Genomic DNA, 72089 nt, shown 5'->3' on the forward strand with positions numbered 1-72089 from the left:
ATTGCTTTCCTACTAGGAATTTTAAAAGCAGAGCAATCAATCAATTTATGCTGTGCCTTATACACATTTGATAATTAATAAGTAGTTGTTGAATGAATAATAAATTGATGTTACCTAAAACATCTAATGCAATAAATAGTCTAGCTTGGAACTGGAAGGTGAGTAAACCACAGGGTGTGGGGATTCAGCAAAATCACCTGGGGAGCTTTTGAAAAATGCAGACTCTGGAACCTCACCCAGACTAATTAAATAGGAATTTCCACAAGCTGACACCCAAAATTCAACATTTACAAAAGTTCTTTCCAAATGAACTCTTGACATATTTTTCAGAGCAAAAGATTCTAAGTTGAAATGATGGAATCAGCTATGGTAATCAATCATAATCCTACGTGAAATGCAAGAACTTCTGGCATCATAGTAACTGACACCAGCTGTCCCTTTCCTTCTTCCAGATGTTTTCTCTGATCAGAACCCTATTTATTCATTCTCTGAGGAGAAAAAAAAACAAAACAACTTACTATTAAATGCTTATCATGCTAGAGCAGGGAATAAAGTATTGAACACAATATAAATGGCCATTTTCTCATGGAACACATATATCTCAGTCAGGTGAGTACTACCAGAGTTCTATCCAGGATAATCTTATGAATATATGCGCTTGACTTTCATTCCTTGTATCTCCTTACTTCTCACCCTTGTTACAAAGAAGCATTTTTGGCTTCCTGGTCCCAATGGTGGAAAATAACTATTGACAACAGCTCTCTAAATGTACATCTCCTTCATTCAAGAAAGTAGCCAATCAAAAAAAAATAAAAGCTCACTGGCTCAACCTGGGCTGGGGAGGTCTCCTGGACTGGCCACTGTGGCCTAGAAAAGAGGTGTCTCATTACAAACACATGGTTGCTCCAATAGAACTATATCATCAAGAGACATTGAGAAAAGTCTATTAGGAAGAGATAATGGACATACAATTTGATACACTTCAACCACAGTTCTCTGAGGGCCATCCAAGCACTTCAGTGCTTCAGTGCTATACCATTCATTTGGGTTGCCTAGAGTTTTATTTGCTTACTGTCCAAATTTTAGCTCTTTTCAGATATGAGGTTATTATAGTCATTCTTTCATGATTCACTCATAAAACATTTGTTAGGCATTGACCTTGGCTTGGTTCTGAGGATAAGAAGAAGAAACAAGCATAAATGTGCTTCTCTTGGTGCTTACACTTTACTAAAGCAGGCAAACATGTAGACACAAAATGATCATTTTTTTGTGGTGGAATCATGTACCAAGCACCAAACAAGCACAAGAGGGTCATAGAAATCTTCACATATTTCCTTAAGTGGGTCTTAATGGATACAAAGAAGTTTTCCAGCTTAGACTGAGTAGGGAGGCTCCCAAACAAAACAAACTGTGAAAACTAAGTTAAGGACTATGTAGCAGAAGGTAGTGTCATGGGTGAGAGGTGAAGTAGTATCTGTAGCTAAAAGATTAGTCACTTTATAAGTATCTTCCCAACCCTACCACTTATGAGGTGGTTGCACTTGGGCACGTTGTCAGATTTTCTGTACATATCTCATAGGATTGTTGTGCGAGTTAACATTTGCAATGCATGTGAAGTGTTTAAAGTAATACTGACATATCCTGAGTGCTTAATAAATGTTTTAATGTTGTCATCATCGTCATTATTTCAAACAAATGTGCCATTCCTGGGTGAGTTCATTTTACTTGTGTGAGAAGACCCTATTTTGTTTATCATCATCATCCCATAGTCATTGTGATTTGGACTTGGCCCAAGGCACAAAGTAGTAAGTTGAAAGATCACATGGATTATGTTGCTGATAAGGTTATGATGGATCTTACAGAGGAAATTCCAGTGTAATCTCACTCGCCACAAAATCGCGTGCTGCTTTTGCATAGTTGTATAATCTAATCATAAGGTGCCAATTCTACTATGTTTGGTTAAAGACTCTTCTGACTACACCTGTCGTTCAGCCAAGACCCCACCTTGGAGACTGAACCAGAATCCAACCACATTTTTCCAAAGAAATGTTCCAAAGCATGAACTAGTCTTGAAAACATAGCACCACATCATGTAGACAGTTAAATTTCAACTTTGGAACTACTTTCTTACTTATTCTGAGGACTTTGGTTCTGTACAAATAAATAGTCAACATTTTTGAGCTATGTAATCCCTCTGATCAATGCCCTTCCCCCTTAGATTTGGGTAGAAATTAAAGAATTATTTCTATTTCTTCCTCTCATTTCTCTATCTCTTCTATCAAGTACCAACAATGGGGACAGTAATATTTGAACTGAAAACTCACCCCAGAACCACTTCCTTTGCTAATTCTATTTACATTTTCTCCTAGCTTGGCCTTTGTAAACTTGCTTCTTCTGTACAAATAATGCTCTTCCTACTAAATCTGCCAGTCACTGTACGGATGGTATTCTTTACTCACATGTTGGATGGAAAACCATAGTAAATTGCTACCTTCACAGGAATCTGTCAAAATTTTGCCTGCAGAGCAATTACTCTGGCCAGTTAAATCTTCCTTCTTCAATGTGAAAGAAAGACAAAGATAGAGACAGAGACTCACACACACGACTTAGAGAAAGAACCAGTGAGATCTTGAAAACTACAATGCTATCTATCTTTTCTCTTAAAGGGACATGGTGAAGAGGCATACTTTATTAATCTCTGAGATGTCCAAGAAAGGAAGGAAAATATATGGAATAAAGAAAAGAGGAAGAAAAGAAGAAGATATGACAAAGTGAAGAAGAGAAGGAAAAGGAGAGAAAAAAGATTAAGACATCAGTTGTGGGATGTAGTCTGTTTCACTATATTAATATGTTAAAGTAATATTTGTCCACACACTTGACCCCATGCATCCACAAGGTGTGTAGAAAGGATATGTAAACACCTCTAAATGTGGCTTCCATGTCCCAGAGGCCAAATGACATTCCTTAAGGTTCACCAAATATGGGTTTCATGGTCCTATGGTCTCATGAAATCACATGGTAAACTTATAGGATTTTTCAAAATTGAGATGAGATAGATACTGGATACAACTGAACAAAAAGCAAAGTTTCCATGAACTTTTAAAATAAATCTCTTTTAACCAGTCACTTGAAGCCACATGAAGAATGACCACCAGGGCATTTATTATATTTGTTTTCCTTGAGCATTAAAGAGTCTTTAGGAGAAAAAACTTAAGGAGGGATTTCCATCTTCACCATTTTTGAGCTATGTAATCCCTCTGAGCTATTTAATCACTCTGAATCTGATTTCCCCTGCCTGAGAAATGGCACTAATAACAAACTAATGATAACAAATAAAAATAAAAACATTGTTATTACTACATTAATAATAATGACAATAACAAAGTCTCTGGCAAACCTGAAACTCAGTCCCATTCCTTGGCTCATTCATTCATGCATTTATTCACTTGTTTATAACAAATATTTAGTGAGGAGCTGATCCTAGGTCAGACTCTACAAATAAGAGTGATGAACCAAACAATCAAAAATTCTGCCCTCCTGGACCTTAGAATGTAATTTTCGACTCTGACCTCGAGCCTTTCTCTATGGAATAAGGTAGTAGCTGACACCACAAGAATGTGGTTGTGTTGAGTCTGTGAGAATATAAGGTTATGCTGCCCCACCTGGATCCTGCCTATGGCAGGCCCTGGGCCAGCCAGTTGTCAGCTGACAGGGGACCAGGTGAGTGCTGAGAGCACCTGTGACTCAAGCAGTCCTGCCTGAATGTCCACATTGAGATAATGAGACTCTTCAAAGCCAAAGCAGCAGGAGGTAATTGGAGTGTTTTTTAAACAAACTTTGTTGAATGATAAAGCAGCACCCCAGAGCAGTTGCCCTGGGAAAACTGGGCGTGTAGTTCATGCAGTCCTTCCATTCACACAGAGCCAGGGCGTGTCCCAAACAAAAGGAACCCTTCTGGAAAGGCGATCAGCTCCTGATAAGAATGAGTATGTTCACCAGCACTTGTATCAATAATGTCAGTCCTCAAGGAGCTCAAAACACTTTATTATAGGTAGGTAGATAGCGATTAATCATACCGAGTCAACAGAAGAATCGAATCCCCTTACACGCAGTCCCACATTCTGCATGATTCTGTTATTAAGGAGAGCAATTATATTTTTCTATCTGAGGAAAATGGATCCAGTTGGAAGAGTTCTCATGGAGACCTTGGGAAATCTTGGACTTCCTGTAAAATCACAATTATTGTAACACATTTCTGCTTTAAAACTACATTTCCATCTCTATTATCTCTTTTGAGGCTCACAACACTTTAAAATAGAAGCAGAATATGTATCATTATTCCCAGTTTACTGGAGAAGGAAACAGGTTCAGAGAGGATAAGTGACTTCAATAAATGTTCTCAGCTTTTAAGAAGAAAAGCGTGATCAGTCCTGCTGATGCCAAAACCAGAGCTTTCTCAATCCCTGTGCAGTTTTCAAATTTTTTCTTTCTTTATTGGTAGAGTTTGAATCCTCAGGACCAAATAGTGGCATAGACTGTTGTAGAATTTCTTTTTAAATGTTTTCATTTTTTACCTAAAAGAGAATGCTCTGATTTTGAGGACATGACTATAGGATTGTGCATAACATGGACCTTTATGTTGGTTTATGACATCGTAGAGTTGGAGAATGTTCACGTATTGATTTGAAAGGAGACAGGGAGCCTGGAGACAAGACTCCAAGAAGTAGAAGATGATTCAGAGAACCAAGCCCATAACAGTGTGAGGAGGAAAACTCAACCTGCTTCTTCAGTCTGTGGTTTGTACTTGGATACTTATTCCCCCCTACTTCAGTTACCAAACTGATACACACTTGTCTCTTTTTCTTCACCACTTGACCGTCTTCTTACTTCCTTTAAGAAAACAGTGGCTACTAAGCTAAGTGAAATAAACTAGTCAGAGAAATACAAGTACCATATGATTTCCCTTCTAAGTGGAATCTAATGGACAAAATAAACAAACAAGCAAAAAAGAAACAAACTCATAGATATAGAGAACAGACTGACAGCTGTCAGAGGGGAGGGAGGTTGGGGGACTGGTGAAAAGGAGGAGAGATTAAGTGATACAGATTAGTAGTTGCTAAATAGCCACAGGCATGTAGATTACAGCATATGGAGTGCGGACAACAATATCGAGATAACTATGTGTGGGTACTTAAAGCCAGAAGGGACTACTCCATAAAGGGACTACTCATTTTATAACCATTTTGCTGTACATCTGAAACTAATAGAAGATAATATTCAATGTCAACTATAATTTAAAAAATAATAATAATAAAAAGAAAACAGAAATTATTGTAAAGATGCCGTATATAGCCATAGCAAGTGCTCATCAGATATTTGAATAACATGCTGACTCAGAGATTAGAGAGTAATACTAGTTAGCTAGCACTTACAGATAACTTAATACATGCTAAGCCCTTTACATGAATTAACACATTTAATCTTCACCAAAAAAATGCCATGAGGTATTCAGTATTATGAGCATCATCCTTATTTTAGAAAAATCTGAGGTTAAGACACCTGTCTAAATTCACAGAGCTAGAAGCAATAGTCCTGAATGTGAATTCTCTCAAAAAGAAACTACTAAATGTTTTCCAGAGAAAAGGAAGTTTTATTTAACTCTCATCTCCAGGCTATTTAGCATGGCAACTAGAAAATGATAAATTCTTTGTGAACCTTTGATAAATTCTGTAAAAGTCCTTAATGTCAGGAGAAACTACTATATGGGTCTGACAAGCTTCAGGCTGAGAGGTAGGGTGCTGGGATTCTGAAGGCCTGCCTTTGGTCTAACCTGTCTGGTCCAAGGGTACTACCTCAAATCTCTTGAGTAAGTGAATACATATATTCAAGTCATGGTTAATCCCCACTCTGGCTTCCTATGGAAAAAAAAAAAAAAAAAAAAAGGTCAGAAACACTCACCTGTAGTTTAAAAGCTGATGAAGCCCTGGAGCACAATGCTAGCCCTCTGGAAGCTACTCAATAACAGGCTCAGATTGACCTGTAAATAACTTGATTGATTTGAAATGACTCCACTGGCGAAAGATGCTAGCTTCTCAAAAAACTCTATATGGGATTGATAGTCCAGAATCCTGTCCTTATAGAAAATCTTCAGCTTTACCTCTGAGATGAAGCACTTATCTCATTTCCCCCAGAGTTACAATAGAACATGGTGGGGAAGATGAATTGCTTTGGGGGAATCAGCTCTCCAGAGGCTGATCTGGGAATGATTTGCATACAACCAACACATACCCAGGTTCTGACGAACTTGCATCTATTCTGAAAAGGAATGATTATTGGGAGCCCAGTGAGCTGAGGACTTTTGCTAAGAAAACCTCCAGTGTCAATACTTTCTGAGCCTTGCATGAGGAGAAACTGATCCTCAACAAGCAAAAGGTCTTGTGCTCTCCATCTGTGACAAGGCCAGTATAGGAACTAGCTGTAGGCTACAAGAGGTCCCTCTGGGAAGAGCAAATTCATTCCTGTTGGCCAGAAACACTCTACAGCTATTTACACATAACCTACACAGAAGCCCATTGTTACACTTAACTATAAAATGAGGCTAGGAAAGTTTGCTCATCTTTTCATAGACTGTTAAACTTAAAGCATTGTTGTCAATTTCAACTTCCAATGTTACATATAAGGAAGCTCAGCCTCAGTGAAGGTACAAGGCCAGCAGTTAGTTAGAGACCATGCTATAACCAGCATCCTAGTCACCTAGTCAGTTTTAACCACTGTAATAGGCACTTTCTTTCTCTACTCCATACCACTTCCTTCTTTCTTATCTGTTCCCTCTTTTTGTATCTCATTTTTGGGTCCAGCCACTTGGTAGAGGTTTATTGCTGGCCAGCGAGCAAGGAGTGCACCAGGGGTCATTCCCCAAGCTGTTTCTCACTAAGAACAAAAGACCAAACAGTTTTATAGGGCTGTTGCTTACATCATAGCATGTTGAGGTATGTTTCGATGAGCATGCACAGTAAATGGACATGGCTAGATATGCATCACATGCACAGAAAACATCAGGTAATCCCTCACCTGGGGGAAATTTTTAGTATTACTATGAGGGTGTAAGAAAGGAAATTCCATTTGAGGCCATCGAAGTGTCTTCTGATCCATTTCAACTGATCTCTGAAGGTTTTCTAGCAGCTTTTCTTGTTTCTTTTTTTTAGAACTTTTTTTTAATATATTGATTTCAGAGAAGATGGGAGAGGAAAAGATAGAAACACTAATGATGAAAGAGAATCATTGATCAGCTGCCTCCTGCAGGCCCCCTATTGGGGACTACGCCCACAACTCAGACTTATGCTCTGACTGGGAATCAAACTATGACCTCCTGGTTCACAGATTGACATTCAATCACTGAGTCACACCAGCTGGGATATCAGCTTTTCTTACCTTTACCTTCTGGCCTTGAAGGAAAACATCTAAGACAAGCAGTAAGAATCAATCAGTCAAACAAGCATAGCAAATATTTAGGTAACTACGTAGGCTTTCTCCTAGTTCTTAACCCCTCTGTACCAGCAGGGTAGGCTATAATTTCCTTCATATTTATCCATTTCTCTCCCACTACCCTGTCTCTCTCTTTATTCCACATAATTGAGTAAAACAGGAGTCAGTTCCTCCTGAAAGAAGGTAGAACAGAACTTCTAGCTTAAAAAGTCCCAGATGTCCCCTTTATTTTAGGTTGGACAAAAGGCAAAATCAAAAGAGTTTCACCTTCCATAGTCAAACACCTCTGGTCTCTCTTCCTGGGCCTTAACAATGAAAACTTTTTCTATAATATTTATTTTAAAACAAATAAAATTATGTAAGGCTTGGAGGCCTGAGAGAATAACAAGCACAGGTGACTACCTTCCAAAGCAAAAATAAAAATATCTACAATAACAATAATAACAGCTATTTCATCTATTGCATACCGCTAGATATTAGATACTATGCTAACTTTTCCCATCTATATAATAAAACCCTAACATGCAAATAGACTGAACAGCAGAATGACTGGTCACTATGACACACACTGACCACCATAGGGCAGATGCTCAAAGCAGGAGCTACCCCCTGGAGGTCAATGCACTCCAACAGGAGGAGTGCTACCCCCTGCCTCTCCCACCTCCACTGCAGGTGGGCAGTAAGAAGTAAGGGGTCCCAGACTTCAAGAGGAAGCAGACCTAAGCCAAGTAGGCAGATATCCCTTAGGGTTCATGGATATACTGCAAGCCTCTAGTATATCATAGAATTTAATCTCCCTTGCAAACTTCTGTAAATACCAAACACTTATGTTAATTTAATGTAGTTCTGAGAATTGTGCTTATTTTTTCACTTTACAGATGGAAAAATGTAAAACCAAAAAAGTAAAGTAATTCACTTCATGTTGTACAGCTAATAAGTGGTAGAGCTCAAATATAGTCCCAGATTCTTCTAGCTCCAAAATGCATTTTCTTTCTTTCTTGGGTGCCCTATTTAAGAAAAAACAAACAAACTGCTTTATCTAAATTATAAAAGTAACATGTCTTCATTTGCAAAAAAATTTTAGAAGGACCATACAGAATAAAGAAAGAAAGAAAAAACTTTAAATACAGGGAGAACCAATATTTTAGCATTTTTGTCTCCAATCATAAGCAGAATATTATTGACTAATTTTTTTACTTGTTATATTGCAAACATCAGTCCATGTCATTAAATATTATATATATATATATAATATTCAATTTATACATCAAAATATCAGCCTTGTTTATAGTTGAACATTTAAGCCATTTCTGATTTTTTTTAAATATATTTTTATTGATTTTGTACAGAGAGGAAGGGAGAGAAATAGAGAGTTAGAAACATCAATGAGAGAGAGTCATCGATCAGCTGCCTCTTGCACACCCTATACTGGGGATATGCCCGCAACCAAGGTACATGCCCTTGACCGGAATCGAACCCGGGACCTTTCAGTTTCCAAGCCGACGCTCTATCCATTGAGCCAAACCGGTTTCGGCCATTTCTGATTTTTAACAGTTATAAATCATACTGGAATAAATCCCTGAGTACATAAATCTTGGGCTGAAACACTGATGATTTACTCAGTATCAATTTCTAAATATGAAAATAGACTTTTCCTATTATTTCTTTTTAACATTAAAACACCACCACCACCACCCTGTAATCTCTTCTTCACCTCATTTCTAAACCCCTGAGTCAATACCCTAGATTCAGAGAACTGAATGGAAAGAGTTGGGGATTTAGAATCAGAAAATCTGGATTTACTTCTCATTGAAAAAATGATTATGGCTCATCTTACCTGAGGTCTCCAGCCAGTGTTTTCTCAGCTGGAACATGAGTCACTAGAAGCACCTCCCTCAAAAAGTTAATGTGAGGATTCAACCAGATAAAGCACATGACCAGGGTTTTGTAAGTAAATCATGTTTTCTAACAAACAGCTGCCACTATTACTTCCAGGTGTGTTAACAGACTTGGACAGCTTTCAAAGCGAAATAAAAGAGAGAAACTGGTTTATTGCTGACGTGCTCTTTTGGTAAATATAAACATTTTTTTTTTTTAAGTTTAAAAGCCCTGGGGAGAAATAGCTGTCAAAAAGATCATTTCCCAAGTCCATCAAGTATTCATGACATCCTAGAGATTTTGAAAGCTTCTGCTCACATGTTGAATTAATAAATCTGAATGTGTTCATTCAGAGAACTAGGAACCCAACCTACCTTGATGCCCAGCAGGAGGTTACTTAACAGAGCCTGGCCCCTCCTCCTGGGGAGGAGGAAGGCGGGCAACAACATTGTGCCGACTACCATTGGTCACAAGTCTTTACTTAAGGACTTAATGGTGACAGATGCTGCTAAGAGACCAGCCAGCAGGGAGAAAAGTGAGGAGAGAAAGGTGGTTCAGCCTCCATCCAGGTAGAAAAGATTCAGGACAGACAGAAGTGAGAAACTGGGGATGTGTTCACCATCAAGTTTTGGGAAGAGAGAATTAGGCTAAAAAGAAATGTTCTGTGCAGGCATCATACTACAAATGGAATAAAAGGGAAAGAGAGACTAGTTTACGATCCAATCAGAGGTGAGGATCAGAAGTTTTAGGAGTCAACCCAGAAATCTCAGGGGTTCTATGATGATGCAGATTGGAGAAAAGCAAGCAGGCAATGGGAGCCTTGTAGGAAAGAATCAGCCACCCGTAGGGGAGAAGCATCAGGCAAATGACAAGCCAGAAGCAAATGGCAAAGCAGAGGTCTCCCCAAAGCAAGAGGCAGATGGAAAAGGTGACACACCTAGAAAGAGCCTCAACTTGTACAGTTGGCAGGAGATCCAGAGACACAATCAGGAGGCCGACCAGTGGCTGGTGATCAATCGCAAGGTCTATGATGTTACTAGCTGGGCAGACCGACATCCAGGTGGCCATCGGGTTCTCCACCACTATGCCGGGGAAGATGCCACGGTAAGGGAAGCCAAGTTCTATCCTCTGTTCCAGCTGCTGGGTGGGTGGAACCTTGACTCTCTTCCCAAAAGCATGTCAAGTAGGTGCTCAAGCTCCACAACAGTTCATCTCCTCCCAAACTAATTTTTCAGGATTTCTAACCAGCAAGGATTCAGAAGCAACTTAAGCCTCAAGGTCTAGCTGTTATCTGAATCAGGTTTGGATGAGCTCAGTTATTGACAGTGGGTATTATATTTGTGTATTCTGGTTTTCGTTCTGTTCTTGGTGTTTTGCTTTGAAATGGAGCTGTTTTATAAGAAGAAAGTTACAAATAGATGAGTAAAACCTGGAGAGAAAAAAATGTACGCAAGTGTAAATTTCTCAGGCTCTTTAATGTGGAGTGTTAAAAAGGAAGTCGGTGATTCATCTGTTAGGCATAAAAATGCTGTTAATAACAATGATGAAAGCCTACAATTACATAGGCTTTTAGACTATGCAGAGCACTTTTGTGTCTTGCAGCTCACTCAGTGTCAAAAAGGTAATACAACTCACTTTTATAGAAGAAGAAATTAAAATCAGAGAGGATAACTGATTGGTCCAAGGTCATCCAACAGCAGAGCTCAGATTCAAAAACTTTATCTTTCTTAGATTCCAATCTTCCACTTTTCTTCACTACTTCTCCTCATCACATTTCCCCACCAAAGCAGCAAAGGGGAAAAAATAGTGTAACATTTATTGGATGCCTAGAATACCTTAGATACATTCAAATGCATCACCTCACTTAAACCTCACCATGTGGAAGGTGGATGCCATCTCCATATTACAGATGAGAAAATTAATATTCAAAGAGGCAAATGATGCACAGAGCCACCAAGTAATATTGCCAAATTTTGAAATCAGGGAGGTGTTTTACCATAAAAACCTTTGTAGCTGAGTCCGTACAAATAAAATTTCCATCTAACATTTAATAGGATGGTCTTTTGAATCCTTAGATGAATTTAGGAAGCCCCTTTAAAATATTCTATAAGGAAGATTTTTTTTTTTTTGCAATTAGGGATGTTATTGCCCATATTACACAGATGAAGAAATGAAAGTAAAAGGATATAACTAACCTTGCCCAGTCAGAATGGCTCAGCGGTTGAGTGTCCACCCAGGAACCAAGAGGTTACCATTCAGGGTACATGCCCAGGTTGTTGGCTCAATCGCCACTAAAAAGTTCAGCTTTTTATTGAGAAAATGAGCATGTACTTGTAGCAAGAGATGGGAGTACCTTTGTATCAGGAAGATAGATGGTGGGTAGGAATCCAGAAAGCTGAGGATAGAAGTGAGGTGGAAAGAATGTGTACAAGAGTAGAAAGAGAAAGGTAACAAAAATAAAATGAAATAAAAAATACTTTAGATCCCTGTGTGTCCCTTCCCTCATTCCTACAACTCAGAGAAAATATGGTATTGCTTTCCCAACTCAAGTCATAGAATAAGCTCAGGGGATATGTTGGAAAATATGTGGGTCTCAACCACCATAAAAATCATGAATAAATTCTAAGCTAGAGGCAACTCAGATGATAAATCTGCAATTTGCTGATAATTTTTTTACCTCCCAGAAGTTAGGAAAAGACCATGATTCTGATCTAATTTTAGCCAACAAGGAGAATTGATTAATAAAATAGAAACTATAAGAATTCCAGGGATTAATATCCTGAGAATGACAATCCTATGCATGTTCAGTCATGACGGACCTCAGACATTAGGAAAGTGAATCCAAAAATGTTCAAAGAAAAGATTCTCCAAGGGAAAGTGGCTCAAGATGATTTGGAGGTGCTGGGAAAATTCTGACAACCACAATATGCTGTGACTACTCCGTGTATGGAGAGCCTGGGGTTTGGGATCCATTCTATGAACCTGGGAAAGTTATTGGAAGGCTCTGCACCTCAGCTTCACCATCAGCATTACCCAACTTACTGGTTTATGGTAAATGAGACGGATGCTTGTAAAGTGTTTTAAAAAATGTTGGACACTTTAATAAAGTTTCATTCCATTGTAGCTACAACTATTCATATCTCTGACATCTAAAGTGATTATTACTTTCTGTTTACTACCAGCTTAGAAATCCTGATTCTATTTGTTTTCATCTATTGAAAAGAACAGGTACAAGGTGGAGGGCATCATGCTCTCTAGGGAAGGAGGGCAGAGCAAAGTCAGAGGCCTTGATGTCCAATACTCTCTCTACGACTTGAGAGGTCTTTATGGTTATGCTCTGAAAGGAAAATGTGGAGCCAAAAATGGTCTCTTTGTGTTGGCCCTGGACTCATGACTATACCTGTCCAGAGTATGTACCTTTTCTTTTTTTATTTACACAGTGAGTGAGAAAAATAACTCTATCCTTATCCCTGAGGATGAAAAGAAATCTGGGTGAGTTCATATGACATTCTCTACTCCAAATTGGCTCTCTCCCAAGAAAATACCAAAAACTGCATTCCCTTCACAAATCAGCCTATGCACAACTCATGCTCTACCCAAAATATGAGGCAAACTGGTTCTAGCCATTTCTTTGGGGCAGATAAAATCTGTAAAGGGCGAGCAGAGAAGAAATTACTCAGAGGTGGTAATGGGTGTCTGTGGTTGGGTATTGAATATTCTGATGAGCTTTTATGAAGTAGTAAATCAAGGTTCTAGTTATTTTGTTTTGTGACTCATGCATATATTTGTTATCCTTTTTTTTTCTTTCCTGAATTTTGGGAAATTTTAACCCACCTCAGATGAATTAAGTAATATAAAAATGCAGTCATTTAATGATGTCTGATTCCAAAAGTGTAGGCACTTAACCACTTATCTAGTTTCTCAGTAGATTTTGGAATGACTAAATAAATGAACATAGGAATTAATGAACCTATGGGGAAGACTGAGTAGCAGTATTACTCACGTTTAGAAAAAAGACCAAGGCTTGAAAAATTAAGTCATCTTCCCAATATAAACTAGCCTGACCCCCTACTAACCTGCACGGTGACTTTGGGTGGTTATAGCTGAAGTTGGCAAGCAGAGTACTGGCTGAATTTCAGCCCATACATTCCCTCCTGGCTGGGTGCCTTCATGCAGGGCACAACCTGGATACAGTACTTGAGTTGTAAAGGCAAGATTTTGTCTCTGGCATTACATACTTTTCTCTTCCACTAGGAATCATACTGCTTTTACAGTAAGGCACATATCTTTGTCCCCCATTAAAAAGTAGCAAAAAATTATAAGGATTTCCAAGCTATTTGTGAAAAATGACATATTTCCTGTGTGTATATTGTTTTGAAAATAATAAATTTTGATATAAATTTATGAATAGGTTAAGGGGTATAGATGATGGTTGAGAAGATATTCAAAAGGCTAACAGATGAAAATGAGAGAGGCTAAAGCAGGAGAAAGGTAAAAAATGAGAGATACAGAGGATAGGAAGGAGATAGGATATATAAGACCTATATCCTCTGAGTTCAACACTTTGATAATCCCAACTTTCTCCTTGTTAGAAAAACTCTATATTCAGCCCTAGTGTGTTTGTTTAATTGGATAGAGCATGGGCCTGTGGACCAAGGGGTTTGACGCCAGTCAAAGGCATGTACCTCCATTGCAGGCTTCTCCTCAGCCAGGGCCCTGGTTGGGACATGTGCAGGAGGCAACCAAGTAATGTGTTTCCTTTGTATCAATGTTTCTTTCTCAGGTGAGGATTAAAAAGAAAAACCCTATATTCATTTACTCATTCATTCATTTCCCTTATACATTAGACATCCAAGATCACATGCCATACCCCAGGTATACTGATAGATGGTATATATATAATGGAATCAATAGCACATGGTCCCAATATTCAAAAAACTCAAAGGCCACTAGAGAAGGGGTAGAGAAACAGATTGCTTACAATATAATTTGAAAAGTTCTAGGAACAATGTGTCTTAGGAGCCCAGAGGAGATCATGAATAATTGTCCTGGGTGGGTTCACGGTGGAAATATTTCATTTGGATCATGAAGGGTGAAGAAGAGCTTTTGTGTAGAGAGAGCAGAGGAAAGCAATGAAGGCAAGGGAACAGTATGTGCAAAACTGCAAAACCATGAAGAGGCGTAAAATGTTTATTGAATTGGGAGAGATCCAGTGAATAACATGGGGTTCATGAAGGGTCTGATGAAAGCTAAGCCTAGGAAGAGAGGTTCAAACCCGAGGCAAAATGATTCACATGATTGCAACCTAAGGTGGGGAGACACCATTACTCTATGCTCAGCAGAAACATTCTGATGTTAGCACCATCCCCCAAAAATCTGATGCTGCTCCTCTCTTGAGAAGTCTTTCAAAAATATATATACATGTTAAGGCTGGAATGGCCCTTTATATCTTTGTGGCTTTAAAGTCACAAAGCCCTGAATTCAAATCCTGACTCTACTATTCACTGTGACATTTGGGGCCAGACATTTCTCCCCTCTGAGACATGGTTTCTTTACCTTTACAAGAGAATCAATGAAACCTCACAGAACTAAGATGATGATTGTGAATTGGCCCATAGAGCACCTTGTACATAGGATACATTCATAAATATTGGCAGTATCTCTTTTCCCCTTCATTTTATCCCCTCTCCTTCCTCCAGCAGGAACATACTTGCCCAAGAATGTTGGTAACAACTCGTTTTTGCAGGTCTTTCAGGAGGGGATTTCATAACTGACTCAGCATTCAGTCTCTGTTAGGAAATTCTTCTAAATCAAATATTCTAAGATTAGCTAAACTTTTTTATTGTAAGTGCCCATCAATACAATGAAAAGAATTCCACAGAGAAAGGCAATGCCTATTATTCTGGAACACTGTGTATGTCTTCAGTACCTGTTATCACAGTACTGACTGGTGAACCTTGCTGGGGGTCAGAAGAAACAATGAACCCAGAGGAATGTGATTGTCAGCACACTGTTCCAGGACTTTGGATGACTGCTCAGACTAAGATGAAATTGCAGTAGTTTACCTCTCCTTTACACTCTGATCTTTATCTATCAGAATGCTTTTCATTCTAATCTGCTCCCAAATAGCAAGCAGACCATGATTTTTCAGTATGGATCATCAGGAAATACTTTAATCACCTTCTTAAACACTAAATGATTCTCTTCATGGTTAGGAAAACTAAGTTTCAGAATCATTGAATGTGACAATTAAAAATACGTTTGAAATCATAGTTTGGCATTTTCCAAGGGGCTTAGAGGAGGTGTGCAGAAGCAGAATGGACAGTTGAGCGTAGACTGGTTTTAGCATATACAAATCTTTTTTCACATGAGTGAATCTAGGTGAAATAAGTCCAAAGAGTTGATATTTCAGCTTTCCAATTAACACCTTATTCGTTATATAAGCACCTTTTTATAAGTAGGGAATGTAGTTCTTGGCTATATCTAAAGTGGCTCTATGGATGTGAGGGCGATCTGGTTGCGACATCTGTCACCCCATTGATTGCCAGGGTTGATTCGGCTGATCTGGCTGGCTAGGCGGTGTCCCCCTTCTCCCTCACCGATCCATGTGTGTCCCTCCCGAAGCTGCGCGCTCGGTCGAAGAGGACGACTTTCCCCCAAGAGGAAAGGACCGGTGTTCGGTCAAGGGTATAGGAGTAGCTGCGCTCCCCTGCTAGAACCTCCAAACAAGCTCTCAAGGACCTTTTAAAGTGGCTCTATGATTTAAAGATGGTGAATTATCATATTCACCAAAATAATTCAGAGCTCACAACACATTAGGAATTGGAGTATAGGGAATAAAATATCTGAATTGCTGTCATGCAGAGAGGATAAGTAGTAAGTTCTTATCGCTAGAGATATACATATAAGAAAGATAGTTAACATATATTGAGAATTGTCTATCTGCCAACCATATTTTAATTAATTCACTTAATACATATAATCATTTTCTGAATTGAGCAGCTATTATCATCACTTTCATGTTAGACAAAAGAGAAGTACAACTAGGTCAAGAGACTTGTCCACAACTACACAGCTAGTAAGTGGCAAAGCTAGGATTTATATGTAGGAAGGTTGCTCCTGTGTCTTCTTAATTAGTACGATGCAACAACATAACTCAGAGTAATGTGTATGGTTTCCATGTATACAAGTTACAACCTTGTTTATATTTCTTCATTTTTAATCACTCCCACCCCCCCTTTCTGCCATAATAGCAGAAAGTCTAGCATCTTCCTCTTAGAAAACCACCCTCCCTCTAAAACTGTTTAAATCCCCAAAGGAAGAGGATGTCTCTCACTTCCAAATATAAGCATGATATAGGAACCACTGCTACTTCTCATAGCCATTTGAAATCTTTACTCAGCAAGGGATGGAAAAGTAGAATTGATAAATTTGATTCTGTGCCTGGCTGCCACACGCCCCTGCAGACCTGCCTCATGTTTTTAAGATCAGTGACAAACTTAGCCAAGATTGTGCTACCAGAGCACAAGAGCTACCATACTCTCTTCCATACTTTTCTTAAACAACTATTATCAACTTTGTGGTTTTTGCTTTTAAATAACTTAACTCAAGAACCCCATTGCTCTGGTCCTTGGCTAAGAACCCAGAGGCAGACTTGGATGGAAGACAAGATCTGCATAGCCAGTCTTGATTGCTGCATGCCTTAGCTAGTGTAAGCAACTTCAACCCTAAGTATGGTGTTGGACTTGAAAGATTTTTGATGGCCCATAAACTCAAGCCACTATTTCTTCTGGTTCTCAATAAAATAAACAGAGGTATCTTCCAATTCTTGGGAATAATCTGGATGCATTGGACTTGTCTAGTGAATCAGTGCATTCAGTAGGTGGATCTCCAGCTTTAAAAGAGTATTTCCAAGGGTAATTTTGCTCAGTCCACTTGAAGCATCAACCAGGAAGCAAATTCTCTACAACAGAGTATGTACTGGTTCTCTGGATGGGCACAGAGTGAGGTCAGGAAGGGGACTAATCTGTATATAAGCATGTCTCTTCTAGCCTCTAACAATTCCCTCTGGTTTCCAGGATGTTTTCAGAGCTATGCACCTGGAGCTTGACATTGCACGATTGTACCTTAAGCCACTACTCATTGGAGAGCTTGCCCCAGGGGAACCCAGCCAGGAAAGAAACAAAAACGTGAGTGATGTCTCAAGCCTCAAGAATATGTGGTGGGATGGGGCCAAGGTATATTTCAGGTTCAACTTATCATTTTCTCTGAGCACCCAACCATCATGCCTGGGTGGACCTGCAGTAGTGTGAGTAAGTGGATGCCACATAATTTCCAAACAATGTTCTCCTCCCACTCAGAACTCTGAAACCTCTGTGAAACAAAGGAATAGAATTTTTGGTCCTATGCCAAGGAGTAATTCCATGTCTCTAAACACCTACTCATGCCAGGTAATTTATACATATAATTTTTGTCAGTGACTGCTTGTAATTATCAGTTTAATGTCTATGTCTATGCTCCCTGATACACTGTGTTCCATGAGAGAAGAGATTGTGTCTATTTGGCTTATCCCTATGTCCTCAGGACTCATCTGGGCAGTATCAGACATATAGTAGAAACTACATAAATAGCTGTTGAATCACAGATGTGACCATATTCTAACTACTGCCCTTGTGAGATTTGGGGGAATGATAGTCCAGGGAAAATAAATTCCTTTATGAAAGTCCCATAGCTGGTGTTTTGAACAGAGATTCCAAGTCACTCTTTTCTGACCTCTATTCATTAGGGACTCCCAAGGAAAGACATCACTCTTTCTTTCTCCAATACTTTGGCTACCTGAACATTGTCTTCCAAAGGACTGGGTCTCTATAAGATTAAAAATTCACCAGGATGATTTTACAGAAAGCTTAAAGGGATTTCAGATAATAGACACCTTACATTTTATAATTCTTTGGAAATAATTTTTACAAAGTGCTGACTCCATCTATCACTGTGAGGCAGATAGAATAAGGATTATATTTCCACTTTAAGAAATGAGGAATCAAACTCACAGAGGTCCAGGGAGAATCTGAGGATATAGAACAGGTTATGTGTAGATCTGAGACAAACACTTAAGCTCACCCCTTCGATCCAAGTTCATCCCATAATGCTGTGTGTGTCAAGAAGCATGGCTCTGTGTTCAGAAGGGTGGGCTCTGAGGGTAGACAACTTGGAATCACAACCTATCCCTACCATAACTTGTATGAGTTTAGGCCAGTTACCAAAAATCTCTGCAGCTCAGCTTCTCGCTCTGTAAAATGGCAATAATAGAACCAACATTATCAGAGTTATTGGGATAATATAGAAAGAGTTAAAGGCATTTAAATGCTCAGATCAGTGTCTGGAAAACAGCAAATGCTCAATAAATTTTAGATGCTATCATTATTATGAAGTCACTATCACTTAGGGCAGAAGGGCCAAAGTTAAAAGAGGAAGATGATGCAAAGCTTGTTTTTCCCAAAAATATTCTATAAGGAAAAAAAACTCCTACTAATGCCTAAGAGCTATAAGGAGGTAACGATCTACCATCAATTTTCTTTAGTGCATCTATGTGAAGATACATATGTAAGTACAATAGGATATAAAACTAAAGAAAATTTAGGGTCACTCCTAGAGATCAACACTCTTTTAGACAATGAATGATTCTCTTGTATTTACCTAGATATATACGTAGACAATTAGTGTTTAAGCACAAAACTGGATGTCAGGAAACATAAGTTCAAATCCAGCCTCTCACTGACTTGCTGATGGTTTCAGACCAATCACTCTTCAGGGCTTTGGTAATCCTGTCTCTGTAAATAAATAGGTTGGAAAACATGAGGCACTCTAGAGATGACCTATTAAAATTATCTATGGCCTCCAGATTCCAGGGTTGATGTGGGCCTGATCAATGAGCCCATCCAAACTTTCCCCAGGCATGAGATCCTTTAAACGTTGCATCAATGAATTTTTAAAATAGAATTATGTTCTTAGCTCTTTTTTATTTCAAATTTCTTCCTTTCTTACATCTGAACAATCTGGTTCTTGCTTATACTCTGGTCACTTTCTCAACAGGCCTGGTTTCAACACCATAATAGTCATTAAGTTAAAAGATATTTCTGCCCAGGATTTGCACTCGCTCTCTAGTCTATTATGATGTGACAATGGTGACTAGCATTGTACATACACACACATGCACATTTACCCGTTGCATGTGCACAGAACCTGGACCTTTCCAACAAGCAACACTCTAATGCCACTAGAGATCTATCTTGTTTCTGGAGATCTATTATCAGCTCACAGGGAATTTATCCATTGAGCTAATCTAAGTGACCTATGTTTGTTTATCTTCATAATCTTCTATGAACCAGCCATTTGAACCTATAAACAACTGGCAATGTAACAGACTGACAGATCTCAGAGGGAAGGAGGGACGGTGGGATGAAATTAACAAATTTATATGCATAAAAAAGAATTTATATTCATATAAACATAACCTTTGGACAGACAACAGTGAAGTGAAGGCCTGAGGGGGGCCAGGGGCCAGGAGGGGAACAAAGGGGCAGAAATGGGGGATAATTGTAATACTGTCAACAACAAAAATACCTTTTTTAAAACTGTAAAAATAACTTGTAAACTGTACCAGTATCTATGGTAACATAGATCCATATGGACAACAAAGTTCTCCAAAGCATAACCAGAAATCAGTCAACACCTGAAATAATACTGATGGTTTCAAAAACAACTGTTAGACTTCTGTATATGATTTCAAAGAAGAAGGGAGAGGGAGAGATAGAAGCATGATGAGAATCATTGATCAGCTGCCTCTTGTATGCCCCCCACTGGGGATCGACCGCCAACTGTGCCCTGATGGGAATTGAACAATGACCTCCTGGTTCATAGGACAACATTCAACCACTGAGCCACACTGACCGGGCTGACTTTTATATATCTTTACTGACCACCACCACCCTTCAAAAAAAAAACAAAACATTAATTCTAAATTCCATGCAGCTTGAGGATAGTTGACAAACCACTACTCATTTTTCTCTTTTCTAGAGGAAAAAAAAAAATTATCATAACACTTTTCAAAGGTTTTTTTTCCTCATTGTTTTTTTTTTAATTCTGCCCTATTAAATGTATTAATACTAATAAATTTCTATTTATAAAATTAAGGTACTAATAAGTTAATAAAATATATTAGTAATCATGATCATTTGAGCTTTCTTTCTCCTGAAAGAACTAATTTCCTCTTTGAATATTTCACAGGCCCAGTTGGTGGAAGATTTCCGAGAACTGCGGAGGACATTAGAGGCTATGAACATGTTCAGTGCCAGCCTGGGGTTCTTTTCCCTTCACCTCATCCAGATCTTGATTTTGGAAGTCCTGGCTTGGCTAATGCTGTGGCATTTTGGCAATGGCTGGCCAATTACAATATGTATTTCCTTTCTTCTAACAATTTCTCAGGTAAGCAGGTATCCTAAACCCAGGCAATAGCTTTGAGGAAAGGCTCAGAATGTCTTCTTCTCTCTTTAGATTGGTGTCAGCTGCTGCTGGATACATCTTGGAAAGCTATTCATTGGTGTCTGACCCAGCAGATTATCAAATATTGCTGGGCCCAAGTTCTCTTGCCTATAATATGGGGGATAACATTTTTTTAATAAAAATCTTCTGAGGAGGGCCAATCAAGTTAATGTGAACAACACCTAGCATAGGGGTGTCGAACTCAATCAGAGAAGGGGCCAAAATCTAAAATTCAGCCTAAATCGCGGGCCGAATGGTTTACTGAACAGTCATAAACTGTCATTGTGATGGAAACGCAGCGGAGTGCAGTGATGATAGCGCGGTGCGGGCCACATTGCAAGGCCTGGAGGGACGGATTTGGCCCGCGGGCCTTGTGTTTGACACATGTGAGTCCTAGCACAACAACTGGCATAATGCAAATATTTAATTTATGACAGTTGCTACTCTTTACCCATTTTTGTCCACACAAGTTCAGTTTTTAGTTACATCACATTCATCTTTATCTTTTATTCATTAACCAACCAGCATTTATCAATGCATAGACCATGAATACTTCAAGAGCAGAGACTACATCTTATCTAAATATATATAAGCCTAAGTGACCAGCCCACCAGCCGTTTGACATCTGACTGGTAGCTATGATGTGCACTAGTCACCAGGGGGAAGACACTCAACACAGGTGCTGCCAAGCTGCTGTGACTTGGCAGCTGAAGTTCTTGGGTGACACACTCAGAACCAGAGAGGAGGAAGCCTCATTCAGTGGTGCCATCACCCCAAGAACCACCTCAATCTGGAACCCTTCAGGGGATGTCAGAGAGCCAGTTTTGGCCAGATCCCCACAGGCCAAACTGAAGGACCTTACTGGTGCACGAATCCATGCACCAGGCCTCTAGTATGAGAATAAGAACATGTAGATTCTGCCATAAATGACAATCAACACCTGGCATGTAGACTCAATAAATCTTTGCTGAGTAAAGTATGAATCTCTGAACATAGCCTTCTGTGAGCACAACACTGTGCTTTGGACGCAAAGGGAAATGCACCTGGTCCCTGCCCTCGGAAATGAACCACCCAGTGAAGAATAAGATTGCCATTGAAGTATCTAAACATATTACATGACCAAATGACACTGATGCCAAAGAGAAGGACAAGCAGTACTGTTGGAGCACAAAGAGGCATTTATTTCTGAAAAGGACAAATGGGGAAGGTTTTATGGGGAATTAACACCAATGTTAATTCCAGAATATTTTATGTTAACTTTTTTCTTGAACACCACATTACATGGTTCCTTGAAAAGTGACTTTAGAAGCAAGAAAAGAATTAAACTTTAGCCAGGAACTTTACATGTATTTATGTTGCACAACAGCCGAAAGAGTAGTGTTATTATCCCTACTTATCAGATGACGGATGAGTTTCAGAGTTATTGATAACTTGCCAAGAATCCTGCAGCTCAAAACTGGTGAAGAACGGTTTAGAGCTCAAATCTTCCTGATTCCAAAGGCTATGCTCTTTCTACTCCACACTGGAAGATTTTGAACGTGGTGGCAAAGAGAGCATTCTAGGCTGAGGAAACCACCTGCACAAAGGCACAGAGGTGGGAAAGAATGTGCTGTGTGGGAAATAGAAAGTTCATTTGCCTTGAGATCAGACAAAATCTCCCACTGTTCTCAAAAGGGCCCCTGAATCAACTAGTGGACTCATTTGTTAATTTCTTCTTCCTGTCTCAGCTCCTCTAACAACTTTATCTCTTCCAGGCCCAGAGTTCATTTTTGCAGCATGACACCGGTCATCTTTCCATATTTAAGAAGTCCAAGTGGAACCACCTGATGCACAGATTTGTGATGTGTCATCTCAAGGTACAGGACGTTCAGGGAGTATGAGGAAATTCTCAAAAGTCATTTCCTAAGGCAGTGGCTTCCAAATTTGCTTGTGCACTCAGATCAATAAAAAATGTTTGTGCACACCCTGAAAGTAAATGTAAATATACTAGCAATGTAGATACTATGTATATGTGCAAATATGTAAGATTACATTATAATATATATGCTGAAAATAGAATTTTAAGTTTTTACAATATAAGGATTTATTTTTTATTTAAGAAGCTCTAACATTTTTTCTTACCCAAGTAAGCTTTTTGACCCAATCCCTGGCTCCCAGTTAAGGAACTCCTCACAGAAGAACTGTTATGCCTTTAAAAATGAAGATATGTCCTATAAATTCATGAATAGGAATATTCTTAGGAGGGCTCTGCACATTTACTGCTGGGAAGCTAGGGGAATCCAGCAAGCCTGAATAGTCCCAAAAGGGTGTGGCTGTGAAGAAATAAAGGAAACAGTGCAGAAGAATAGATAAAAGTGAAGAGAAAGAGGAAGAGTGGGCAAGGACGCTCAGATGGCTTTGGCCAAGAGCTGAAGGTTGCAAAACCAAGACTGCTGGAAAAGCAGGTGCCTATGATAGCAGTTAGTCTTATCCCCACTAACATACACTCCAGAAGGGCAGGCACAGTGTCCTACGAATCATTGCAATGCAGCACCCAGCAAAAGTGTCCAGCACATAGTTCTTCAATGAGCAGTTGTTGAATGAGTTGGTGGGTGGATGAATGGATGGATGGATGGATGAATGGATGGATTAATTACTTATTAATTAATGATTGAATGAATGAAGCCAACCAAAGACTGCTAAGAATGGCTCTTAGTCCTGACTCTGATAAAATTCACTGTGTGACCTTGAGGGAGTCACTTTCTATCTCTGGCCCTCAAGTGTTATCATTTGTAATATTAGGAGATAAATTTGTTTTCTGCTTTTCTATGACATTCTAGGATTTGATGACTATGTGCTCTGGCCCAGGAGGATAGAAAATGCCTCTGAGCCTTTCACTAAGCCGAATCCTTCCATTCAAGCCAGATTCTCATAGGAAAAACTCATAAGCCCTGCTTCAGAGCCTATTTGTTTTTTCTTACTGAAGTGATTTCATATTGAATTGGAAGATACTTGGTTAGAATCACCATCTAATCCTACCCTGTTTCCAGTTGGGCAAAATGAGGCTTAAATATCATAAAATATCAGAGACTTGAATCAGGATTAAGGTCAGCAATATCTGTTCCCCACATGGTTAGAATGAATAATATATTGTCATTTTATGTAACAAGTTTAATGAGAAAATTCCTGTAAGTACACTATTCGCCTCTTTATCTACTAGTGTTAGATGAAGTGTTTGGGATTCACTTAGAAATCTTTAACACAGAAATAAAGCAGAAGTGGTTCTTTATATAGTATTGTGGGATTCAGGTAGTGTACCCTCTCAGTCTCTGAGGAAGTAAGAGGAAAAATGAGATTCATGTGCTCTGGAGATAATTAAAAATTGATTTAATGCCAGTGAATGGAATATTTCAATCAACTCCACCCTTGCTGGTATTTTTTTCAAAAACTATTGCTTTCCCATTGATCCAAATTTGTACACAGCTCTCTTGCTATAAATTGTGTCTCCAGAAATAGTTTTGGATATAATCTTGATGACTCATGACCAGAGTAAATAAATGGTAAATGGCTCTAAAAGCAAATCAAAGTGGTCTAGAAAGGATCAATGGGAGGAAAGGGAGACATCTGTAATACTTTCAACAATAAAGCTTTTAAAAGTAAATAAAAGCAAATCAAGTGCACACAGGCAAAACTAGTGATTTATGAGCAAAACTAATATAGGCTTCAATATGCACAGGAGAGAGTTACCTGTGGGGAAGAAAGGTGGGCTGGGAAGAGGAGGGGGGTATCAAAGAAAATTATCCTACAAACAGCAAACATCTCCGCTTTGTACATGTACAACAACTTTAAATTTCAAAGCTTGATTTCACATTAATTTACCCTCCTCCCACCTGGAAAAGGCACAGATATTGAGATTATTTGGAATTTTCATTCACCAGCTGTGCAAAAATATATACATTCTGCTCTTTGCCATGCTTGCATAAGAAAATAGTGTTTCTGAAAATAAACCATGAAATGTCTGCAGACATTTTGGACTTCCATGCAATGTGAAAATCAAAATGGAATCCCTGTAGCATATTTTTACCCCTCACACCCATATGCATATTTTGCAAACTATAAGAATCAAGTATTATTATAGAGATAAAGAAGCAGAATAGTTGAAATGAAAATCTTCCTTAAAAATCTGGCTTATATTGTTTCCATGACTACATCCTAAAACATTTTTGGGACAAGAGTGTCAAGCATGATATTTCCTGTAATCCTTCCAGTAACCTCATCCATTTTACAGTTGATGAAATTGGTCAAGGGCACACACCTAGTAGCAGGACTTTAGATTCGGGATGGTTTCAGTTCAAACCCTGGCTATTACCCTAAGAAAGGACATAAAGTGAAAAGAAAGAATGCCTTAGGGTGGTTCCTGTACTGGTGCCCAGTAGCCTGTTTTGAGCAAAGTTGATAATCCTTACTTCCCCAGGGATCACTCTCTCCCTTATCTTCAGAAATTGTAGCTTCCAGACAGAGGAGCCAGGGAGGAGCAAGCTGCTTTAGATCATACCCACACCATTCTGACCACTGTTCTAAGTTCCACAACCTTGAGCAGACGCTCTCTGACCTTCGTGAATCAAACCCTGTCTGTCATATTACATATTTCCATAGATAGTTGTTGGATGAAGGGTACAGTAAGCTGGTAGAAGAGGCCAAGATATTGGTTATCAGAAGATTTAATTGAAAAAGAGAACTATTGCTTATCACAGTGTCCTTGTTTAGTTGTCTCCTGCTCTTAATAAATTATATGTTTTATAAATGTGGGAATCCCATCTAATCATGTCTATCTTTATATTCTAAATACTGTCTACTTCAGTATCTGATACATGGGACATACTTCAAAGTACATAATGAGTGGGTAAATAAATGAGTGAGTACACAATTGTAAGAGTGAGTGTGTGGTGTACAATTTAATAGGAGAAATGCAGAGTCCATTGGAGACCCAAAAAGGGGAATAGAAACCAATGACTTCATGTTGAGTTTGAGAAGTCATGGGACATCCAAAGAAAATGTTAAAAGTGATCTCCCATTCAAGCATGAGATTCAGGAGAGAGCGCTGGACTGAAGAGAGATTCCACTGAAAGGACATTAGGGAATGTTAGAAGTGAGAAGAGAATACTGCTCCTGATGATTGAGGGCTTGGGTTGCTAAGAGAAAACTGCAATGAAGACTATGGGAAGTCAATGCTAACAGATTTTTCAAACAAAGCCACCTCTTGTACCATAGATGTATAGTGTGTACCTGGTAAGTCACTTTAAATGTTCTAATAGCCACATGTTAAAAGATAATTTTATTACTATGTGTATTCAAATATCATCATTTCAATAGGTAATCAGCCTACAAATTAAGATATTTATATTTCTTTTTTTATCTTGAGTCTTCAAAATTGAGTATGTATCATATACTTACAATCCATCTTAATTTAGTCACATTTCAAATATTCAATAGCCACATATGGCTATGGCTACTGTATTGGATAGTTAAGAGCTAAAACATGTATTGGCCAGTTATTGAGAGACGTCAAATACACAATAAAAACCTACTGCTGCTTATTCTTCTGTGAATGATTAACATAATAGAGGAAAGAAGGGGAAATTGAATATCTCAGTATGCCAACGTTTTGCATAAAACTTCTCATATCTCCCCAAATGACTCATGGAGGTAAATATTATCATACTATTTTTACTGGAAATAAAATTGAGCCTTAAGGAGAGCAGGTAATTTGCCCAAACCACACAGTAATATTTATACATCTAGTATATGAAACTAGCTTGATATGCCTCTAATTCCTTTGCTCTGCTAAAACCTTCAGAGTTTAATTCAAAGAGATAAAATCACAAGCAACCTAATCAGGGATGATTCAAGCTTGACATCAGCTAAAATATTTTTGTTCTCATTTATTTTTATATGAGAGCATTAAAGCCTAGACATGCAATGATCTGAGCCAAGCTCCCCTAGGAGATCACTTCAAATCCATATGCTTTGAAATACTCATTGAAGTAGGATTCCTAGGGCCATTCTTTTCCTCCACAACTAATTAAAGTCTTAGAGCTGATGTTTCCTTTTATTTTTTTTTATTGATTATGGTATCATATAATTGTCCTCATCCCCCCATTCCCATCCCAAACCCCTCCCTACATATGCTCCCACCCCCCTGTTATCCATGGCCACTGGCTAGGCCCATATGCATGCACACAAGTCCTTTGGTTGATCTCTTTCCCTTACCCCCACCCTCTCCTACTTTCCCTCTGAGGTTTGAGAGTCTGATCGCTGCTTCTTTTTCTCTGGGTCTGTTTTTGTTCATCAGTTTATGTTGTTCATTATTTCCTCTAAAAGTGTGAGATCATGTGATCCAAGAAATACCCTTGTAAGAACCTAAACTGTGACAAGCCATAATGGTTATGCTGAGAGGCAAATGACCTTTTTTTTTTTTTTTAAATAGAAAAAAACACTCTCTGCCCCACCTACATACAGAATTATTTTTTATGTTTTTTAATACTCACTCAAGGATATTTTCCCCTTATTTTTTTTTTGAGAGAGAAAGAAAGAGAGAGAGAGAGAGAGAGAGAGAGAGAGAGAGAGAGAGAGAGAGAGGGAGAGAGAGGGAGAGACAGAGAGAAATAGGTATGTGAGAGAAACACATTGATTGGTTGCCTTCTACACAAACCCCAACCAGGGAGGAGCCTTCAACTAAAGCACATGTGTCAAACACAAGGCCCGAGGGCCAAATCCGTCCCTCCAGGCCTTGCAATGTGGCCCGCACCGCGCTGTCATCACTGCACTCCGCTGCGTTTCCATCACAATGACAGTTTATGACTGTTCAGTAAACCATTCGGCCCGCGATTTAGGCTGGATTTTAGATTTTGGCCCCTTCTCTGATTGTGTTCGACACCCCTAAACTAAAGTAACTCCCTTTGACCAGAATCGAGCCCGAGACCCTTCAGTCTGCAGGCGGGTGCTGTATCCATTGAGCCAAACCACCTAGAGACAGAATTTTTTTTTTTTTTTAAATGAGATTCAAAATAGAAAGATAGGAAATTATTTCATTTCATCAGTTCTTATGATTTTTCATCATCACATGTTGTTTGAGCTTGAATTTATGACTCAGATGACTATTTATTTGTAGGCTTTGAGAGCCCCTGTCCAATGAATCATTCTGTGACCCAGCAGTGGGGAGCAAATTTGAGAAGCTCAAATGTCTTGTTTTGACTTTGGAGATGCATGTAAAAAAACAACTCTAATCCTGAAGGGCATTTCAAAAGAGAAATCTTGCCACCACTAATGAACCCTCTCTTCTCCTCAGGGCCTGTCAGTAAAATGGTGGAATCACCGACACTTCCAACATCACATAAAACCAAACATTTACCCAAAAGACCCAGATATTGATGTGGGTCCACTTTTCCTGGTTGGAGATTTGCAACCTCTCAAGGTACGTTTAGAAGTCCTCGCCAGCATAAGTTCCTAGACTAGAAGTTTCTAGACGTGGTTTCTAGAAGTTCCTAGAAGAGGTTCTTAGATAGGCCTATTGCCTTGTTTTGGAAAGATCAAGCTAGAGCTTCCAAATTCACACATGACAGGAGAACATCTCTCTTTTTAAGTTCAGGATATAGATTTTGAATAACTGAACCTGGGATTGTAAAATTGAGAGATGTGGAGTGCATGGCTCTATGTCCTTAAAAGCTATTCAGTACAACCTCCTAGTGTAAGAAATATAACTCATATCACCCTTTTTGAGCAATCCTAATGACAAGCAGCTACCTGCCCACTTCCTGTCACTAGCTTTCAGGCAACATATGCTAAAATTAGGCAATAAAACTAGGTGAAGTGAGGTCAGCAATGACTCTCCAAGAATATGGAGACATTCACTCAGAGAAACAGATCAATACATTCAATAAGCAATAAAGCACAAACATCTAAATCTCTAATTATTTCAACTAATTCTAGCTCAAACAATGCTATTCTTTTTAGTTCATGTTTATTTTGGTACATTTACACATGAACCACAGCCCAAATGTTTTTTAAAACACTTAGAGACACCCCCCCACACACACCTCTAATTTATATTTCTTAAAATATAGAAAAAGGAAAGGAAAAGTCTACTACAGGATTTCTCAATTGTTGATTTTTTTCAAATCTCAATTTAATGTCATCATGTAAAGGACAATCAACAACTTTCTTAGAAGTCTTCATTCAATAGAGGAGGTCTAAGGACATAGATCCTGGGAGTTGAGTCCTTAGAAAGAATCTGCTATCTTCTCCTAGGACTTTTCTGAAGTTTTATAAAAATAAGAATCTAGCTTTGTCAGTTGCTGCCTGGGCCTTGTAGTACCCTCTTTTTGTAGAATTAGGAAACAAATTCTCTTGCTTATATTTTGAAAAACAAAATTCATGGCTATGATTGTGAATCAGTTGCTTTTGACCATGGCTCCACAAACAAATTGGACCTCTCTAATGTCTGTGAATTCCATACTCATCACTAAAATTGTGACATTTGACTTATCATTATCCCCCCTGACAAAGAGTGATTTGTATCACTGAAGTTCATGAAGCAGCTTGACCTTCTTCAGAAGGGGCTTCTCTTGAGCTTTACAAATTATCAGGGCCACCTCTCCAAGTTTGACAGTTGCTCTTGGGATATATCCCTAGAATCTTAGGGATCTATATAACATAGTTTCAAAGCTACTGCACAAAACATTAATTAAAATTATTTATATTGATACTAAAAAATTCAGTTGTTTCACATCAAAAATAGTTCTGATCAGTCTAGAATATTTGCTTTCTCACATTTTATTGTCAATATTTCTATCACGTTCTTCAAACATTCATTTCAATAAGCATTAATTAAATCTTCTATGCTCCAATTCCTATGCACCTGCAAGATTTAGCAACCAGCCTTTCTTCTATGTTTGCTAACTTCCAACCATTCTTCATGTATTTCCTTTTTCATTTTCCCACCACTTAAGTATTTGGAAGTTTGAGAGTAACTGCAAATAGCTATTATTATCTCATCACCATGATATTTCTTTTTATTTATAATAATACGAGAAGGATCAGACTTACTCTCTAAATAAGAGAAGAAATCTATATGTAGGTGGGAAAGTATTAAAAGAATGAGAAAAGCAAGAGTCAAACCTTTCCCATAACTGAGTGAATATACAGATAAAATATACAGTGGGATGTGAATTGCCATTCATTCATTCAATTAAACATTTATTGAGTGCCTGCTAATTATTGGAGATATAACCAATAATCTTATTTCTCCTCATGAAGATATTTTCTATCTTCATGCACTGAGAACAAATTAAATGAATGAAGGAACCCCCTAGAAAATAAATCAAATTTCCAGTACTGATATATATAATATCACTGTGCTTTACAAATAGTAAATTACAGCATGAGATCCATAATCAGAACACAAATGAGAAAAGATGGAACAGATAGAAGAGGCCAAGCCTATCTTTTATCACATGACCATTCAATAGATACCTATTGAATGAATGTAGATAGAGACTGAGCTTCAAGCAGAATTGTAAACACTATTATTAAAGAAGAGAGAAAAACTCATTAGCCCTGTCCAGTTTGACTCAGTGGGTAGAGCATAGGCCTGTGGACTAAAAGGTCCCAGGTTTGATTTCGGTCAAGGGCATGTACCTTAGTTAGGGAGGTATGTATCTAGTGGGAGGTATGCAGGAGGTAGCTGATCGATGTTTCTAATGCTCTATCTTTCTCTCTTCCTCTCTGTAAAAAATCAATAAAATATAAAAAAGATTTTTAAAAATTCATCAGAAATGTGCCTTTTCAATCACCACTCCACAGAAGGACCAAAAAATCTCAAAATGGCTTCTATGCCAATTAAAAAGAATTTAAATGATCACAATCCACATACAGTAGTCAAATGGAATAAACCATCTATACAAGAATCGCTCATATTTAATTAAGGCAAAAAGATACCACAATATTTCCCCGCACTCCACTTTTGCTTCTTTTAATGCCTTAAGTTCAGCAACCAATGAACTCAGATAGCTCTATCCATAGAGATTTTAGACACAAACACACAGATGTCCTCGAGTGTAAAGGCCAGAAATATTATCTCTTATTTAAGTTTTATTCTCTCTCCATTCAGTATGGCAAGAAGAAAATCAAATATATTGACTATGAAAAGCAGCACCTTTACTTCTACATGGGTGAGTCTCCTTGAAGTCAAATTCCTTATCATTCCATTTCCATGAATCAAGCAGTAGTCAAGCCAGAAGACATGACTGGAATGCTCTCACAAAGAGACCAGCCAATGTTATCTTATAACTGAGAGAAGCAGAATGCCTTCTTTCAGACTAACAGGGGGTGGAAAACTGAAAAAGGAAAAATGGAGAAGCAAATAGGAATCTTTAATAGGCATTTCATCACTCTGGATATTGTGTAGGGAAGGAAATGCTCTGAGAACGATGAAAGATAGGATGCCAAATCAAGGAATCTTGAATCTAGGGCTCTAATTGTGGAAAGACTAAACACCTACAAGAAGAAAAGCATAGTGGCATTTGGGTAGGAAGGGAAGAAAAATAGGAAAAGAATGCCTAAGCATTGACAGTATGATGTCAGAAAAAGTAGAGACCCGGGAACAAAAGCCACTTATATAGCTTCTATGTGAAAGAAAGCTGGCTGTTTCCATGGCTTACATAGGGTTGTAGAAGATAGATGATAGATAGGTGCTAGATGATAGGTAGATATACAGATAAATAGTAGATAGATGATAGATGATAGATAGATGATTGATAGATAGATAGATAGATAGATAGATAGATAGATAGATAGATAGAAATATGGGATGTGGGTCCATGCTTAAAAGAAAATAGGGTAGCGCTGAACAGTGTTCTCAGTGGTTGGAGCATTGGCCTGGGCACCTAAGAGTCTTGGGTTCAATTCCTAGTCAGGGGCAAGTACCTGGGTTACAAGTTCAATCCCTACCCTCATTCAAGGCATTTGTGGGAGGCAACCAATGAATGTGTCTCTTTAACATCAATGTTTCTCTCTTTCCTCTCTGTGTCTCCCCCTTCCTTCCACTCTCTCTAAAAAAAAACAATGGGAAGCATTTCCTCACTCCTTGGGTGAGAATTACAAAGAAAACAGGTTAGCTAAATAATGCTGATACTAATAAAGATCATCAGAAGCCAAATGCTTTGATCCTAACCAAAATCAACACCATAAAAAGGTTTCTTGGAATCCCAAAATGTTCATCTAAAATATTTGGGAAATAAACCAAAATCAGGGAAGGATACAAACATTTTCTGTAGATCAGGGTTCTTAACCAGAAGCAATGTTGCTCTTAGTGGGACATTTGACAATTTTTACAGGCATTTTTGGTTATCACAGCAGAAGGGGAGAGATAGCACTGGATCTGGGAGGTACAAGCCAGGGATGCTATTAAACATCCCACAATACATAGGACAGCCCCTAACAACAAAGAGTTATTTGGCCCAAAATTCCAATAGGGCCAAAGCTAAGAAGCTCTGTTGCAGATTATCTGATTTTCCCAAATATTTGCTGCCTGTGGTCATGTGTAACATTGACCTGTGGTCATGTGTAACATTCCACTGTTGCCCCTTCCACTGCTGGAATCCTGCAGCTTATCCTATAGTAATCACCTGCTCTTTCTCTTGCACGACCAAAAAGAAGGAAAAGGACATAGGTGCCCTATTTTGAAAGGTAGCTAACCTCCAACCTAGCTAGATGTGTGTTCACATAAGAATTTATTTTCTGAATTATTCCCATCTTTCATGCAGCAATACGCCCTTAGTTTATGAAAAATGAATGAATGCTGTGATGAATGAATCACTGCAGAATCTCCCCTCCCAAACCACACTGCCCACAGTGGCTATTTCATTGTGTCCTTTCCCTTCAAATGCCAACTTAGCATCTCAGGTACAAATGAACCATACTAAAACTGTCAAAGGGAAACAGAGCAAGATACTTGTTAGAGATGGCAAGACATATTTTACTCAAGCTATTGCAGTAAGGGAGTGGGCTTCAATGTAAACTGAACTCAACTCTGCTAGAACAAAAAGTGGGGCACTTTTAAAACATGGGGGCATGCTAATAGATATTACTGAAAGACACAGAGGGGATGAGAAATTGGTCAATGTGATTAGGCCGTCTGTGTCTGCTACTGGTGCTTATGGAAGTTAGGCTCCTACCCTCCCACAGCAACTGGGAGACAGGGTCCTAACCTTCTTCGTGATTATATTTCAAGCGGATGATTCTCAAATCCCGAAGGAAGCCATTTCTGGGTCACTGAAGATAAATCTCAGTGGGACAGAGAAAGCATTTACAATTGTAAGATTTCTAACATAAATGCTCTAAGAAAGGCATCCCAGGGATGTGGCCCTGAGCTGTTAGAAACCATGCTAGTATTTGTTCAAGTTTCTTAATATGTGGAATGGATGAAATCATTTGTGCTGAGAGTTTGCAGGTGGGCACAAGCCTAGTTTGGAAGAGAACTCAGAGGACCTGACTCAAGTGTGGTCAAGGAGAGAGTCTGTCAAAACCCAAAGGTTCTCTATTAAACTTGTTTGTGCTCTGGCCTCACTGATCCTGAGGGAAAGGCAGCTAAATGATTCTTTAGCCAGTAAAGGAGTACAACTTCTCTACTTCTGCCTTCACATATTGTGACCAGGCCCTAACCTAAGGATTGTGAAAGATGGAAGGTTTCCATAGAACTTAAGATAACTTGAAAACTCACAGTAAAAGCTCTTTTAGGATGCCTCCAGCAAGAATGATTCAAATCTTGGGTGCTTCCATAGTGTTCTTGAGGAAGCTTGAACCAAATTCCTGGTTCAGCCTCATATAATCAAAAATCCCATTTTGGGGATCTCAAGCTTGCTGCCCTTCTCAGAGGCAACATTGCAGGTGGCATGTTAAGGAGATAGAGCCCTGTTGACTTGCACTGAGGACACATTCTACTCATTTATTCAACATGTTTTTTGTTATTGTTGTTGTTTTCAGTTGCGCTTCCCCTCCTCATGCCTGTATATTTCAACCTGCAATCTATGCAAGTGATGTACCTCAGAAGATATTGGAAGGTGAGTAACAACTCATTCTCTGAAGCTAAATCAAGTAGAAAATGGGAAAAGAAATTGCTTAGTCTCTTTCAGATAGAGCTTCTTTGAATAGTGAGACATAAGATTTAGCCAGTACATGAAGGAACCCTACCCCAATGAAGGAGAAGTGAGATTGTGTTCAGAGCATCTAATTTTCAACACTTTTCTTTGCAGGACATTGTCTGGGTCAGCAGTTTTTACATCCGATATTTCATCGCATTTGGTCCTTTCTACGGAATCTTCGGAACAATATTGCTCATATATTTGGTCAAGTAAGAAAGCAAGAATAACCACTTATTCCCTAGATAATTCTCTTATCTTCCTTATGTTAATCCATTTGTGGTTAGCATAAGATTATGGCACCTTGCCCTATTCTCTGTAACTGTGAAGAAAAAAACAGTTGAAATATTTGAGTAAGAAGTGCTCCTTAAAAAAAAAAAATATTGACCCAATCTTCTTTTTGTTCCCACTTGCTTAATTTCCAATTAACTATTTCACCTGACCCCAAAATCTTTTAAAATTGGACATCATAATCCTTCCAAAGATAATGGAAAAGAATAAATTTTTAAAACTTATTTTATGACTAGGAATTTTCCCAAAACCAAAATGACTTCTCATTGAATAGCACTCTTCAAATTCCCCCCTCATTATTTTACTTTATTATTCCAAGTCCTACATAATAATAAAGATAATAATATCTACTCTGTATTAGGCACTTTGCTAAAGGCTTAATAGGCATTCTCTTACTTGCTGAAATCCTCACATGATCCTGTATTGTAGATAGTACCATCTTATTTTCTTCTAAGGAAGCTGGAGCTCAGAGAGATTAAATCACTTGCCCAAGACTACGGCGTTTGTAAGGTCCAATGGCAATACCAAACCAAAACTTGAACCCAGCTCTATCTGATGACAAAGCCCAGGCCCTGTATGCCCTTAAGTTACGTTTGTTTGTTTGTTTGTTTTTTTATCCTTGCACCAATGCTACAGCAAACTTTGGGGCACTGCTTCTGCACATTAGGCAGTGAGGTAGATCTTGTGACCAAAAATATCTAGTGTGTCCTTTCTAGATTTAAAGAGAAAAATAAATGGCCACTATTTTACAGGAACCTTGGAGTCACTTTTACTTCCTCCAATACTCAGCCAACTCTGTCAGCAATTTTGTAAACTCAGTGATTGGGACTGTATCACCTCAAGGAGTCATCAATTCCTCCTTTTATTCTCCAAAAGGTTTCTTGAAAGTCCCTGGATTGCATGTGTTACGCAGATGAGCCACATACCAATGAAAATGAGCAGAGAGGAGAACAGAGACTGGCTCAGTACTCAGGTAGTAAACTTCATTAAGTTCCTGGGAGAGGATCCTTTAAAGCATAATGATTTAGAGTCTGGTTACCTCCAATAATATAAATTCATTCTTATCCAATCCTTGCCAGAAACCAAGCACTGTCAACTACTGTGCATCTAACTACATGAGATAGGTGCTGTGATTACTCCCACATTGCAAATGATAAAATTGAGGAATGGAGAACTTGAGTAACTTGCATAAGATCACATAGTTAATAGGTGGTACAAACAGCTTTTAAACACAGGCAGTTTGATTTCAGGGCCTTTGCTCTAAACCAAGGGTCAGTGAACTATAGTTCAAGGGCCAAATCTGACCCACTTTCTATTTCTATAAAAAAAAATTATCTTAGAACACGACCATGTTCATACATTTTTTATATTATCTATGAATGCTTTCATGCTACAGCAGAATTAAGTAGTTCTGACAGAGAATTAAAATATCTGCAGTTTGATACTTTATAGAAAAGATTTCTGACCACGTGACACAGCCTTTAAATTACAGAATAAATTTAACACCCAAAAGGACACTGGAATGCACCTCATTTCTTTGTATAAGTAGAGAGACTCAGTAAGGAAACACGACATGCTCTCCAAGCATCTGGGAATGATTCAGAGTTTTAACCAGCGCAAAATAACCCTATCTCCTCGGCCTTCCACCTGCTGAGCAACAATTGAATGGAGAACCCAATCATAATTCTACTTCCTTCTCCAAACTCACTTCCAAGTTCAGTGGACCTACCATAAGGCATCAAGTAGTGGTTCTCATATTTTTTTGTTACAGAACCACTTGACATTCTTAAAAGTCACTGGGAACCTGAAAGAGCTTATGTTTATAGCGGTTATAAATATTCATGGATATTTACTATAGTTAAAATTAAAACACTTTCAAACATCTATGAATTTATTATTAATTCACTATTAAGTAATATAAGAATCAAAGCAACACATCAGAGTGATGGTACCATCCTATATTAGTAGCTTCTGAGAAAATCTACTGTACAAGCACAAGAGAATGAGAATGAAAAGAAGAAAAAAAAAGTCTTAGAAGTATTACAAAAATCATTTTGACCTTGCAGATTCCCTGAAAAATATCCTAGGGAACCCCGAGATTTTTTGAAGAATGCTTTGAGAAATGCTGACATAGAACAACTACAAAAATAATATTCAAAATGTCAACTGGAATTAAACTTTAGAAAGGTATTAATAAAATAACATTCACAAAGAATCTTAATCTTTGCAGTCTGAAGAAGCCTACAAACTCCACATGATGATACTTTTCAATGTATAAAATAAAATACATTAGATTACAAAGGAAAATATTTACACTGAATGTACTTCTATGCACAGAACCCTTGGTTAAAATCCTTGAATGCTTTATTCCCCATTAAGAAGCCCTTTGGTTCCATTCTATGGAAATGGATTCTAACCCCTACAATCTCTACCAAACTCCTCTATTCTCACTTTTATCTGCCAAGGTCCTCATTGGTGACGCCTTAGTCTTTTGTATCCAAGAGCTGATGGTGACTTAGCTCCCTCAGATTCTATGCACTTTTTCATATCTATTGCCTTATATATATTTCTTAGCAAAATGTCTTATTTATGTTTTAAATTATAAGCTATTTATTTACCTGGTACCACCTATATCTTTTATTCCTCATAGTTTCTTACACAAAAGAGGTAATCAATGAGCACTTATTGAATGATTGCCTGGGAGAAAGGGGAATTAAACATTTTCTCTGTTTGACATTTGACCTTATTTCTATCTAATGTAAACTATTTCTTGCAGGTCTTGGCCACCTGTAATGTTGAACAGTCCTTTTTCAATGACTGGTTCACTGGGCACCTGAACTTCCAAATCGAGCACCAGTGAGTAATAGAAACAACCCATGAACAGGGGAGGGGCTCTGACTTATAATAGCCCCCATACAGTCCAGAGCAGAGCCATAGAGTTGGGATCTCAGAGGGAAAAAATGAACCATAATTGCTATCTTTCTACTAATATTGAGAGTAAAGAAGAAGAAAAAGAAAAGGAGGTACAAGAATAGTGAGTAAATAGAGTGAAATCTTAGAAACTAACAGTGATTTGGTTTCCAGATTACCCATGGATTTAGAAATTGATGTTTTCTTTGCATTCGGTTTGTTGGAAAAACCCAAGAAAAATCATGACACCTGAGTAAACAAGTTGTGTTGAAAAGTAATTGTAATTTAATTTAAATACCTGTAATGTAATTTAAATATCTGTATCTGTATCTTTAGAGCTGAGGTTACAAAATAATCAACAATGAAATCCAGTCTCTGCTGCAATTTCCAAATGGCATCTGGAAATACATTACCAGGGTCAATTAGGCAAACATGCCCTAAAGAAAGAGTAAATGATAATCCTTTGAGTTAATCTCCCCAGAATATTCTGGGGAGAGACTTTCTTTCTTTCTTTTTAAATATATTTTACTGATTTTTTACAGAGAGGAAGGGAGAGAGATAGAGAGTTAGAAACATCGATGAGAGAGAAACATCCATCAGCTGCCTCCTGCACCACCCCTATTGGGGATGTGCTCACAACCAAGGTACATGCCCTTGACTAGAATCGAACCTGGGACCTTTTAGTCCTCAGGCTGATGCTCTATCCACTGAGCCAAACCAGTTTCAGCAGAGACTTCCCACAATCTCTTTATTGAAGCCATTTCTATGACAGTGAAGGAAGAGATCTTATACCTATTCATAGGATTTTTTTTATCCTTTCCTTCATGTTAGTTCTTTAAAATGCCACCAAAACAAGACATAACTATTATTTATATTTTACCAAAGAGGAGATAAAAACCCAATAAAGTCAGCTGGCTGATTAGTAAAAGCCTTGGATGAAAGCCCATCTTTCCTCACTCTTATTCCTATCTAAGAACTTTTCCCCATATGCCTTTACTAGAACTTACCTATCCATCCTGCAGGAGTTAGATGTATAGAGAGACAGATAGACAGAGATGGAAGGTGAATATCTCCAGCTATCTAGATAATTTAGAATGATTTTTTTTACATTCATACTTTAATTTGAGCTGCCAACTATAAACATTTTTTATGGTGCTAATATTTATTTTCTTAGCTCCTCCCAAACATTGCCAACTACAGGGCTCACAGAAGGTTAAGAGATAAGATAAGAGTGTTTGGTAAGAGTTTTTTTTAACTTCCTAAAGCAATATTATGCAAAGTCAAGGTTGGGTCTGCATTGCTGACATAATTTTATTTAGTAATGAGGAAAGAAACCTCTTTCCACATGCTCTGTAGGTCTGAGTTTTATATCTCCTGTTTCTATTTCCCTAGTCTGTTTCCCACTATGCCCCGCCATAATTATCAGAAGGTGGCACCTCTGGTGAGGTCCCTATGTGCCAAACATGGATTGCAGTATGTGAATAAGCCCATACTGAAAGCATTTGGAGATATTGTCAGGTAATAACAGAGTCTCCTCAACTCAACCCTCATTTTTCTTCAGGTCCCCAGACTATTCACTGGGTTGTGATTCATTCACCCAAGAACCATTTATTAAGGGGCTCCTGTATGCCAGGCATGGACATGAATAGCATCAACTGCAGACCTGATAATAATAATAATAATAATAATAATTATTATTATTATTATTATTATTTTACCATGTACCTTCTGCCTTCTAGGTACTTAGTGGAAATGCCTTTCTACAAAAGTTTAAGCTTTTTTTTGCGGGGGGGGGGGGGGGGGAAGGGCATGCGACAGGGGATAGAGGAATACTTTAAACAATAAAAAATTAGAAATTTTTTTTTTAAAGTTTAAGCTTCTTAAAACCAGGGCTGTGTATTATTTGCCTTTGTGTCCCCTAGAGAGGCTTTGCATGCTTGACAGCTTAAGTGGTGGGAGGGACTCTCAAAGATTCTGGTCCTTAGATTTAAAAAAAAAAAAAAAATGCCGAAGCCGGTTTGGCTCAGTGGTAGAGCGTCGGTCTGCAGACTGAAAGGTCCCAGGTTCGATTCCGGTCAAGGGCATGTACCTTGGTTGCCGGCACATCCCCAGTACAGGGTGTGCAAGAGGCAGCTGGTCGATGTTTCTCTCTCATCGATGTTTCTAACTCTCTATCTCTCTCCCTTTCTCTCTGTTAAAAATCAATAAAATAGATTAAAAAAAAAAAAAAAAGATTCTGGTCCAGGGTTGCAAACAAAGATACTTGCAGGGTCCAGCAGGACACAAATGTGTGAATTGGACAGGGATGACTGATCCCCTATAAACTGATCCCATGGGTAACTGACCAAGAATAGCAAGCCCTGGGGGAACTGAAAATTCATACCCATCCTGAAGCATTCAGTTCCCTAAGCATTGTGCTGATGAGACTAACAGCCAGAGATCTGGGTTTAATAACTTTCTTTAAGGATTGGGGGGTGGAGGGGACAAGCAAACAAAACCACAACAGTATCTTGAAAGAAGCCAACAAGGCCAGTCCTATTCTGATCTGATCCCTGCCTAGTGCTCCAGTGTTAGACTCTATCCCTCTCCTCCTTCTCTGCCCTCCAGTTACCTGGCCCCCTTATCTGTTACATAACCCCCTGCCCTTGCCATTTCACTTCCGTTGTCACTTTTTCTTCTGCCTAAAATGTTCTTCCAACATGCCCTTGTCGATTTTCAAGGCTCATCTCAAATGCCTTTTTCTCCTCAGCCTATGATTCATTCACATGCTCTTGCAGCACCTGGCTCTCTTTACTCGTGACTTGTGTCATAATCATGACTAAATAACATATTGGGTAATAAATTCTCTAATTTCCACTAGACCAGAAACCACCTGGATAGGACCCACCTTTCTCTTATGCACTGTTGCATCCCCAGAGCCTAGAAAAGTATCTTTCATATTATTAAATAAGATGGGTAGATGTATATTGGATGGATTGTTATACAGTTGCATGCTTTATCTTGTAGAATCTCAAAAGAGTTTAAAAAAAAAACTAGAGAAAAGGGTAGGTGATGGTTTGGGATACAGAAGAGAGTAAATGAAAGAATAATCTCTTCCATAAAAGGTGACCTCATCTGCTAAAAATTCAGTGTATTTGACTCCCCCCACTGGGCAACAGAAAAAAATATTTTTCACATATAACTGAAAATGACAACATGGCCTGAACCAAGTGAAAGAGCATATGTTTGTTCCACGGAGTATCAGCTTTTATCTTAGAGTCTCACCTCCTGATAATCTTATTCACTCCTCCCACAGGTCCTTGAAGAAATCCGCAGCCCTCTGGATGGATGCATACTACGAAACATGATGCAGGTGCCATCCTTGATGTGCACGCAATTGCATCTCTCAAGGAGGCTGGTGAATGTGTAAGAACTTCCCACTTTACCTGTCAGTGCCATTGGCATACCGGATTGTGCCAGGAGTGTGAACTCCAAGGATACATGATAACTCTTTCTCTGAAGGTTTCCTCTGAAAATAAGAAGCAGAGAAAACACAAGATGGCTTTTACCAGAGTGTCAAATGGGAAATGAAGTCCAATGTTATTATTTTTTCCAAAAGATCTTTAACTTAGTCCTACCAACAGGCCTTACTCAAATCATTGCAGTCGCTGGGCGTTAAGTATAGGAGCCAGGTAAAAGTCTCACTGACAATGTGGACATAAACAGAAGAGGGTCAAGGAGAGACTTCACATAGAGTACTTTTTGAAAAACAGGGCAATTGCTCTATGAAGAGAATCGTACATTTAAGAAGTTCCTGGTGAAGCACAATTTTTTTGCTTATTTCTTTTTTAAACACTTGAACTTCTTTTTCTTTAAATGTTGAGTATAATTAACATTAAAATCTCTAAATATTTAAATACTCATTTCAAATTTCCATTATTGTACTGCACATGTGTAACTGGTATATATTTGTTTCCAAGTTATAACATTTCTTAAAAGTGCTTCCTACATTTAGTCCCAACAGCAACTGGTAAAGTAAGAATAGACTCTAACTGATTATAAGATTTGTTTGCCTAATCCCTACCAGCCAAACAGAACTGCCAAACCTTATTACTACTGCAAGAGAGGGATATGTTTTCTATAAACTAGACCACAGGCTAGTTTATAGAAAAATGTAAGGCATTTTTCATTGGTTACATAATATCCTGCTGAAGCATGTCTTAGGACGTGAGAGTTTCAATATAGAAGGATGAGTCAACACTCTCAGTAGCCAGTATAATGATGTTTAATATGTCTGTGCTTTTGCTCATCTATTCCCAGAGGGAGGGGCAGTTTACACATGATCTGTCAGCAAGGGGGAAAAAAAACAAATGGCATGACCTCCATCCTCAGCATCAGGGGTTTATCTGTTGTCTGACATTCTACCAGGAAGCATTTCATCTCCTTCTTCCAAACTCTACAAAATATTGGGGGGGGGGGGGTTATTTGTTTATTTTTTTCTTAATTTAATCCCTGGGTTGTGAAGCAAAGACCCTGTGGCAGGAAAGAAAAAAAAAATAAGTGTGGAGACTTGAAAGAAACCACTGGGGTTGAAGCAGAGAGAGCAGGGGCCACAGAGAAGCAATGAAGGAACATACATTAAAACACTCACATGTCCTAAGGCTAATCCATGCATGCCAAAGCTAAGACATGAGAATGGGTTGTCTGTGAGGAATGAACATTTAAATACTAATAATATTCCATTGGGAAGTTGGGTAGGGAATGAAAAGGGAGAAAAGTTTTGTTAACTTCATAATTCTTCATAATATAAGCGCTGGGTGGATCTGATAAGAGCCAAAAATCCTCCGGCCGGTGCGTCTACAGAAGATTACTTCTGCCTGAAATCAGGGTTGCAAGTGGGAGTGGAACACAGTGGTTTCTTTTTCTATCCAACTCCCAGAGATGTTCAAGCATTGATTTGTTCTCCTAGTCACTGGAAATAGCAACCAGACCTCTCCCTGGACATACTTAACTACCTCAAAACACTCCTTCCTCAAGGTGGAAATAGCCCATGTTGCAATTCCCCAAATGGAGTTAGTTACTGTGAAACTGAACAAATCTTGGAGATTTAGACAGATTATGTAAGGGAAACGTGAAAGCTGAATGAAGGTCATGCCATTTGCTTTCTCTCCCTATAGCCAAGGTCATCTGTAAGCTGCTCTCCACCCCACCCCACCCCCATGAATATATGAGCAAAAGCACAGACATACTATACTAGCTACTGAACCTCTCTATCACTCTCCCAGCTCTCACAATAGTTCAAAAAATGGTGCTAGGTAAGAACCGTTAATGGAATATATTTTAACTTACTAGTACTAGTCAATAAGGGGGGTGAGGGTAGGTAAGAGATCAAGTGAAGGACTTGTATGTATGCATATAAGCATAACCAATGGACCCAAGACACTGGGAGGCTGCAGAGGACATGTGCCAGGGGTACAGGGGAGGCTGGGGGAAGGTCAATTGCGGGGGTGGAGGGGAGGAGAGGAGACATATGTACTACTATTTATAATACTTTAAACAATAAAAAAAAGAAAAAATGGGAAAAATAGTATTTTTCCTGAATTCAATCTCCCAATTGATTTCTCTATCTCACCCTGCTATGACTGGTGTTTGCATCTGGGGAGACACATGACTATATTTATATTACTTGTTCAATAAATTTCTCAGAGGAGAAGAACCGAGGCCTGTTACTTTGACAGTTTACCCTATCTCTGAGCACTGAATTGGAAGTTAGATGATCCAGCCAGCAGGACATTCCATTCTGCCCTTCATACCATAGGTTTCTAATGACTCCTAGTTGTTGTAATACAGTCCTACCCAAAACATTTCAATTGATTCCCATGGCTCTTTGAATAAAGAACAACTTGGAAAAATGCCTATAGACTTTGCCTGCACTGGCCCTTCCCCATGTACCTTGCCCTACCTTATAACATTCTGGCACGTGCTCTCTCTGCTGCAGCCCCAATGGCTTCTTTTGAGTCCTGACAATTTCTTCTGCAACAGTATCTTTGCTCCTGAACCCAGTGTCTAAACCTCTCAGTCAATCTCCCTTCTCATCTGGTTAGCTGTCACTCACCTGCACACCCCAGGGAAGCTTCTCTATATGCTCTATAGCAATTACTACAGGTATAATTTTACATTCATTTGTGATTCCTTAATAATTTTTATTCCACCCTATCATGCAGAATCAGTAAAGATGTACTGAAGGAAAGAACGAAGGAAAGAGGGAGGAAGGAAAAAAGGGATATAGATAAATATAATTCTTTCTAACTAGGTAAATTTTTTCTAACATAGGAAAAGCACTTCCATATCCTAACTCTGAATTATTAAAATTATTACCAACACTTAAGAGTATCTACCAGCCACTTAGTACTGAACTGTACCCCTCATTGGCATTATTTTATTTAACTCTCCTAATGGTCCCATGACACAGTCCTATAATTAATCTTATTTTATAGAAGAAAAAGTCGGGGCCTAGGGAGGCCAAGCAACTTGCCTGATGTCACAAGGTAGAAAGTGGTGGAGTAGAGTTTCAGATCCAGAGATGTCTGACTCCATAGTCAATGCTCATTAATTTCCAAGCCAGAAAACTCAAAGTAATGTGGAATTAAGTGGCATTAGAAGGCATGGCAGTTGGTGTTTCTGGAATATCTCTAATAGCTTCCCAGAAGCTAATGAAATAAGCATTTCTACCTCAGCAAGATCACGTACCTAAGAAGGGGAAGATGGGAGGGGTCCATGAAAGGCCCATGGCCACCTGGAAAGAGTTCCTGTTGACTTACTTCTACTCACCAATCTTAAAAGAGTACTCAGCTCAGACAAGTTTCACTTGGAAGTAGTCAAGCTGAGATTTAACCTTTAACTGCATCAAACATGGAAGAACAGGATAAAGACATGGATTGGGGATTTTGTGATGACTTAGCATGATTGCAACCCAATGAAAATTCACCTTCCCTGTGGCTGTCTTTATGTGGCCTTACCTGAATCCTATTTCCTTTAAAGCTGAACTCCTGGTGAAATTTACCTCTGAGAAATTGCATGTGTTTTCAGTTAGGCATTAAGTAAGGGTGACTGCATTAGTAATCTGGGACCTAGATTCTTATTTCAGCTCTTTAATTTAATACTCTAACATGAAATTGGCCAGGTTATGTATACACTTCATACTTCAAAGGGTAAAACAGGTGTGGTACATAATATTACCTGGCCTACATCTATCACAGCATAGTCAGAACAATCAAATGAGGCAAGGCAAATGGAATAGTTTCACAAGCCAGGAACTCCCATCCCATCTGATGCTGGTTATTGTTATTATAGTGAGGGTTCCTCCCATCCTAGACCCACCAAAAGCAAGAGAAGCCTTAGAGTCACACAGAAACACAAGAAGGAGAGGTAGTGAATCATTTTTAAAATGACAGGATGACAGACTTTACCCAAATGAGACGCTTATTAGTCACAATCGAGAAAATGATTCCTCTTGTTGCAACAACTAAGACCCAGGAGTTGCCCTCAAGGTCTGACTGTATTCAACCCCCTGGAACCAGTTCTGAGAGTGCAGCTGAAGGAATAGGAGAGGGCCAAAGGTTCTAGTTGCCAAACTTTTGATTAACCAAGTGAGTACACAATTATCCTGGTTGGAAATGATGCCAAATATAAAGTATACAAATTAAGGAATAAGTATTGCATAATCAGTATATTATAAAGAACTTTCTTGACTATCTCCCTGCTAATCACCTAATCATCAACTCTAAAGATGCAGGAAATATAGAAGATTGAACCTAAACCCTGTTGAGGGCATGAATATGCTCAGGTACTTTTCCTTTTCAACATTATTTATGAAAGTTTGCAAACAGCAATGTTGAAAAAAATTTACAGTGAGCATCAGTATAGCCATCACCTAAATTTCAACTTGAACATCTTAGCAAACTTCTTCATTTACTATCTATCCATCCACATGTCTCTTTATCTATTAATCCCCTTATTTTTAATGCAAAAAAAATAAATTTCTAGTAGCTGACTTTTAAAAATAAACCTTAGATTATGCAAACAACAAAATATATCTCTTTTCTTCAATAAAGAATTGGTGAAATTATGTAGCAGCTTCATCTTTGGGGGAATTTTTAAGAAATTTTGCTACATTGTTAACTTTCTGCAAAATCAATTATTTACTCAAAATAGAATAAACTTCTCATATATACATTTATTTTTATCATCTTTTATTTATGCATATAAATATTTATCTACATTATTCTCTTTCATCTGGCAACATTTATTGAGCACTTACCAGGTGTCAGACACTGGTGATGTGAACAAGAGGGACAGGAGCCAGACTTTTGAAGCCTACATTTCAATATTGAAGACCATCAGTAAACAAGTAAATAGAAGAAAAATCAAGGTTATTACATATCCTCTCTAATAAAAGAGAAATATGCAAATTGACCATACCTTCACTATACCCACAAGCCACGCCCACCAGCCAATCAGGGCAGGTGTGCAAATTAACCCAACCAAGATAGTGGTTAATTTGCATATCCAGACCAGAGCAAAGACTGAAGACAGTGTAGAAAGAAGCCAAGCACTGCAGAAGGGAATGAAGCTGATGAGAAGCAGGCAAGTGGGGTGATGGAGAAGGAGGGGAAGCAGGTGGGACAGAGGAGAAGAGAGAGAAGCCAGTGGGGCTGTGGAGACTGCAGCAGGAAGCCCTATTGCAGGAATCTTCCTGCAAGGGGTCTCTAGTCCTATATAATAAAAGGCTAATAATGCAAATCAATCAAACTGAAATAATGGGTGGTTATTATGCATACTGACCACCAGGGGGCAGACATTCAATGCAGGAGCTGCTCCCTGGTGGTTAGTATGCTCCCATGGTGGGAGCACTGCTCAGTCAGAAGTTGGACTCACAGCTGGCATATGCAGCAGTGGTGACGGGAGCCTCTCCCACTTCTGTAGTAGTGCTAAGGATATTTGAATGCCTAAGGCATCAATCAGACATCCCCCTAGGGCTCCTGGACTGCGAGAGGGTGCAAGCCAGGCTGAGGGATCCCCCTGAGTGCACGAATTTCCTGCATTAAGCATTTAATAAAGAAAGTAAAAGAATACTGTGAGAGAATAATAAGCAGAGAACTAGTTTGCGTAAAGGGATCCTGGGAACATGAGAAGAATGTGAAGAAGCCTGCCCTGAGATCATGATGAGCAAGATCATTAAAAGCAAAGTCCTGAGACAGGAATAAGATTCTGTGCTAAGAACAGAATAGGAGATGTTTATGACTAGGAAAACTTGCAAGCAGCAGGTTTTTCCCTCACTGTCAATTAACATCATTTCTTCAGAAGTATATTTTGCCATGGCTTTTCAGCAGCATTCAAAAGTAATTTTCTCATATTTTTGTGAGCATTGTTTCCTCTGAGAAGTCTTCCCAGATTTAAATGACCTGGTTAATTCTCCAATTTTAAGCTCTTGTTGCCTGAGCACCTCACAAATTTTATTGATTTCTGCCAGCACACCCACTAGACTGAAAATTCCATGAGGACTATGACCTTGATGCTGTTATTCACCATTTTATCATCAGCAGAGTCCATTGCTTATCATTAAGTGAGTGTCCAACAGATGTTTTAGTAAATAATTAATTCATTAGAATAATGGTAGGTAAGCTTGGAAAGTTAAATTGGGTGTCTATTGAAAACAAATCTGCAATGCTAGGCTGGAAAGTATATGCTTGGTTAGTAAATTAGATGGGTCCATAGAGAATTTCAAGCTGGAAAGAATGGGGATTGGAAATGGGCTCTGGAAAGAACCATCTTGAAATCATACAAAAGAAAGATTTAAAAAGTGGATGCCATGGAGGTGGGAGACCAGTAAGGTGACTGTTGCAGCAATCTGGGTAAGAGATCATGAGAACCTAAGTTCAACTGGTGGTACAAACATGAAACAGAAAGTAATAGATGGAAACAGGTGTGGAGCCTGGATCCATGGAACATGGTTAGTAACTCAACATTGGGGAAACCTAAAGACAATGCAAAGTTTACATATTATAGGTGGTGATATTGGGAGAGAAAAAAAAAAAAAAAAACCTAAGTGGAGATGCCAAACAGGTAATTGGAGAAAATCCCTTCTGGACCTAGGACCTAGTAAAGAAAATAAAGGGGAAAAAAAAAAAAAATATATATATATATATATATATATATATATATATATATATATATATATACACACTCTAACTTGGACATACTCTCCAGAGCGATAACCAAGAAAGCAAGTAGAGGGAGAGGCTTGATTTGACAGGGAATTTTTAAAATGTTCCCAATGTTGAGTTGGGCGGAGAAAATGAACCAGAAAAAAATAATGGTTAGCTGAATCCTAGCAAAAAATACAAGAGAAGACATGAGGCAGAAGGTGGGAGAGGAGAAGAGTTAGAAAAGTGGCTAATGAGTAAATTCAAATACAGAGAGAAGTTATTATATAACAAAGCCTATTTAATTTTGTTTTGTTTGGTTTGCAAAAGTTGAGTTGGGTTCATCTCAAGAAGAAACTAAACATCCAGGCTGGAGAATATGTACTGGATATGTCATCAGTGTATTCTAAAAGCATTATATTGCTAATGTTTGAGAATGTGTCATCATTTTAATAAACAGAGAGAAGGATTTCATATTTTGATAGCATGAAAACATTTCTGTAATGACACAACATGAAATGAGAATATTTATATGAAACATAAGGGTAAGGGTAAATGGAAGAGGATGCTCATCACACAAGATGACCCACCCAGAACTACGGCTGCCTAAGCCCCATCCAGCTAAACTGAATAGTGAGGAAATTAATATTCAGCATGACAGGGTATCCCAAAAGACAGGTTGGAAAGTTCTGGTCTACCCCAACTCATGGGACATGTCTGGCCTTGACTGCTAGTCCTACAGCCAGAGATAGTAACCAGCCACTTCAGCTGTATCATTTTCTAAAAGACAGAATCCACCACATCAGTTGGTAAATAGCCACTAATTTCTTCCTTGGGTTCCTGTTCCCCTGATGACCAACCCCTCTGTCAGGACATACCCCTTCACTGCTTCCGAATAGGGATAACTGGGTTGGTAGGTAGGGAGTACTTTTTCATATATATTTTTTTAAAATTATTGATGTCAGAGAGGAAGGGAGAGAGAGAGAGATAGAAACATCAATGATGAGAGAGAATCCTTGAAAAACTACCTGCATGCTCCTTACTGGGGATCAAGCCCACAACCCGGCATCTGGCCTGACCAGGAATAGAACCGTGATCTGCTTCATAGGTCGCTGCTCAACCACTGAGCCACATTGGCTGAACTTTTTTATACCTTTTAAGTCCTGTTCAATGTAATGATAAAACAGCTTATTTACAAAAAACAAAATAATATTTAACTTCTAGGCCTCCATCGGCTGATTTGAGTTTGATGGTTTCAATGTGGCCTACAAAATCTCCCAATTAAGAGCAACAACAGAAATCACAAAATGTCACTACCTAGTAATGAAAACAGTAAATAATCTTTCTCCTCATGACAAGCATTCCAAAAATTTTTGTTAATTGCTGCCCAGAAGCCAAGTGTCATTCTGATGCTCTCCGTTCAGTATGAGGACCAAAAAAAAAAAGAAAAAAAAAAATGCCTAAGTGGATGGAATCGTTAAGGCCTGTAATCTGAAATGCTTTGTTCAGGCAATTGAAAAAGGTTGCCCAAGAGCAATTTGGATCCCCTTCTCATTGGGACAGACCCAAACATTGACTCACACCAAGATAATTCTAGTACATGCACTCTGATACATGATTTATTGGGGAAAGAACTGGTCAGGACTGAAAAGACAAGAAAGTTGAGGCTGCCCTAAGCCATAATGGGGAGTTTCTAGAGCCCTGAACTTGGGTTTTAATAGTTACACATCTACGTCTAACTAACCATGTGATCATGAGATTGTCCTTTCCTCTCAAGAAATGATCGCCTTTATTCGTTGATGATGAGAGAAATACAAGGAATGGGAGCTCTGTTTGTCTGGTTTCCATTTGCTTTTGCAGCAAGCTCCCTGCATCACCATGTGCCCATGTTGCTGAGGGGGCTCCATAGGAGTGTTTACTGTGTTATCAGCTATTGAAAAGTTCTCTAAAGAGGCCCAAGGGCTGAAACCGGTTTGGCTCAGTGGATAGAGCATCGGTCTGCAGACTGAAAGGTCCTGGGTTTGATTCTGGTCAAGGGCATGTACCTGGGTTGTGGACACATCCCCAGTAGGGGGTGTGCAAGAGGCAGCTGATTGATGTCTCTCTCATTGATGTTTCTAGTTCTCTATCCCTCTCTGTAAAAAATCAATAAAATATATATATTTTTTAAAGGCCCAAGGAATCCAGTCTTTGTCTCCTTAGGCCCCTCTGTACCCCTGTGAGCAGCTTTTCAGCATTTTCAATTTTGACAAAGTCCTTTACAATGCCTTTGAAACTCGTTTTATGTTTATGATTCAGTTACACCGAGGATGGCTTCTGTTGGTTTTGGGAAATGCCTTATCTGATTTATCTGCACTTCATTTTAACCTATTCAGTCTTCTCTATCAGTTAAATGGCACCACTATTCACAAAATTGATCAGATCCAAAATTCAGGATACAGACTTCATTTCTCTTTTTCTTTTACTTCCTAAATTCAAGCCAAAATCAATTCCTTTAAAGTCTGCCTTTTCAAAATAGTATAATTAAAGTACCATTCTCTCCATTTCCTTTATATTACCCTAGTCAAGCCACTATTATATATATATATATATATATATATATATATATATATATATATATATATATATATGTGTGTGTGTGTGTGTGTGTGTGTGTGTGTGTGTGTGTATCTTTTTTTCCCCTTTATTTTCTTTACTAGGTCCAGAAAGGATTTTCTCCAATTACCTGTTTGGCATCTCCACTTAGGTTTTTTTTTTTTTCTCTCCCAATATCACCACCTATAATATGTAAACTTTGCATTGTCTTTAGGTTTCCCCCAATGTTGAGTTACTAACCATGTTCCATGGATCCAGGCTCCACAACACATTCACAACTTAAAACAATGCTACCTTTTTCAATAGAAAAGTTCTTAGAATGTGGAAAATATATAAACATCTCATGGAACTAATTTTCCCTTAAGTATAGTTTGAGAAACATATCTCATACTCTCCATGAAGAAAGACTTCATTGAAATTATTTAAAGTGTTAAAAAGTGTGTACGGACTTTACAGAATACTTGTTTCAAATATTTTGGCTATGTTCTTAAAGACCAGAAAACTCCAGTGTTGTATATAATTAATTTTAAAACTGAAGTTTATTATTTCCCATTCATTTTAACAAGTTTCCTAACTTGTCTACAAAGAGGCTTCACATATGTTCTGTTCTAATTATTGCATAAATCCAAATATAAAATAAATTGATTTGAAAACACTTTATGTCTCAGGCTATTATGCTTTCTACCTAATAATCCCCTATTAGTTATATTCTCTAGCACTTAAAAACACATTTTATATAGTGTTGTGATTTATTTTTTTACATTAGTTACCCACTTTATTCTTAATGTATCTCTTTCTTGCAGTAGAAAACTTCTAGAAACATTTTTGATATCTGTCTCCATTAGCGGTAGGAAATCTAGAATGGCCCTAGCCAGGTTGGCTTAGTGGATAGAATGTCAGCCTATGGACTGCCTAACGACTCTCACTGTTTACTTTGAGGCCTTCTCTTACATGTACTTACAGTATGGATCTAATGAGTCTCAAGAATAGAAAAATGCAACATCGATATTTTGTGGCATTATAATTCTCATATTAAATCTTCTTATCTACCACCTATGAAATGAGGAAGTAAAAGAAGCTCTACAATCAATAAGGAATAAATTTGTCTTGCTTGGGTATCAGTTGCTAACACTGAGTGCCAGAAGCATCTAAGTGGTGGGTATTCTGTGACAATTGGTGATATCACATTGACCATAGCAAGTTACACAACCAACCTAGTTTCAAAGATTTGGAGTAATTGACTCCACTGCTTGTCGGAAAGATCTGTAACATCAAATTGTAATGGTGTGAATGCATCGAAGGAAAGCATTTTTATAATTGAGCACACCATGTTCCTGCCCAGAGTATTTTGGTTTTTTTTAAGTAACACACTAATCAGGAAATGGTTCATATTGCATAAGTGTATATATAAGAAACTCTCAAATTTAATCTTTACAAACGCAATGACAATTTGTATTTTGCTCATTTTTGTATCCCCAGCATCTATTAATTATCAGGACTATATTAGATCCTCATTAAATGCTTGCTGAATGAATGAACAGAGAATTGCACAGAAAACTTGATTGTAGTCACTACAACAAAAACAACTACCAGCTACAGTCCAGTACAACTAACTGTTCTTATAGCTGCTCATGTTTTATAGGGGCTTTTTAGGTCCAGCAACTGTCTCTAAGAGATTATGATAGATGCTTAACTCTTCAACCAAAATTTGAAATCAAGAATTAGCAAAGATGACTGACTTTATAGAAAATGTTAGTCTAAACCAAGGTATGTGTGGAGCGGGGGGAATAAGGGAGGCAATATGGCACCAAGCATAAAATATTCGAATAAGAATAACATGGAGAAGAAAGCAATACAGAAGCTGAAAGGCAAAAAAAAAATCTATGCACCATCCCTTATGTGGGTTCACTAGCAATGGCAAAACGTACTTTTTTCCCCATTCACTGTCCATTCTCCTCTTATTCCATTCTACAAAGATTCTATTGTAATGTGGAAAGTAATGTAACCAGATAAGTCGGTACTAATTTCTCAGTTTCCATTGTGGCCAGGATGATATGTGTCTTAATTTGCATTCCTGGGTTATGGTTTGGGGTAAAGGTAATGTAGGTGAGTGTGTACTAGAATAGTGAAGAATTAACCTTACCCAAACAAATGTCTGTCCTTTGCTTTCAACTACTGGGAATTGATCTCTAAGTCCCTGGAATGCCCTCCTAATAGGATTGTCTGTTTGCCTGGAAGCTTTGGCTATTTGGATGTTCTGTGTGATTTATGATGGGGCTTTGGGATACTGCCATATTAGTTCGAACCTCCAGAGGAACTGCAGACCTAAGGGATTTCCTGAACATCCAGGTGAGAGGAGGAGGGAACTAAAGATCAACTACATCAGCAATATGTCACAGAATTCCAAAAGAAAGTTGGAAATTGGTAGTTACAAAATAGTGATGGGGATGAATAGTACAGCATAGGGAATATAGTTAACAATAGTATAATAACTATGTATGATGCCAGCTCAGTACTGGAAATATCAGGAGGAACACTTTGTAAAGTATATATTGTGTAACCATTATGCTGTACACCTGAAACTAATACAAAATATATTGAAGGTAAACTACAATTGATTTTTTTTAATTTACTCTTTGTATCCCAAAGGCTCAGGTAAGGTTCCCAGACTGGCCATATTCCACGCATGTTACCACACATTGACACTCAGAGGGTAATGTATATCCTGAAGACAATGGAAGCTTCAGGTTTGAAACCCTCACAGACTTTGCCATGTGTATCTCTTCCTTTGGCTGATTCTAATTTGTAAACTTTTTCTATAATAGAACTGTAACTGTATGTACAGTGCTTCCCGGATATATTAGCTCAGGCTCTGTTACAAATTACAATAAACAGAGTGGCTTACAAACAGCAGAAATTTATTTCTTACAGTTCTGGAGGTTAGAAGACTAAGATCAGGTTGCCAGCATGGCTGGGTCTGGTGAGAGCCTTCCTCAGAGTCGTACACTACTGACCTCTCATTCAGCACTCACGTGGTAGGAAAGGGGGTAGAGAGCTCTTTGCTGGCTCTCCTGTAAGGGTGTGAGGTCCCATTCATGAAAGCTGCATCCTCGTGGCTAAATTAATTCACAAAGCCCACACCTTCTAATACCATCATTTGGGGCGGGGCATGAGGGGGGGAGGGTTAGAATTCTAACTGGTGAATTTGGGGGCAGGGAAGGCACAAATATTCAGTTCATAACATTGAGTCATTCTAGAGAATTACTGAACCTGAAGGTGATTTGGAGACCCCTAACTTACAGTCCAATACAAATGAGAACGACTGAGCCCTTGAACTTTTGACCAGTGATTAAAGCAGCATCAGTTCTAAGGGAACAGTTCCGTCAGACTGTACAGTTTGCTGAATGTTTTGGAGGGGATTATCCCAAGCAGCAGAGAAGGAGCAGGAAGAGTGAGATATAGAAGAACAAAAGCAAACAAAGGATGGATAACTTAGCGGGCTTATCCCCTGGGACCTGGAACTCAGTCTCACAGGGGACTTGGATAAACTATGAATGTCCCATAGAACGGTTCCTCTGAAGGACAAGAGGTGATGACATTTATTTAGTTCCCTCTCCCATTGCTTGGGGGTTGCCAGGATCTTCCACAGCTTCTGAGATATCCCTGAGTTAGAGAAGCAGAGAGATAGCACCAGAAACCTGCCACTGGTAGCCCAGCCAATGCTGTCTACTGCGATGCACAGAAATCAAGTATTTAGGAACGAGGGGCAACACCCAGACATTTCTGCTGCTCCATCTAACACATTTCTAGCCACTGAGGTGTGAGTAGAAGTCCGCTGGACTGGGGGAGAGCTTTGGTTTTCCCAGTCAAGAGTATGTGGCTGACGCCTACCCTCCTGGATCCCCTTTCCTGCTTTGAGAAGGTGGTGTCTGGCAGTCTAGTCTACAGGTTAGACAGTGATTCAACAAGCACATGGGAAAGACTAAGCAAATCACAAAAGTGCAGGTCTTGACTTCCAAAGTATTGTTGTGGGGGGAAGGGGAGAATAAGTTCCTGTTTTTAAGCCAAAGTTTGGTTTTCTTTCATGAGCAGTGGAACACGTTCCTAACTAAGACCCTAATCAGGCAGCTAGTAATCCCGGGTGTCAAGTCACCAGCCTTTTCACAATTACTCTCCTTCTTGGGTATGCTGAGTAATCAAAAAGCTGTAGACTCATCAGGCTTGGTCCTTTCACTGATGAAAGTAAAGCTTTAACCGTAGCATTTTTATAGCCAAATAACTCTTGATCCACAGGTTGTTCTCTGACGTATTGTGAGTATAAGACACAACTAGAAGAAGCTGTCTTTATCCATGGGTGATTTTTTAAATATATATACATTTTTAGAAAAAAGAATTAATAATAATTTTTATTTAAATAAATAAACAATAGTTAAAGTGATAAAATAAAATATGCCCAAATAGTAGTAACTCTCTTTGTCACACTAGGGACCATCTGCTCTTACATTTAGATTAGCTTTGGATTTCTTTTCTTTTCTTTTTTTTTAAGAGAGGCAAGCTTTTTGCTGATTATGGTGCTAAGATCAATTTTCTAGACCTAAACACAGATTCTTAGACCTAAAAAAAGATGCTCAACCTGATCCAAAACTAGGGAATTTTAAAAGGAGTTACTCTTTAAGAAAGCAACACATACACAGTCCCTAATGACAGTAACATAAATTAAATGTATCCCCTCTAGGAAGTTTAAATGTTCTTCAGCAGAAAACAACTACTGAACATTGTTTATTCTAATCCCGTTTTAGCCTCAGGAGCTTCAGATTCTCAAGGGAGCAAGCCTTGATCCCTTGTGCCCCAACTATGAACTCCCCCAATTAAAAGGAAACACACAGAAATATCTTGGTGGGTAGTCAGCCTGCACCAGTCGCAGAAAGAGAATCTGGAGGCAACTCTGATGTAAGTAAACTGCAGCCATGTATCATCCCAGGGTGCACAGGAAATAGGGGAGCAATAGGGTCAGAACTCAAGTTCTGACAAGATCCACCCCAAGACCAGGAATTATCACTTTATCCCTGGTGATGTAATGGAAATGGAGTGAGAGAACTAAATTGGCTGAATGTTTGCCTGGGAAGGATATGAATAAACACATGATTGAAAGACTGGATGGATGGATGGATGGATGGATGGATGGATGGATGGATGAATATTATATGTCTTTAGTGTATTATTTGCATGAGTTATCATGACCAATTTTAGTGCCCATGCAATGCCTGGCCTTATGCCGGAGAGTTTACATAAATCACCTCACTTTGTCATATCATTACAAAGCAGACGTTGCTTCTTCCTCTTCCTTTTTAAAACAATTAAGCTACTTTAAAAGAAAAGGCTAAGTTCATAAGTTTAAGGTATTCTCTCCCCATTCCCATGCCCAAGGATAACCATTAAAAGTTTAGTGTGAGCCCATCCTGAGCTTTTTCATAGATAAATAAAGAAAATGAGAAAAAGAAAGTATGGTAGTGACTTTTATTTTTCAAAGGGTCCACTTTTTACCCAGTATTCTGCAACTTGCTTTGCAACATGTGCTTCTTTCCATACAAGTATCTATCTCATTCTCTTTGGAGTATGTATTGATCCATAATAAGAACCTACTCTGATTTGTTGAACTCTATTTACAAAGTTCTGTTATTGCAAATAGTGTTACAATGAGAGTCATACCTTCTACGTAATTCTGTGATCCCATTTTATAGAGGATAGAACTGAGGCCAAAAGGAAGTACATCCTTTGTTTCTATGAGGTGGTGGGACCGGAATTCAAACTCGAGTCAGCTGGTTTCCTTTCCAGTACACAATGCTGGATATAAATAAAGCTTCAGAAGCACCAGGGTTCAAGCTAAGTTAAGCATACTTGGGCGCTTGGTGCAAATGCTTCTGTGTGTGTGTGTGTGTGTGTGTGGGGTCCCTTGTGCTGGTTTTCCATAGCTCTCAAAAAAAGGTATTCCAATATTTCATACATTTTATTTCAATTCAAAATTATTCAATTGATATGGTAAATGTCATTACCCTGTCCAGGTCCTAGTTTAAGTGAGCCCATGAACAATTCTAGCTTCCTCTGACAAGTGCTTTTACTTACTGGGTGGAAGCCTCCATGAAAAGAATTAATGTAATCTATTATAATTTGCAAATTGACCTGAGGGAAACTGCACAAATGTGTTGGCCCGTAGCCCTCACCAAATGTTGCATTAAACAGAATGTGTCTTGTTTCATCACCACAACGTTGTCACAAGATATTTCTTGTTCATTTCTCAAGATACCTTAAGGAACCAGATTGTACGCATAACCACAGGTTTAATTTGCTGTATTTCTCATCACAACAGGCACATCCTCCTCTAAAACTGACCATTTTGTCCATGGAGCTAGCGCTCTGCCTGGCATTTCTGACATCAGAATAAAGGAGCCTTCAACTGATGTACTGATGATGTGGTTTTTTTCTTGGTGAGGAATTTCTGTTATTACACAATATTTCAGGTGCATAAAAACACATTTAAAATAATGTAACCACCACTCATCTCACTCCTGCAACCTGATTTTTATTACTTAGCATTCCATTTGAGATATATATTCACATATCTTACAATACCAATTGACTGACTTTTCAGTAATTTGTTGGTATTCTTCTATGATTAATAATGCTGCTAAGAACATTCTTGTGTGTGTATCTCTATAGTCATACATATAAGTATGTGTCATTGTATACATGGTGAAATTTTTTCTAGAATACTGATCTATAATAGAAATTTTGGAGGCATATAGTTAATTTAATAATTATTCCAAATTTGATTCCAACATGACTGTTAATATGTGACTCTACAATCTCACCAAAACTTTATATTTTATACTTTTTATACGGAGTATAAAATTATATTTCAGTACAGTATTAATATACAGTTACTGAGTTTATGCTAGTGAGTCGTGTACATTTCCACATTTCTATTGACTATTTAGGTTTTCTCTTCTATGATTATCCTGATCCTATCTTTTATGAATTTTTCTCTTGGGGTAACTTATAGAAATTATTTCTATATACTGGATACTGACTCTTTGACATTTATATGTGTTGCAAATACAATTTCCAGTAAATTTCCAGTCAATATCCAGTATTTTTTAATATAATGTGTGTGTGTTTTTAATTTAGGTATAGTTGACTTTTCAGTGCTTTTTTTGTGTATTCATGTCTTGTTTAAACGTTTTTGCGTATCTAAGTCACATATAGTCTCCTGTTTTACTCTCAGAGTTTTACAATGTAAGTGTTTGATCCATTTGGAATTGGTTTTTGTAAGATGTAAAGTGGTACAATATCATAGTTTCATAAGTTTAGGCATTTGTAGCGCCACAGCTTAATGGGCCATAATTCACTGATGTGCATTTACTGTGTTCCGACATTAAGCTTCCACAGACTTGTGGGTCTTTTTATAACTTCTTTTTCTCGGTTCCATTGATCTATGTGTCTTCCCTCACACTGATACCACACAGTATCAGCATTATTTCTTTATGGTAACTTCCGATGTCTGGTAGGACAATTTCTCACCTTGTTTTTCTTTAAAATTCTCTCAATTATTTTTAGCTCTTTTCTCCTCCACATACACTTTGTAGGTCTGTGAAGGTGCACATAAAATTCTTTCAAGCATTTGATTGAAATTACCTTAAATTTGTAAATTAACATGAGGAAGAAGAGTGAAGGGTATACAACTTGGTCTTGATTGCAGATGGAAAATACCTTTTCTCCTGTTTCTGATGATTCCTTCTTGCAAAGGGACCTAAATTTGTGTATTTTGAGGCACCCTCTCCCCGTTTTATTCCCCCAGTTCCCAGAAAAATGGAGTAACAGAGCAGACTAGCAAACCTGAGAACAACTGGCATGCTCTGTTCTGCCCTTTGCCTCTTGGGGTTAGCCAGCCTGCTGAAGCCTGTGCTACTCTGCATTCCAGAGGCTCTTCCCCAAAATGTGCAGGAGGTCTCCACTAGGCACTGCCACCAAAACTGTTTAGTTATAGTGTTCACTGGCAGCAAGAAACCTGACTAAGGAAATCCCCAACTGGCTGAACATGATAGTATGGTCTCCATATAGACACTCTCTTTATTCCTCGACCTGTTCAAATCTTGGGAAAGGGGTGAATAGCTGTTCACTGGAAACTCCTGTGAGGCCCCAGCAATCATTTCTTTCATACAGGGACAGATTTGATTATGCATGTGTATATTTAAGCTGTTTGCGTCTATATTCACAAGTGACATTGGTTTCCATTTTCTCTTCTAAAATTTTACTTACTTTGTTGTCAAGATTGCATTAGCCTCATGAAATGAGTTGGGAATGTTCTCTTTTGCCAGTTATGGGAAAAGATTGCATATTAGGATTAGTTGTCCCATAAATGTTTGGTAAAATTTTCCTATAGCACAAAAAGTTGAGCCAAGTATTTGTCTGAGTAAGCTTTAAAATAATAAGTCAAATCTCTTAATGGTTTTAAAGTATTTAAATATTTTGCACACACAGAGACAACACATAGACACCACACACACTGATACTCTCTCTGTGCTATTAGCCTGCTTTCTTTTTTTAAAAAAAGCAAATATTGAGAAACATAGTAACATTTTCCAAATTATGTGCATGATATAAAGTGTTCACAGTGCAAGAATTACAATGTGTCAGCAATCCAGTATAGAAAGAAAAAAAGATATTATTGCTTTTTAGTCTCCTGAGGGTAATAACCAAGGGAATAGAATGAACTTTATTCCATTATTTTTCAAAAAAAATCAATAATAAATAAAAAATGATGAATTATTAGTTCAAATTTAGGGATTTCAGCTCTATAAAGCATATTATAGACAAAATTAAAAGATGCTAGAATGTGAGAAACTCTTTCTCAAGTTAACAGGTAACAAGAAATTCAAATCTGGAATAAAGATTAAAATCTGGGACAATGAACATCTAAAAAGCAAGCTAGCCCTAGCCAGTTTGGCTAAGTCAATATAGTGTCAGCCTGTGGACCCGAAGGGTCCCGGGTTCAATTTCAGTTAAGGACACATACCTCGGTTGCTAGGCTCCTCCCTGGCCCCAGCCCTGGTTAGGGCTCCTGCAGGAGGTAGCCAATCAATGTGTTCTTTCACATCTATATTTCTGTTTTTCCTCTTTCTCTTCTACTCTCTCTAAAAATCAATAGAAAAATACCCTCAGGTGAGAATTAAAAAATATATAGTGATAAAATAAAAAACAACTTAAAGAAACATTGATGAAAAATGTGAACAGGCAATTGAAAAAAATAGAATCCCAGTATTCTAAGAAGAATACTAGATAATGATCAAGTCCACTTGTAATTAAGGGGAGAAAAACATATTAAAAATGAGATATTATTTTACAACTCTTTTCTTGACCAAAAATATTTTAAGAAAATGTTCACAAGGAATTAGGAGATAGGAACCTTCTCACCCCCATGTACAATTAGCAGGAGTTAATATTGGTGCTTACATTATGGAAAGTGGTCTGAGAAAATGTTTGCATACTCTCAGACACAAAATTTTTGTTTCTAGGATTATACTATAGAAAAATTTCCACACTGAGTTATTTGCAGTGGAGACAAGTTGTAGGCAATCTGTTATCCATCACTAGGAAAACACATAGGTAAATTATGTTGGATGGACATCATACAGCATGTTACTCAATGTGTAGTCCATGAACCAGCACCAGTCCTAGGACTCTGTTTCCACTTTATGATGAAATAATTACAGAAATTGAGGTGGAACATTTAAAACTATTATAGGATTTTAACAACGCTAATACCTTTTTGTAGCTTTTTATAAAATATTGGTCCAAAACAGAAAGTGTTAGAAAGAAAATGATTCTTTACCATAAAACTTTGATAAACACATACATAAAAGACTCCATGTGTCCGTGAACCCTTGATTGCAGAAAATAGTCACTAAGAAGGGGGAAAGGATAAAATAAGAATACAGAAATAAGTTGGAATTCAACAGGTGTATCAAGATTTCAGATGCAATGATTAGTATCTAGGCACATTGAAAAAATAGTGAGGACATAAAAAAACATAATTAAATAAAAGTATGTTTTGTATGTTCTAGTACTGATATATTTATGAAATGCCAATCAGTTTTCACCCTGGGATCACAGCTACTGGCCCATGGCAATTTTTCCCAGCTGTATATGAAATTATCTCAGTCAGATGTCAAAGTCCAGCCTTTAAAATATACATCAATTATGTCATAGAAAATATTCTCTAACCCTGCTATGAAACCAAATTTTTACACCATTTCCAATTATAGAATTAGTTCAAGGATCACAATGATCTTAGCTTTCTCTGCATTTCTTTCTTTGTATCTTTTCAGGTGATTCCTAGTCTTTGGTAGTCATGGAACAAAGCAATGGCACTCAGGTGACTGAATTCATTCTTCTGGGATTTGCTGGTCAGCACTCATCTTGGCATATCCTCTTCATGGTATTTCTTGTGATTTATGTGACCACCCTCGTGGGTAATATGGGGATGATCCTACTCATCAAGATTGATTCCTGCCTTCACACCCCAATGTACTTTTTCCTCCAACACTTGGCCTTTGTTGATCTCTGCTACACCTCTGCTATCACTCCCAGGATGTTGCAAAACTTTTTAGAAACGGGAAAATCCATCTCATTCATGGGCTGTATGGTGCAATTACTCGTCTATGGCACTTTTGCAACAAGCGACTGCTATATCCTTGCGGCGATGGCTGTGGACCGTTATGTGGCCATCTGTAACCCACTCCACTACCCAGTAGTCATGACCCAGAGAGTCTGCATTCAACTCTTAGTTGGCTCCTACCTCATGGGCTTCCTAAATGCCTCTGTAAATACCAGTCTGACTTTCTCACTGAACTTCTGCAAATCCAATAAAATTAACCACTTTTTCTGTGATGAGCCCCCGATCCTTGCTCTCTCATGCTCCAACATCGATTTAAGCATCATGTTCCTGACCGTCTTTGTAGGGTTTAACTTGATGTTCACCGTGTCGGTTGTCATCTTTTCATACACATATATCCTGGCTGCCATCCTGAAGATATCCTCTGCTGCAGGGAGAAGAAAAGCCTTCTCCACATGTGCCTCCCACCTGACAGCAGTCACCATCTTCTATGGGACCCTCTCTTACATGTATCTGCACCACGGGTCCCAGGAGTCTCGAGAACAAGAAAAAATGGCTTCTGTCTTTTACGGCATCGTGATTCCCATGTTAAATCCGCTCATCTACAGCCTGAGGAACCAAGATGTGAAGGAAGCTCTGAAAGGGATTGGAAAGAAGTGCCTCTAGTTTGATCCTCAATGTCTAATTCTCTGTGCATGTAAACATCAAGACGAGCAGAGCTAATTTTCAAGAAATCAAAACAAGAAAGTCAAGCAACATGGAAAGTGGCTCATTTTTACTAAGACTGAGCTGCAAATTAAAGTCATGATGAGATAACAGCTTTCTATCAACGTGTCTGGCAAAAACTGTGAAAGAATGGTAATGCCTATTAAATGCTGTGATGTAAGAAAAATTATGTTCTCACACACTGTTAATAGAAAATTGAAGTGTTACTTTACATTAGAAGGAATCTGGCCATATCTTTTTAAAAAAATAATCTTTAATTCAGAATTTCAGCCTTGCAAATAAATCTGTACAATGAAATTCTAGTCCATAAGGACATATATTTAAGATGCGTGTTATAGTAGTAGAGGCCCAGTGCACAGATTTGGGCATGGGTGGGGTCTGGCTGGCCCACCCTGATCAGAGCCAATCAGGCCGAGCCAACCAGGGAAAGGGGCTTTGGGCAGTTGGCTAGTGGGCCACACCCCCTGGACCAACTTCTGGTTGAATTCCTGGTCAAACTACCGGTCAAGGGAACAATTTACATAATCTCCTTTTATTATATAGGATTATTTAGTAAGGCAAGACCAAAAAAAAAAGTGAATAGTCCTCAATAAGGAAATAAATCTGTATTGGTGCTAGTCTACAGTCTAGATCTATTGCTGCATAACGTATTTCAAAAAATGTAGGGGCTTTAAAACACACACACAATCATTACCTGACAGTTTTATGGGGCAGGAATCTAGACACTGCTGAACTGCATCCTCTGAGATGCTATAATCAAGGTGTCAATCGGGATGGGAATTCATCTGGAGGCCCAACTGGGATGGATCTGCTTCCAGGCTCCCTCATGTTATTGGCAGAATTCATCTCCTTGCAGTGGTAGGACGGAGAGCCCTGCCCCTCTGCTGGCTCTCAGCAGGGGCTGCTCCCAGCTCTAGGAGGCAATCCACAATGCTTTGCCACATGGCCCTCTTCATCACCCCTTGTGTAACATGGCAGCTTACTTCTTCAAAGTTAGAAAGCCATAGACAGCTAATCAGTACATATACCATGTGAACAATGCCCTTTATATGCCCAAATCTTACCAGAACTTCAAACGTCACTCTCTCCCTGAAGTTTTTCTATGTCAACACTAGTTTCCCATTAATGTCTTACCCCCGGAAATAAATTTCTTCTTCCACTGAAGACCCACAGCACTTCATTTGCCTTAATAAACATTCTTTTTATCACTTCCTATCTAAATTATTTATTTACATAAAAGACCTTCAATATTATCTATACAGCTCTTGAGATACATTGTTTTCTATGACCTTTTAACTTCTGGTGTAGAGTCTTAGACACAGTAGGTATTCTATTAATATTGAATGGACGAATACATGATGACAAAAAACAACAGCAACAACAACAATATAGGCAGTTTCCCAACTCCAAGTTCTATGAATAGGTAGCCTCCATGACTGGTCTCTAAATACCAATTGTTAAACAGCAGCATTTGAATGACCATGGAAAGTTTTTTTTAAGTGCCAATAACTATATCTCAGCCCTGGAGATATTGATTCTGTGACATTAGATGGAGCCTAATAGCTATAAGTATCTGTATATGCAGAATGTTGCTTTAATTGCATATGCCATTAAGAGTACAAGGTTTAGAAGCTTTTAGAATGTGATTTATGTTCCAACCCTGCCACTCACCAGCAGTGTCCCTTTGTAAATGACTAAGCTTTCAAACCTTGTTTCTCATAATAATATGTAGTTCATGAGATTTTAAATTTTGTTTTTTAGTAATAGATAAAATAACAAATAGAAATCATAGCACCTAGCACTAATAAACCCCAATAAATGTTAATAGGGATGAGAATTCACAAGGATGATTTCAACAAGGGTGTGACAAACACTATAAGAATGCCCTCACTACCCAAGCGCATGCACACAGAGTCTGTAAGAAATCTCCTAATGTTTGCAAAATGAAAAATTTCTCCTCTGGGAAGCTCCTCTCTCCTTTAGCAGAAAATTTCCTAATAAAGATTGTTTTCTTTGATCCTGTCTCAGTGCATAGGGCCACAGATGCTCAAGGGAACAGGTATCAATCCCATAGGCCACAGCTCTATACTCTCTTTGTGGCGAAATCATCGGGTGAACAATCAGTCTCCACTAGCCTGGGAAGGAAATCTAAAGACAAAGCTCCTGTATGTAAAACAAACTGCATTTTTCCTATTCAGCTGAGCATTGTTCCATCATCTGAGGACCACAGTGAAGTCCATAGGAGTACAGCCATTGTGGCAGCATAATTAACTCCAGGGTTGGGTAGAGTGGTCTTATCTCCAACAAAATAGACATGTAAATGGAGAAAGGGTATTATTGATGGTATGGAGAAGTTGTTAGAAAATGGCCTTGGCCAAATCAACAAACGACTAGTGCTGGCGAGGATGTGGAGAAACAGGAATCCACGTGCACTGCTGATGGGAATGCAGACTGTGCAGCCACTGTGGAGAACAGTATGAAGTTTCCTTAAAAAATTAAAAATGGAACTCCCATTTGACTTAGTAATCCCACTCCTAGGAATATATCCCAAGAAACTAGAAACACCAATCAGAAAGGATATAGGCACCTCTATGTTCATAGCAGCACAATTTACAATAGCTAAGATTTGGGAACAGCCTAAGTGCCAATCAACTGATGAGTGGATTGAAAAACTGATACATCTACACAAAGGAATACTATTCTGCGGTAAAAAAGAAAGAACTCTTACCATTCACAACAACATGGATGGACATGGAGAGCATTATGCTAAGCGTAATAAGCATATTGAACACAAGAAAGACAAAGACTCTTAACAACCAAAAGCATTAGCCAAAATTAGTGGTTACTCCTTTTTTATCTTTTCAATTTCATTAATTTTCTTTTTTTCTTTATTTTTATTTTCTTAATCTTCATTGTTGAAAGTATTACGTATGTCCCTGTTTTCCTCCATTGACCTCTCTCAGCCCACTTACACCCCCTATCCCAGGCCTTCACCAACCTTTGTTCTGTGTCCATGGTTATGCATATATGCATATGCTAAAAAAGATAAGCCAATCAGAGAAAGGTAAGTATCACATGATTTCACTCATATGTGGAATATAATGAACAACATAAACTGATGAACAAAAAATAGATCCAGAGACAGAGAAGCATTGAACAGACTGTCAAACCTCAGCAGGGAGGTAGTGGAGGGTAGATGGATGGGTGGGAAGAGATCTACTAGTTACTCCTTCTTTATCCACTTTTATGTTTCTCCCCTCTTAGGTACAGATTATCAAAATATCTGAATTCCTGATAGTGCTCAAAACAGAACTCCCCTTCACTTCTTAAATTCTTCTTAGAATCGCCCCACGTAAGTCTTCTCCAGTCTCTCTTGTCCAGCACTCTAGTCCCTCTGGGGTGTGCTCTCCCTTGCTGCCTAATTTTGTTTGTCTACATATGTGCTCCTAATGCTCATTGCCTGTTTAGCATTGACAGTGTGATTTGTGCCAAATGCATCTGTTACCTGTCAGAAATCGTTTTTGGGTGTTTTTTTTTTTTTTAATCCTCAATAGAGGATATTTTTTCCATTGATTTTTAGAGAGACAGAGAGAAACAAATCGATTGGTTGCCTCCTGCACAAGCCCCGACCAGGGCCCAGGACAGGGAGGAGCTGCAACCAAGTTATATACCCTTGACCAGAATCAAACCCAGGACCCTTAGGTCTGCAGGCCAATACTCTATCCATTGAGCCAAACCAGCTAAGGCCACCTTACATGCTTTTATTATTCACTTTTATGTATCCATTATTATTTTAATACAGCTGTTTTTAAAGGAGATTCTTTATTTTTCTTAGTCCTGCTCCTCACTGTTCTCAAGTTTGTCATATATCCTTCCAATGGTGTTTCCTTCACATAAACACACACACACACACACACACACACACACACACAATTTTTAAAATTAAAAATCAATTTATATCCCACTTGTTTTCCCTGGAAAAATGCTTTTAGCATTTCAGTATGTTATTAACATTTTTCCTAATACTATAAATCATCTCATTATTTTAGGTGTTTTCATAGAAATACAAACTATAGATTAACTCTGACTTATTTTAACATTACCCAATCCATATCAAAATTTTTGCTATAAAAACAAAATGTTGCATAGAATTTTCTGTGGTTAAGATAAATATTTTCCAATCTCATTTTATCAAAGGTACAACTGAGGTTGAGGGAAGTGACTTTTCTTGCCCAAGATCACATACCTGTTAAATAGTAGTTTCAAGATTCAAATTTACATCTAACTTCAAAGTCTATTATTTTCCATTGCAGGTAGTATAAAATAAATCTTCAAAGTGACTTGGATACGATGTAATTTGGACAATTTAAAAACACTTGCAATACTTATACAATTAAGAATCTCTTTCAGAACCTCTACATATTGCCTAAATGGGTGAACCAGGATTGAATTTACTCTTCTGCCTAAAACAAGAAAAAAATGAATAAAATACATGAAACACTAGTTTGCAAAACACTATATATCAGACAGTAAAGTACATGATTCCTTAGAGGCAAGAAAGAAAAGTCATAGCTGAAACCGGTTTGGCTCAGTGGATAGAGCGTCAGTCTGCAGACTGAAAGGTCCCATGTTTGAGGGGATGTAGATTGGTTGTGGGCACATCCCCAGTAGGGGGTGTGCAAGAGGCAATTTTTGGTCGATGTTTCTTTCTCATTGACGTTTCTAGCTCTCTCTCTCCCTTCCTCTCTGTGAAAAATCAATAAAATATATTAAAAAAAGAAAAAAAAAGAAAACTCATAAATGTCAGATTTGTTCACCAAAGGACTTTCTAGAATTATATTGACTATTGGTATGCCAGATGTGGTCTATTATCTGTGACTTTCTAAGATGGAAGGAGTGTAAAGCATTTCCCAAATGTGTTGGACCACAGGACACTTTTTAATCTATGAACTATTGCTCTATTGTCTTCATTCTAAAATGCACATTTCTATCATGTCTTAATAGTTCTGATGTTGGGCTTATTTTTAACTTCACATGTACATCTAATAAGGCAGTTAAGTTACTAGTATAAAATTCATGGTGAATCTTCCAACTGATATATACATATATACAATATAATAAGTACGTTTTTAACCACTTGAAACCCATTTTTCCTGTAGTTCAGTTTGAAAATTACCTGTGTTTTTTAAAAAAAAAAAAAAAAAAAAAGTTGGCTAAATGCTTTTATAAAAGTAACTAGAGAAAGTAGACTATTGAAGTACTTTCTAGAAAACATCATTTAAAGGATATCTTCAGCTCTAAATAGAACACTACACTTGCATATTAAGAAATCAATATTGTATTCAATTATTAATAAAAGTGTCTTAGTGATTCCTAATAGGAAGCATGTTATTTACCATGGTTTAGTTATGGTGGATGTTCAATGTCTTTACTTCTTCAAAAAGTATCCAATGAGTCAGGCTGGCTATTTCACAGAATCTACCTATTTTAGTGACTTTTTAGTCCTAGGAAACACTTATTATTTATTAATAATATGAGTCACCTTTCTCCCTTACCTAAGGGAAGTGACTATTGTAAACACTTTCTGGAATCCCAGCTCATATTTACCCAAAGACTGGAAGTGAATACCAGGTGTTGTCTCCTTCAGTTCCAAAAACCATTGGTCATTCCTCCCCATCACCTTTCCCTGACCCTAGCAGGATACCACAGAGGTCTTACAATAGCTACTAGTAAAATGTTATTGTCTGTTAGTCTGCTTGGGTTGCTGTGACAGGATACCACAAACTGGGTGCTTTACACAACAGAAATGCATTATCTCATAGTGCTGGAGGCTAGAAATCCAAAATCAAGGTGTTGACAGGATTGACTTCTTTGAGGGGTGTGAAACAATGAGCTATTCCAGGCCTCTCCCCTTGGCTTGTAGAAGGCCCCCTGCATGTTCACATAGTGCCCTTTCTCTCTATATGTCTGTCTCTAAATTTCCATATTATAAGCACACCAATAATATTGACTAAGGACCCACTCTAATGACCTCATTTTAATTTGATTTAAATATTTCTATTAAGACCATCTCTCCAAATAAAATCACATTCTGAGTTACTGGAGGGTCATGACCTCAAAATGTGAATTTTGAGAGGAGTCACAATTCAACCCCTAATACCATCTATAATGAAGGCTGCTCAGAGCACTAGAATCTTACCCACAACGATCTTCTATTCTCTCATCTTTTGGGGTAGATGAGTCTCTGGGTGGCAATTTGAATCTGTCATGGCATTGCAGAGTTGTTGAGATTGCATTTTCTCCTGGCCAGGATACCTCTCACACTCTTCAGAAAGAAGTAAGCTCTGGTTAACGAATCAGAATCAGAGACACAGGGACTGAGCTCCAATAAATTCTCAGAAGTATGACTTAAATATCAGAAAGGCATGAGATTGTTGTTATTTTTTTTAAATGTCAGTTTCAAACTTAACCACAACCTCCAAGCCACCAAACCTGAAATATAAAATTCCATAATAGCTAATAATATGATAATTGCAGCAAACATTCATTGAATAGTTACTATGTGCCTTAGATAAGTATTTCACTGCATGATTTTATCTAATCCTCACTACCATTATATAAGGTTGATACTTTCAATTAAACTTGATATATAAGTAAAGAACTTACTACAGACCATGGTACATAGTATGTGTTTAATAATCAAAAGTTAATTGTACATAAAAAATATTTAAATGAAAATATTTAAATATTTTTTTTAATATTTAAAATATTGATTTCAGAGAGAGGAAGAGGGAAATAGGAACATCAGTGATGAGAGAGAATCAATTGGCTGCCTCCTGCACACCCACTACTGGAGACTGAACCCACCATCCAGGAATGTGCCCTGACCAGGAATCGAATTATGACCTCTTGGTTCATGGGTCAACACTCAACTACTGAGCCACACTGACTGGTCAATGTACATGCCCATTTTACATATGAGAAAACTGAGCTTCAGAGACTCCTAGGATACACTAGTAGTGAGAGTCTTAGCCTATATTTGAATCTAGAAATGTTAAATTCCAAAGCTTGAGATCTTACTCATTTACCTGAGCTCAGGAACCAAGAGTTAACATATTCTTGAGTCTTCAAAGTTAGCTTATTAAGGCTTCCTTCAGGTTAAGATACAGGGCTTCCTCAGTCAATAAGGTCAGAATATAGAATAGCTTGCCTTCTGTCACCATTGTCCTCTACTACTTTAATTATCAATATCAAAGACATTGTGGCTCAGCCCAGCAAAATGGGAAAGTATTCAAAGGTGCATGCTCTTTAATTTGGTATCAACTGGTGAATATACCAGATAAAACCTCAAGGTCTCTCAATAATTAGAGTTGGCTGGTTGAGAAAGGGACCCTTCTTGGCTAGTTTTCATATTGAATGCTCTCCTTTATCTCACATTAGAATCACCATTTCCTTTCTTCAATTTCTTCACCAGAGAAATGTAGAGAATCCAAAAATATGCAAAATGCTTTTATATACATCAACTTTCTGACCCTCACAGCAATTCTGAGTCTCTCTGGGTTGTTGACCCTTTTACATGTGAAGACATCGATACTCAGGGTCATCAAATGGCTTTCCAAATCCTTCAGCTAGAGAGTCACAGACAAAAATGGGCATTTAGGTTTTTTGAATTTTCTCTTTTCTTTCCACTAAATTTACTGAATTTCTTATTTTCAACTCTAATGTTTATGATTATAATTCATAAATCTTACTTGATTATCCCAACTCAATTTTCTATCTTTTTTTAAAATATATTTTATTGATTTTGTAGAGAGGAAGGGAGAGAGACAGAGTTAGAAACATTGATGAGAGAGAGTCATCAATCAGCTGCCTCTTGCACACCCCCTACTGGGGATATGCCCGAAACAAGGTACATGCCCTTGACCAGAATCGAACCCGGGACCCTTCAGTCCCCAAGCCCACTCTCTATCCATTAAGCCAAACTGGTCTCGGCTCAATTTTCTATCTTATTAAGACATTCTCTACTCGATTTTCAGAAATTTATTTCTTCAACGAATGTTTTTTGGGATGGATGCTCAGTGACAGATTCTAGGCTAAGTGGGAACTCAAAAATGAGCAAGACAGACATGACTTCTTTCTTCATGAAGCTTTCAGCCTAGCATCAATGGCACAACTGGTCCTGAACTTACCTGGAGATGCCAAAAACTTGGGCCAAAGAGCATATGGTTTAATCATACTTAAAAATACAGAATAAGGACTTTTCATGAAGGGAGTAATAGAAAGTCAGAGTTTAATTCCTGAAGTTCATTAGAAAGACACTTGGGTGGTTGGAGAGATGATTCAAGAGGCTAAAGTGAACCATCTTTAAGGAGAGCATTCTGTGTGATGATTAGCTCACTAGGAGAACATTTTTATCTTCCTTTTTTAACATGTGAAATTCTCAGACTGAGCCATACATGTGAGCTTCTGAAGTCTATATTTTTATAACAACTTATTCAAAATAACAGTGAGAGCCAAAGTCAATCTAACAAATGCAACTAAACTTCTGTCTACCTTAAGGAACAGGCTCCAGACCATGGGTATCTGGAGCCCTTGTGTACAGTTTCATATCTCTAAATCTCACAAGGTCTTCATGTTCTCATTTGGAGGAGGAGGACTATAATAACCTGTCAAAAAATGATTGTTAGAAGAATTCTTTGAGAAAATGTAGTTAAATGTATTATGAAGAACTCTTCTGATATAAGCCCTCCTAGAGACCCTGCCTTAATAATTTTTTAAACTTAAAGAAATAGCATTTTTATAGTAATAAGCAATTTTTTGTCATCTGATTTGAAGACCAAAATTTTCCTTTGTAAGAGTCTATTGTTTTTGGAGGGAGCTCTTTATTTAACACATTTAGTGTTTCTGATGTCAGGTGAGCAGTCATTCATTTGTTTGCTTGTTTTAGAGTTTTAGGGGGGGGGGGTTAGCTTTCTTTTTATTTATTTTTTTTCCCCTCTCTCTATTGATTACATATGTGTCCTTATCCCCCATTGTTCCCCCACCCCACCCAACCCTCATGCCCTCACCCCCTTGGTGTCTGTGTCCACTGGTTAGGCTTATATGCATGTATACAAGTCCTTTGGTTGAGCTCTCCTCTTAACTCCCACCCTCTCTTACCTTCCTCCTGAGGTTTGACGGTTTGATCGATGCTTTTGAGAGGAAGACCTGACTCAGATAACTCTAAGAAAATTGACTCAAATAGCCAGACACTCTAAGGATTGAGGAGACTACTGAAAAAGTAATAAGCGCCACATCCAAAATTAGCAAGATTAAAATTACAAAAAGACTCTCTCTCTCTCTCTCTCTCTCTCTCTCTCTCTCTCTCTCTCTCTCTCTCTCTCTCACACACACACACACACACACACACACACACACACACACACACTTCTCTCCCCCCTCCTCTCCCATCACCACCACTCTTCTTCAGAGGTAAGCCCCAGCTTCCATGTTATGAGTTGCACTGTAGAAAGACCCATGTATAAAAGAACTAATGTCTCTGGTCAACAGCTCTCAAGGGATTCTATCAACAGCCATGTGAGTGAGCTTAGAAGAGGATTTTCCCTTGGTAGAGCCTTGAGTAGAGCTTGAGATAAGCCCACAAAACCTGGCTAGCACCTAGTAAGAGACCCTGAGCCAGAAGCACTCAGCTAAGCCACATCTGAATTCTTAACTGGCAGAAACTGTGAGATAATAAATATTCTTATTTAAGACACTAAGTTTTGGGATGATTTATTACACAACAATAGAAAACCAATCAAAAATGCCTTTCAGAAGACTACATTTAAAAAAACAAACAAACAAAAAACTTTTCCTTTTTGCCCTATATCTTTTCCTCACTCTACAAATCATTTCTTGACCCTGTTATTCTTTAAAAGTCTACTATTTTTTTTCAGACAATGTGCTGATCCCAAGAATTAAGCTCAGAGTTTGAAAACACCGAAGAATTGGACTCTTTTCTAAGAAATTGTATAGGTATCCAAATCTCAGAAAAGTTTTTCTTATGAAAAATGTAATCCTTTGAAAGTGGTAATAGAATATTTTATACTTTATTGTATATATTTAACATTTTTATTTATACCATATGTGTGTGTTTTATATAAATAATATATAAACTATATATAATATATATAATATATATATATAGTTCCCACATGATTTCATTTGCTGTCACATTAATTTAGATAAATACATATTTCATATTAATAAGCCCTATGAGAAGAGAAACAAAGTCTATTCAAAATCCTAAAACAGCTGGTGAGTGAAAACTTATGAACCCAACACACTCCTGAGAGGATCACCTGGGATCTTTAACTGACATTTTAACATCCTTTTCACCTATTCATCATGTTCTTCCTCAAGCCCCAGCATGACCATAACTTGTAAGTGGCTTCAGTTGCTGAAACGCAGGGGGCCCAACCCTGTAGGAAGAATCCCTGTGGTGACACTTAACTCTTAAAGGTCACAGCTGTTGCTGGAAGAAGAGTCACTGACAGGGACTCTATTAATGATTCATCAGAGTCCCATAAGGCTTCCCTCTGTGGATGAATCCCTCATTGGTTTTGTAGTAGAGATTGTTTCATCTCACTTCTG

The 72089-nt window shown here is 38.2% G+C and overlaps 2 protein-coding genes across 9 annotated transcripts; both read left to right on the plus strand.

Moving 5' to 3' along the window:
• Positions 1-9855: 9855 nt before the first annotated feature.
• LOC118712604 (fatty acid desaturase 2-like protein FADS2B) lies at positions 9856-41801 on the plus strand. Of its 8 annotated transcripts, XM_036426522.2 has the most exons (12): positions 9857-10467; positions 17442-17552; positions 20650-20847; positions 22659-22760; positions 28232-28357; positions 31052-31112; positions 33925-34001; positions 34194-34291; positions 35247-35343; positions 37147-37226; positions 38673-38798; positions 40576-41801. In XM_036426522.2, the coding sequence occupies exons 1-12, from the start codon at positions 10141-10143 to the stop codon at positions 40625-40627; spliced, it is 1455 nt and encodes a 484-aa protein (XP_036282415.1). In that variant the 5' UTR covers positions 9857-10140; the 3' UTR covers positions 40628-41801. The 8 variants fall into 8 exon arrangements, with proteins under 8 accessions (XP_036282418.1, XP_045433552.1, XP_036282416.1 ...); XM_036426525.2 differs by lacking the exon at positions 38673-38798 and having other exon boundaries at positions 9856-10467; XM_045577596.1 differs by lacking the exon at positions 28232-28357 and having other exon boundaries at positions 9856-10467.
• Positions 41802-59504: 17703 nt separating this feature from the next.
• LOC118712636 (putative olfactory receptor 5AK3) lies at positions 59505-61706 on the plus strand. The gene has a single exon (XM_036426564.2). It carries the CDS (start codon positions 60468-60470, stop codon positions 61395-61397), a length of 930 nt encoding a protein of 309 aa, XP_036282457.1. The 5' UTR covers positions 59505-60467; the 3' UTR covers positions 61398-61706.
• The last annotated feature ends 10383 nt before the right edge of the window (positions 61707-72089 follow it).

The sequence above is a fragment of the Pipistrellus kuhlii genome, unplaced genomic scaffold, assembly GCF_014108245.1.
Source record: "Pipistrellus kuhlii isolate mPipKuh1 unplaced genomic scaffold, mPipKuh1.p scaffold_m20_p_9, whole genome shotgun sequence".
In the NCBI taxonomy this organism is placed as follows: Eukaryota; Metazoa; Chordata; class Mammalia; order Chiroptera; family Vespertilionidae; genus Pipistrellus; species Pipistrellus kuhlii.

What these genes read in the sequence shown, in the direction of transcription:
- LOC118712604 (XM_036426522.2), top strand. Translation starts at nt 10,141, where the DNA reads ATGATGATGCAGATTGGAGAAAAGCAAGCAGGCAATGGGAGCCTTGTA. An exon ending in ATGCCGGGGAAGATGCCACG is followed by an intron (nt 10,468 to 17,441) that starts GTAAGGGAAGCC and finishes TCTGGTTTCCAG; the next exon opens with GATGTTTTCAGAGCTATGCA. An exon ending in AACTTCCAAATCGAGCACCA is followed by an intron (nt 37,227 to 38,672) that starts GTGAGTAATAGA and finishes CTATTTCCCTAG; the next exon opens with TCTGTTTCCCACTATGCCCC.
- LOC118712636 (XM_036426564.2), top strand. Translation starts at nt 60,468, where the DNA reads ATGGAACAAAGCAATGGCACTCAGGTGACTGAATTCATTCTTCTGGGA.